The following is a 72,089-nucleotide window of genomic DNA, read 5'->3' on the forward strand; positions in this document are numbered from 1 at the left end:
AACTTACTACATTTCAACTACATTTTTCAACAACTTTCTACAACTTACTTACATCACTAAAATCTTATGAACTCACCAGCTTAATTGCTGATAAACTCTTTCAAATAACTTGTATTCTCAAGAAACTAGTAGACAGGTACTCGCTCTGGGAATTCAGAAGATGGAGCAGTTTAGGAGATATATTGAATGTATATGGTGTTACAAAAAAGGATCTAGATCTAGACTACATAATTAACACACACTTACACACTCACTTTTACATCTCTCAAGCACACCTCTACGAGTGGTATGAACCCACTATTTATAGAGGTGTTTACATGTCTCTCTCTCTCTCTAACATGTAAATGGGTCTAAAGGCTAAAGCACCACATGCAAGTGGGTTTTACAAAAGTCAAACATTTACAAAGTCATGAATGAATAACTTTGCAACCCCAACATTCTCCCCCTCAAAGTTAGGAATGAATGACCCACTTCAAATCTTCCAAAATCAAGCACTACGCGGTTCGAGCCTCAAAGGTGACACATGTCGAAATGATCTTCAATCTTCAATTCTTCCATGACTCTTCAATTTGGGCTCTAGGATGTGAGACCATACAAACCAAGCAACAACGAATGATTAATTCCAAATAATCACCCTAAAGTTGCGCATAAAAACACACCCCAAAAATCTTCAATAATACCAAACCCATTTCGAATACATCACTTCCGAACTTCCAATTGCATCATCTCGTAGCTTCAAAACTCCAAGATCACTTCGGTCTTCAAATCCGCATAATATGAAAAATTCAAGTTCGAATTTCCATATAAAACTTCTCCCCCTTTTTATAATCGAAATTTGATTATAAAACTCCATGGAAAAAGAACGTGCTCTATTCGGAATTTTTCATGTCAAAACTCCCCCTTAACATGTGGCATAAACAATGTGCTTCAATCCGAAAATCCAAAAAAATATTAAATTTTTAGCTTCGTTCACGGATTGCCTTTGACAAAATTTCTCAAAAATGGGTAGAAATCGTCAATTTCAAAATTCTGCAGTGACCCGTTGCGCCAAAAACAGCAAAATATGCAAAACTCTCCCCCTTTTCCAAAGCTGGGTAGAAAGCGTCAATTTGCACAAACTGCAGGGACCAGATTTGAAAATTCTGCAATTTCAGCATTTTATGACCCCATTTGCGAAGTTGGGTACAAACTGTCAAAAATGCGAAACTACAGGTATTCGTTTTGATAATTTCTGCATGTGCTTCAAATTTGCGAAGTTGGTCAGCTTTTGTTATTTCTTGAAAAGAGCAGGGACCAAAATGCGAAATAAGTGTGTTTCTTCCCCAATTTGCATTTTACTGTAAGAGCTTTCCCAAATCACAGACTTCACATTCTTTAACTTCGCATTTTCATTCTTATACACTTCGCATCCCTTCGCATGTTTCAATCACCAAAATGCGAATACCTTTTCTTTTACAAGTGAACTGCTCCAAATGCGAATTAAACCATCCTTGCATATGCAATTACACAAATGCGAATTTGACAGCAAAATGCGAATCAAAATTTTGTTCTCTGTAACCAAATGCGAATTGTCTTTGATTAAAATATGCGAACTCGTCTTGATCAAAAAAACTTTATTATTCGCATTTAATCAAACGTGTGAACTCAATTCAATATGCGAACTCGATTTTAATCAACCCTTTTTCCAATTCATCCCAAACTTCACAGTGGAACCATTCGCAAATCAAAAGATCAATCGATCGATTTCTCAAAAAAAATCGACTATTGACAATCGATCCTTTGCGTTTTGCTTCAACTGGTAATCATCTATCGTTCACAATCGACTACGATCATTCAAATGCGAACAATAGTCAATTCCAAAATCCGACTCCAATCACAACAATCGTTCTTCATTCTTTTCATTACAGAAACCCCAAAATCAACAACCATTCCAAATAATCAAAACCATCGATCAACGAACTCAAAATAATCGATTCCAGTTACTTAGCTTTTCAAACACAAACCCAAACAATGACCTCAAAACAATCGACTCTCAATTCCAGTTTCCAGTAAACACACTCAAAATCAAAAACGAATTCGCAAGTTTCACCAAATGCGAATCCATTCAAAATCTAAATTCCAAACGATATCATCTGTTCATATCATCTGTTCGTTCTCGGTGCATTTCCTTCCATCATTCATCAACATAATCACAAATCCAACCAATTAATCTCCAAATTAAACTCGATTTCTTCTTTCAAATCACATATTGAACTCAAATCCATCTATTTCTCCTTTCAATTCCATGAATTAACCCATAGAAAACATGGTTGACTTTTTCTGTGATTGACTTTTCAAAGTCAAAGATCAAGAAACGCGAAATTGACGAGTATAATCACAAATTTCAGATCAAAACTTATTCAACCAATTGTTCTTCAAATATTCTTCACAAAAATTCGAAAGTTCTTGATCAATTTCATCAAAATCAAAAAAAATAATCTCCGACTTCTTCACTAGAACTTGTTTAAGATCGAGTTCATCATCTTCCAAATCAGAAGCAATCGACAATCATTTTCAGATATTCATTCAACATCGATCGAGAAAAGAAAAAAAATAATGAGAAGTCGAGATTAAGAACTGAAGAACAATTGATTTTGAATAATCGATAAAACGCAATTGCAAGCTGACCGATTCAATACTAGATGAATCGATAGAAGAACAATGAATAATATTCATCAAAGAAACTGATTTGATGCTACCGACGTTCGATTCAATCATACAACATCTTGGTTATTGATTTGCTTAGAACAAGAAGATAGATGTCGGTCATTTGAAAAGAATCAGATACCACGAATATATCAATTGGATTATAAGATTGGGCTCAATATGTTTGAATGAACAGTATATGATTCACTTTTTGGGCTAAATAACGAAATGAATCAGTATCCAATCAAGATATTGCATTGATGAACAGTATTCGACAATTTTGATTGGGCTTGGACATTTGAACAATGAATAGTAAACAAATTTTGATTTTATTTTTGGTTTGGACTTGATCTAAACAAAAATTGATTGGATCAACAATGAGGTTTGAAACGAATTAGATCCAATGAATCAAAACGATCAAAAATCAAAAACGTTACGCACAATTTCAACGAAATTAAGAGAGATCATAGAGAGAGACTCACCAAAATTGATCAAATTGCGACAAAAATTGCCAAACCGAGAATCGTTCTTCAAAAGTCACGTTGATCGTGAAAACCAAGCTCTGATACCAATTGTAGTGACAAAGAACATGGTTTGACATGCAGAATTAAAGCTTGCACAATTGAACATGGTGATTTGGGTGTTTAAGAGATATATTGAATGTATATGGTGTTACAAAAAAGGATCTAGATCTAGACTACATAATTAACACACACTTACACACTCACTTTTACATCTCTCAAGCACACCTCTACAAGTGGTATGAACCCACTATTTATAGAGGTGTTTACATGTCTCTCTCTCACTCTAACATGTAAATGGGTCTAAAGGCTAAAGCACCACATGCAAGTGGGTTTTACAAAAGTCAAACATTTACAAAGTCATGAATGAATAACTTTGCAACCCCAACAAGCTTCTACTCGTCGAGTTGGTCCCCTGACTCGTCGAGTAGATCACTAAAACCCCCGCATAAAGACGAGTCTACTCCCCGAGTCCTAGAGTAGAACACCAAAACACTTGAAATTAATTATGTACCAGGAACCGGATGGTTATCATAGTTGGCACATTTTTTTATATAATTCATGTAATTAATTCATCTTTTAATCTATAGAGTGTTGATTACATATCGAAATGAGTTGATAATTATGGGTTGTGGGCGTGATCAATTTTCTATATATGAGTTTATTTTTCAGCTTAATCCAAAAAAATGTTTTGTATTCATTTTTACATAATGTATTGTTTATCATAAAATCTGTTTATTATTTTGGTGAAATACAAATCATTACTATTTTTTCTTAAGTCATAATGTCATAATGCATCCGTTGCTGAGAGAGTAATTTTGTAATATTCATGTTTTTTTCGATTTCTTTGGTGTGTCCAACTCCGGAAAGTCGAGTTCTTCCCTAGTTTACAATTAATTCCTTAAATGTTGGATTGCCATAATGATTCAAATAAACCTCCATGTATACAGAGGGATATATTTATTATACCAAAATCCAAAATTAAGTATGTGCATTTATTTAAAAGCGCGGGAAATTAAACGTGTAGAGGAAGGGCATCATAACAAATTAACATTGGACGAAATCTAGAAGGAGATGAATGACACGTGGACAATGAGTCTTTTATTATAATAGGGATGTAGCGCGTGTTTGGCAAAAGTAATTGTTAACTGGAAGCAGGTAGCGGTTAGCTGATAACGGGTAGCTGGTAGCGTGTAGCGGGTAGCTGAGAGTGGGAAACTGTAACTTTTATTTGTTATATGAATATTTGACAAAAGTAACTGGAGCTTTTGGAATATATAAAATTACATAAAAGGACAATTGATTAAAAATAAATAAATATATAAGTATATTTTTAAGGGTAATATGTAAATTAATTTCAAAAACCCAGTAGCGTTTTGTTAAACGATACACGGAGTAGCTTTTTGAATTGAAGCGTTTTGTTTAAACTAAAAGCTAAAAGCTCGTAATGCCAAACAAAACTTTTTGTTTAAACTAAAACGTTTTGTCAAAAGCTAAAAGCTATAAGCTTTCAAACGCTTTAAAAAACTCCATGCCAAACACGTCGGTAATATATGAAAATTACGATATATGGTTAAAGCAATAATTCTACCACACAACTAGACCAAATCACACATCATTTTAGGAATTATTATATTATTTTAATTTAGCAATAAATCTTCTCCAACTATAAACTAAAAAGTAATTCATATTTTATTTATGGGAATTATGAATTTATGATATATGACTTTAATTTAGCAATTAATCTTCCACAACTAACAATTAATTCGTATTTTATTTATAGAGATTATAAATATATGATATATGATTTTAATTTAACAATAAATCTTCCACAACTAAAAAGTAATTCATATTTTATTTTTAGGAATTACGAATTAATGATATATGCAAATGATATAAAAGTCTTTAAACCTGATAGAAATATACAAATTTTCCTTTTGCGTATTATAGGTTCATTGAAGTCAGAAATTTGCAATTTTTTTTCTCAATTTACGTTTTTGTAGGTTTACCCGATCTAACCAAACATTTTTGCTAAAATTTAAAAGCTTTTTAATGAACTGGAAAGAGATAAAATCAAATATTTTTACCAAGAGAAATTAAATATCCTTCTACCTTTTATCCTACATATCCTCATACCCATTTAAATGATGACATCTGTAATATTAGTATCCTAAAACATCATTAAATCTCATTAAATGAACATTAAATGTTATACATGTCACCATTTCATTGGGTAGGAAGATATGTAGGAACAAAAAGTAGGAGGATATTTAATTTCTTTTTTACCAAACATAAAAGTTTTAACGAATCAAAAATACAAAAAGGTAAAATTAAACAAAAAAGTTACAAACTTCCAATGTTAGTGAACCTAAATAAACACAAAAAAAATCGTATACTTCTAGAAAAATAAATAAAGGCTTTAATGTATTTATGTCATATATGTCTTTTGCCATACGATACATGATTTTAACTAGGAAAATGTCCGTGCGTTGCACGGGTGAAAGTTTAGTGACAAAAATATAAAGAAATAAAAATAAAGTGTCAAAATTATAAATAGGAAAATTTTGTTGAAACTTTAGTGGCAAAATTAGTAAAAATAAAGTACAAAAACTATAAAGAGAAGAAGTTTGTTGAAACTTTAGTGGCAAAACTATAAAAAAAGTAAAAATAAATTGGTAAAATTATAAAAGAATAAAAAAAAAAGGGTTTTAAAGAAGTAAAAGTGAAAGCTTAGTGGCAAAAATATGAAGAAGTAAAAATAAAGTGGTAAAATTATAAAATAAAAAGTTTGTTGAAACTTTAGTGACAAAATTAAGAAAAAGTAAAAATATAGTGTTAAAATTATAAACATGGAAAGTTTCCTATTGAAACCTTTCATTCGCTTTAATATATATATATATATATATATATATATATATATATATATATATATATATATATATATATATATATATATATATAAGGCGAATGCCCGTGCGTTGCTTGGGATATAAAAAAATATTTTATATTAAAAATAACTAAATCATTGTTATTAACAATTAAATAATAATTTCATAAAAAATATAAAAAGTGATTTTTACTATTGGTATTATGTTGAACTATATTATAAGAGATAAAGTTGAAACTTGAAGTTGTTTTGCATATACAAAGTTATATGATTAAAATAGAAAAAAAAAATTAAAAATAAATAAATCGTTATTGTTATCTATTAAATAATAATTTTATATTAAATTAAAACGTTTATATTAAATATTATCATTATATAGAAAATACAATAATAGATAAGTCTTTTATATATCTTAAATTTTATCATTCTGTATAACATATGATAATAAAGACAACTTTTTATCTTAAATAGATAAAAAAAAATGTTTTGTATCATAAATATTACAATAATTATGTAGAACATATGATAATAGTGACGTATTTTATAAGGTTACAACTTTAAATTGTACTACAGGGCTGTAAAACTTGGTTAACACAAACCAAATACTCGACATGTTACTTAAACTCGGCCTCCAATGGAAACGAGTTTGCCTAACTCAGCGAGAAGACACTCAAATCCTTATTAAACTCGATCCAAATCTAAAAGATACGATCCAAAATCATTTTCGAAATTCTGAAATTTAATTGGTCACTTGTCGACAAAGACAATCTCATCAAAGAATACACTCAACGTCCTACAAAGTTAGATGCAAGGAAGATCTCTTGGTTTAGTCTCTTTAAAATATTTCACGGCCTTTCCTATTTATAGAGGAAAATACATTCTCTTGTTTACTCTCACGATCAATGTGGGATGAAGACATTTTAATTGAACTCATTTCTTTATTTGCCAATAATTTCATTTTGTTAAATAAAATATTAAATAATAAAAATAAAACGTTATCCAAAAAATTTATTATTCAATAGTTCCATTTTCAGTAATCTCGTAAGTTGCTATAAAAAAAAATTATTAAATAACTTTTTGTTAAATTCTAAAATCATAAATTAAGTTAGGTACTTAATATAGAAAGTTTGTTTATATGTATTTTCATGATTCAAAATGTCATTATAAAATGAATTCATTTATAAAATATAATCGAGTATATAATTCGTGTTTTTTGAATCAAAGTGATTTTCAAACAATTATAATTTTATGTTTAGGTAGATTTTTTTTATATTTATATAACATTATGTAACTTATAATATTATTATAAACAATTTGAATAATCATGAGAGTTTAAAATGTATGTGGTGAAAGGAAAATGCTTCATTTATTGGTCCAAATTGATCAAACTCGGACCGATTCAGCTTAATATACCAAACTAAATAACATTTTTTCTACTGAAACCCGGTTTGTATATATTTTGTGTTTTTGAATCAAATTTATTTTTCTAACAATTATAATTTTATGTTTATGTAACTTATTTATAATATTATTAGAAATAATTTGAAAAATCATGGGAGTTTCAAATGTATGTGCTGAAAGGAAAATGCTTCCTTTATCGGTCCAAATTGACCAAACTTAGACCGATTCAACTCAATATACCAAACTACATAACGGTTTTCAATTGAAACTCTGTTTGAACCTAAAAAAATCTTGTTCAAAACCATTTTTGGGATTCTAAAACTTAAATGGACAGTTGCCAATAAAGATAATCTCACCAAAGAATACCCTCAACATCCTAAAAAGGTAGGCATAAGGAAGTTCTCATGGTTTGGTCCCTTTGAAATATTTCACAATCTTTCCTATTTATAGAAGAAGAAACGTTCTCTTGTTTACTCTCACCATCGATGTGGGATGAAAACATTGTAATAAAACACGCTTTCTTGTTAATAAAACATTATTCAACTTATTTAGTAAAACACTCTTTCTTTTGTTTACCCTTTCTTTATTGTTCAATGATTTTATTTTCTATAATCTCGTAAGTTACTATCCAAAAAAGTAAGTTTTTATTGAATAACTTTTTGTTCAATTATAAAATCATAAATTTAGTTAGGTACTTAATATAAAAAGTTTGATTATACGTATTTTCAAGATTCAAAAGTTCATTATAAAAAGAACTAGATTATAGCCCGCGTTAAACGCGGGAAACGCATAAAAAAACATATAATCGTTTATAGATATTGTATAATGATTATAAAAAAATATATGGTTATTGGTATTATTGAAATGTGTAGAAAATACATTGAAAACGATAAATATATATAATCATTGAAAGATCTCTTTGTAGACATCATTTTTTGTTTTATTAGTTGAACGACTTTCCTCATCTTATATAGTTATTATATTTATATATTTATAAGCATTTTGAATAATTTTAGTATATCATCAATGTAATTTGATATATCTTTCAATTATATGAAATATCAAATAATGACATTTCATTACTATTGTGATAATTTAGTTTATATATTGTATTTTCACTAATCTTAACGGTCTTATTTTTTTTAATAACCGTAACGCTTTTACTAAATGTACTTTTAACAAATCTCCTAATATCTTATAATTTTTATCTTACTTTATAATTTTTCATAACTATGTTATTTTCAAGATTGACTGCTTTAATAATGTTTTTTTTTCAGTTTATTCAATTTTATATTTCATTGTACAACATCATCGTTTGTATGTATTCTAAAATTTCACTTTAAAAATGCTTAATGTTTACACATTGATATTAATTTTTTTTAATAAACTCATGTAATAATTATGGAATATATATCTCATTTTAATTAACATTCACTTCCTTTATTATATCAAATTCCTCATTAAACGGATATATTTTTGGAAAATAATAATTATAATAGGGCAGCATTATCTAAGACGTAAATGTTTGATATACTTTTGGAGAAAAAAAAATCAGGATCATTAAAAAAATTTATATAAAGAAAATACAAATTTAAATTTGTTGAAATTATGGATGAAATTACTGGCGAAAATTTATTTTGGAGGGAGTTGTATTTTGTAAGGTATAATAATATTACAAAATTTGAAATATCTATATTTGTTGTGTAAATTAATAAATTTTATTGTTATTATATAAAGATAAAAAAAAGTAGGTTTGTAACAGCCCGGAATTCCAAGTATTGTAATAATTATGTTTTGGGGTGTTTTAAGAGGGGACTCGGCGAGTTGGAGCCTAGACTCGCCGAGTAGGATCGCAGACCTGGTCGCGGGTTCGCGACTGGACTCGACGAGTCCAGATATGGACTCGGCGAGTCTGCGCTGTTTAGCGAAAACCCTAACCGTTCAGGTTTGGGACGTATAAAAAGGACTCATTGGCCGTCATTGTTCAGTTTAGTCTTCTGAGAAGAACCCTAAATCGATTGTGTGCATCTGGAGCAAGGATTATAGGCCATTGTTGATTATAGAAGAGTGGTTGTGCAAGGAAGAGAAGGGATTGGCTAAAGGAGCAGCAAGGGAGTCACATTCTGAGGATTGGGGACACAGAGAATACATCATACAGGTAAGAATTCGAGTATACTCTGCTATGTTGATGTGTTTATGGAATTAGGGTTTGTGGAACCCTTTTGTGATTAGATTGAATGCTACCCTAGTCCCCCAAACGATTGTGACTCTGTATTGGGACCTTTGGAGGTCCAGAATGTCCCATGCCTGTACATTTCGGGAATTGATGAAGGTTTTGGATTGGAATCCTTATGCCTTAGGTCAATATGTATGTTATGAATCATGGGGTGTATCATGAGCACCAAAATGGGGACCTTACGTGATGGACCAGTCTAGGAAGGCCAGGCCTATGAATGGTCGGAGCAGTTCTGCCATTAGAAAGCAGTTGGAGCGGTTGCATGGCATGGACTCGCCGAGTCCGATGAACAGACTCGGCGAGTAGCTTGAAGAATAACTGGGACTCGTCGAGTTGTTCTTCAGACTCGGCGAGTTGAGTCGGGGTGGCCCCGCGATTCTTCCAGGAGGAACTCGTCGAGAAAAAGGGGATACTCGACGTGTAGAAAGGGTGTCTTAAGGAATCGGTGAGTTAAGGGCGAGTGGACTCAGAGTCGTTGAACTCGGCGAGTCTTGGGGTGACTCGGCGAGTTAGATCGCGGGTTGAGTGAAGTTCTGAGTATGGGGACTCGGCGAGTCATAGGGTTGACTCGGCGAGTAGGGTCAGTCAGGGGTTGACTTTGACCTTGTCTTTGACCAAGGATTGACCAGTGGTTCCAGGGGTATTTTGGTAATTGTTGTTATTGTTTGAGTTAAGTGCATTGGTGACTGTCCAGAGGTGGAGATCGTATCAGTGATCGGAGCAGCTTGAGCTATCTGTTCAGTCGGCAGTTTTGAGGTGAGTTATCCTCACTATATCGCTAGGGTTTATGGCACCAATGCCAACCCTTTTATCGGATGGAAATCCGGGTAGTTGTCAGTTGTTATATGTTATGGGCCGGAAGGCAACACATGTTATGGGCCGGAAGGCATTACTATGTGGACCGGAAGGTCATGGCCTGGAAAGGCGTATGTATGCATTTAGTATGTTGACTGATTCATAGGGTAATGTTATGATAGTGACCGGCTAGACCGGTATCTTGTTAGAGTAATGCTATGATATGTAATCTGTTGATCGATTGTTGTCTATGAACTGCTATATGATTATTCGTTATGTTGTATATGCATTTTATGCTTATGGGCCGGAAGGCAATATATGTTATGGGCCGGAAGGCAATATGTCATGGGCCGGAAGGCAATATGTTATGGGCCGGAAGGCGATTATGTTGTGTGATGGACCGGAAGGTCGGCGTGGGTAGGACCGGAAGGTTTACCCAGCAGGGACGGAAGTCCCCTGAGACACAGGGACCGGAAGGTCAGGGCCTGGAAAGGCGTATATGTGGTTGGTATTCTGGGGGTATCTCACTAAGCTTTCGGGCTTACAATTGTGGTTTTATGTTTCAGGTTCTCAAGAGTCTGTGGCAAGGCAAAGGCGTGATCGTACCGTTTCACGCGTTGGTGTTTTATGACATGAACCTGGGAAATTACTCTGCTTAATAATGTATTGAAAACCTTTTTACAACAATGTTAATAAAATGGGTGATTTTGAAAAGTTTTAATTGTTTTGAAATTTTGGATGTTACAAGTTGGTATCAGAGTCTTGGTTTGAGTGAATTGGGGAAACATTCGTGTGACTCCAGTCTCAAATCGAGGAGGATTTTAAAAAGAGAAATTAAAATGAGAAATTAAAATGGTTTTCAAATTTAGTAAAAGGAGGACGCGGAGGTACGATCAGCCGGAGCCAGTAAGTAACCCCAAGATACCATACGTGATATTTGTTTTATTGAGCTTGATAGAACAGCATGCTAGAGTTAGGCTAGGGATCTTCAGGAATTCATGATAATGTTGCCTGATTTGTGATGCCTGTAGCCTAGGGTCCCTTATGGGATATTCTCAGTGTTCCTCTAGTGGTGAGGGTTGATAGTTGTTATGCATGTTCCCTAGGGTATTGTGGTAGTACTTCATACAAATATGGGTAGGTGTGGAAGGTAGTATGGGCCCGTACTACTGAAAGCACAGGACCCATACGCGTATCAGGGAAACCATGGTCTCTAGGGTAGGATTGCGAGGGTTGGATCCCAGGATTGTGGGAAGTGTCTGAGATTGGTAGGGTGCCTTCAGTATAGAGATTTCGAGGCATGATGATAGTGGATCCGGATCAGGATCGGGAGCGGGGGAGCGAGTTCCGGGTGAATCGGTGCCGTCGGAGGTTATCGATCGGACGAGCACGAGCGAGCGGGATGCGAGGATTCGCGAGATCCTGCGTGATGAGGTTGCTGTATTGTTACGGGCTGAGTTGCCAGAATGGTTTGGGTCGATCAGGACCGCCATGGTTGAGGAGTTTAATGAGCAATATGCGGCTCTCGCAGAGACGGCTGCCGCGGCGGTTACAACGGCTGTAGTAGCGGCAAAGGGAAGACCTAGTCGGGGTTTCAGTATCGGAACTTCTATTATACGAAGCCTCCCACATTCGATGGAGTTTAGGACCCAATTGTTGCTACGAGATGGTTATAAGACGTGGAGGGGTGTTTCTCCACGAATTATGCCCTGCTGATCAGAGGGTGAGGTGTGTTCTGAACCTATTGAGGCTCGGAGCGAAGGATTGGTAGAGATTGACTGCAGGGTCATTTTTTTTCCGATGTGCAAAGAGCTGCGGTTTCATGGGATCAACTCAGAGAGATGTTCAGTACTCGCTATGTTCCGCGGGATGAAAAGGAGAGATTGGCTCGGGAATTCCTTGAGCTGAAGCAGGATTTGGAGTCGGTGACTGAGATCACCAGGATGTTTATTGAGAGGGCGATGTTTTGCCCTGAGTTCGCTTCGGAGCAGGCTCAGATGTCCTGATATCTGAGTATGCTCAAGAGGGATATCAGACAGTTCGTGTCTGCGCAGAGGTGTGAGACCTTGTTGGAGTTGCAGGAGGCCGCCATGTGGTGTGAGTTAGAGGTTGAGTTGCAGTTGCATGAGCTGAGGCAGGCCCCGATGCAGTCGCAGTCGGCACCGAAACGGTCCAGGACCGTAGATGTTAGAATGGGGGATCGAAGCGGCCACACTTGTGGGAAATGTGGGAGGGGTTACACCGGAGCTTGCTGGTCCGGTGGTGCACGCCGCAAGTGCGGAAAGGAGGGGCACAGTGCACGGGATTGTTGGCAGTCAGTGCCAATTCGGGATTTGAGGATTTGTTATCAGTGTCGGCAGGATTGACATTTGAGGGTCAACTGTCCACAGCTTTCTGCAGGACCGGTGCAGGCTCTAGCACCGGCCACCTTGAGGAGTTCAGGAGGAGGACAGGATGGAGCGGAGCCCCAAGGGCTCAGGGTCGTGCTTATCGGCTTGCGGCAGAGGGAGACGGAGCAGTGCCGGAGGCAGCTGTGGGTATGATGCTTTCTTGATGTCTTGATTGTCTTGCATTGATTGTGGCGTATTGTTTTGTGCTGGTATCTTGTGTGGATTTCGATGCGGTATTCGTTGTTTCGCGGGTTTGGCATGGTTATGGATTGGTGCTTCAGGTTTTCGCTTTGGCATTCGTTGTTCCCTGATGGTTTGGTATGGTTATAGTTTGGTGTTTTGGTGCCGATAGCCTAGTGCGGTTTTCGATGTGGTATTCATCCTTTGGCAGGTTATGGGTTTGGTTACGGGTTATTGTTGGGAATTCCGTTGGTTATCGTTCGTGAGGGTTGTTAGTGGAGATGCGGCACTGGGTTGAATGTCGGGTAGCATCTGCAGTCATAGAGTGGATAATTGAAAGACCGGATTCTTTTGAGTGGATTGATCAGGGAGGAGATGTGTTTTGCTGAGGGTTGCTTATGCTTGTGGGAAGCAGTCAGTGGGTAAATGTTCTCTTTGTGCAGGATTGTTCTGAAAGGTCGTTAATGACGATCGGTGGCAGTTAGTTAGTGCTTTAGTGGGGGAGAATTGGAGAATTCTCCGGGAGATCGATGAGTATGTGAGGGTGCTTAGCTGTTGGGATTCAGCAGTGTTTGTCAGCTCAGAGTATAGGCCGACGAGAGCGAGTGTCGGGTATGCGGGGCGGGATACAGACCTAGGGCATTTGATTTTGGAGGCCTGAGAGAAGGCCGGGATCAAGCTTGAGTAAGTTACCGGGGTTATGCGGTCAGAGTATTTGTATGCTTGAGGTACGTGATGGGTTGTACTGCATTAATCCCACGGGATTATGTTGTGCATGTTTCTAGAGCTGGAACCGGAAGGTTCCCAGAGTTAGAACCTGAGGGTTCGCAGAGTTTGGGTGTACGGACCCACAGGGATATAGCCTCGAGTGGCTAGTATGTGTTATGAGAGTCGGTCCAGTCATGCTGGAGACTCTGTTGGTATTGCTGGATCAGATTGAGATTGCGGATTGTGTATGTTGCAGTGTAATCGCATTGGAAGGTCTGGCCCCGGGTTAGTGATCTTGTTTAGCTGAGGCAGTGATTTGATGAGTGGAGAGAGTGCATGGGATTGAGAGCCCCTGCAATGAGAACCAGAGTATGTGAATAGCGGTTACACAAAAAGGGTGGTGTCGCTTGGAGCGAGCACCATGACACTGGTTGGAGTGGCATTATGGCCAAGAGGGTTCTTTGGAAAAGGAAAAGAGAAAGGTGTGTAACTCCGAAGGGGAGTGCAAGTTCATGAAAGTGAAAGTTGCGGAACAGAAGTTATGGTTAGAGTGTTTCGAGTATGGCTTTGAGCATCGTGTTCGCGGCAGCGAAGTAGGAACCCATCCGGTTTGGGGATGTCTGTTGAGGCTCAGAAGGGATGCAGGGGGAGAAAGAATCTTAAATTCTCAGTGTGATTCTGATCAGAGTGTAGGGTGGATGTAGTGGTTCATCTTGGGAGATGTTCGAGGATATCATCAGTGTATCGGGTCTTCCAACCTGCGGGTGTTGGGGCTAGTTCAGCATGTGTATGTGATGGCAAGAGGAGAACTTGTGAGAGTTGCTCTGAGAGTGAGGATGGATCTCTCGGTCGGTCCGGAATGGACAAAGTGGGCTTTGGATCGGGGATCCGGTGGTTCATGGTTCCTAACCCTTATGGGTCGAGTGATCGTTGAGATTTAGAGCAGAGTTGCATCTTGGGTAATTTTCGGTTACAGAGAGTGATGTGCAGTACAGAGATCGTGCTTCAGTCGGCAGAGCAGGTTCAGCAGGTTAGACAGAGGTTATTGACCGCCCAGAGCCGACAGGAAAAGTTATGCAGACAGACGCCGGTCCGAGCTTGAGTTTCAGGTCGGCGACCTCGTACTCCTGAAGGCCTCTCCTTGGAGAGGAGTGATTCGATTCAGGAAGAGGGACAAGTTGGGGCCCCGGTATATTGGGCCTTTTCATGTGATTGCGGGGGTAGGCCGGGTGGCCTAACGGTTGGAGTTGCCCACGGATTTGAGACAAATCCACGATGTTTTCATGTGTCGCAATTGAGGAAGTATATAGCCGATGAGTCGGCAGTGGTTCCATTAGAAGACATTCAGGTGGATGCAAGCCTGAATTATGCTGAGAAGCCAGTGGTCATCAGAGAACGGGAGATCGAGGTTCTGAGGAATAAGGAGATACCTCTGATGTTAGTTCAGTGGCAGCACCGGAGGGGATCGGAAATGAACTGTGATCTGGAACGTGATATGTGGGAGCAGCATCCGGGGCTATTTTCAGAGTGAGACTTCGAGGGCGAAGTCTAATCCTAGTGGGGGAGAATTGTAACAGCCCGGAATTCCAAGTATTGTAATAATTATGTTTTGGGGTGTTTTAAGAGGGGACTCGGCGAGTTGGAGCCTAAACTCGCCGAGTAGGATCGCAGACCTGGTCGCGGGTTCGCGACTGGACTCGACGAGTCCAGATATGGACTCGGCGAGTCTGCGCTGTTTAGCGAAAACCCTAACCGTTCAGGTTTGGGACGTATAAAAAGGACTCATTGGCCGTCATTGTTCAGTTTAGTCTTCTGAGAAGAACCCTAAATCGATTGTGTGCATCTGGAGCAAGGATTATAGGCCATTGTTGATTATAGAAGAGTGGTTGTGCAAGGAAGATAAGGGATTGGCTAAAGGAGCAGCAAGGGAGTCACATTCTGAGGATTGGGGACACAGAGAATACATCATCCAGGTAAGAATTCGAGTATACTTTGCTATGTTGATGTGTTTATGGAATTAGGGTTTGTGGAACCCTTTTGTGATTAGATTGAATGCTACCCTAGTCCCCCAAACGATTGTGACTCTGTATTGGGACCTTTGGAGGTCCAGAATGTCCCATGCCTGTACATTTCGGGAATTGATGAAGGTTTTGGATTGGAATCCTTATGCCTTAGGTCAATATGTATGTTATGAATCATGGGGTGTATCATGAGCACCAAAATGGGGACCTTACGTGATGGACCAGTCTAGGAAGGCCAGGCCTATGAATGGTCGGAGCAGTTCTGCCATTAGAAAGCAGTTGGAGCGGTTGCATGGCATGGACTCGCCGAGTCCGATGAACAGACTCGGCGAGTAGCTTGAAGAATAACTGGGACTCGTCGAGTTGTTCTTCAGACTCGGCGAGTTGAGTCGGGGTGGCCCCGCGATTCTTCCAGGAGGAACTCGTCGAGAAAAAGGGGATACTCGACGTGTAGAAAGGGTGTCTTAAGGAATCGGTGAGTTAAGGGCGAGTGGACTCAGAGTCGTTGAACTCGGCGAGTTAGATCGCGGGTTGAGTGAAGTTCTGAGTATGGGGACTCGGCGAGTCATAGGGTTGACTCGGCGAGTAGGGTCAGTCAGGGGTTGACTTTGACCTTGTCTTTGACCAAGGATTGACCAGTGGTTCCAGGGGTATTTTGGTAATTGTTGTTATTGTTTGAGTTAAGTGCATTGGTGACTGTCCAGAGGTGGAGATCGTATCAGTGATCGGAGCAGCTTGAGCTATCTGTTCAGTCGGCAGTTTTGAGGTGAGTTATCCTCACTATATCGCTAGGGTTTATGGCACCAATGCCAACCCTTTTATCGGATGGAAATCCGGGTAGTTGTCAGTTGTTATATGTTATGGGCCGGAAGGCAACACATGTTATGGGCCGGAAGGCATTACTATGTGGACCGGAAGGTCATGGCCTGGAAAGGCGTATGTATGCATTTAGTATGTTGACTGATTCATAGGGTAATGTTATGATAGTGACCGGCTAGACCGGTATCTTGTTAGAGTAATGCTATGATATGTAATCTGTTGATCGATTGTTGTCTATGAACTGCTATATGATTATTCGTTATGTTGTATATGCATTTTATGCTTATGGGCCGGAAGGCAATATATGTTATGGGCCGGAAGGCAATATGTCATGGGCCGGAAGGCAATATGTTATGGGCCGGAAGGCGATTATGTTGTGTGATGGACCGGAAGGTCGACGTGGGTAGGACCGGAAGGTTTACCCAGCAGGGACGGAAGTCCCCTGAGACACAGGGACCGGAAGGTCAGGGCTTGGAAAGGCGTATATGTGGTTGGTATTCTGGGGGTATCTCACTAAGCTTTCGGGCTTACAGTTGTGGTTTTATGTTTCAGGTTCTCAAGAGTCTGTGGCAAGGCAAATGCGTGATCGTACCGTTTCACGCGTTGGTGTTTTATGACATGAACCTGGGAAATTACTCTGCTTAATAATGTATTGAAAACCTTTTTACAACAATGTTAATAAAATGGGTGATTTTGAAAAGTTTTAATTGTTTTGAAATTTTGGATGTTACAAGGTTGATATGATATACAAAAACATAATAATTTCAACGATATTTTATAATCATGCCAAAATTAACCGGATTCTTATGACATAAAAATTTAAAAAAAATCATAATTATCTCTAATATATAAAAGTAACATTTTCGTAATTAATGTCAGTTCTCAATATAGTTAATTTTTGTTTTGTTAAAGGTACCTAATATCTTTTCATGTTTATTTGAAAAGTTTCAGAAAAAGTAGTTAACTAATTTCATGTAATTTGTGACAAAGAAAATCGAAATATATGAATACATACATTTGATATGGGAACAAAAAATAATCGAAAAAAATATAAAAGCGAAAGAAGGTACTGACCTTCTAACGCACAATAGCGAATGTTTATAGTAGAGAATGATGATGGAAGTTATAAGCAATATTAACGATGTTGTAGGAGAAGATTTGATGAAAAGAAACGATTGAAAATAAATGTAAGTCGCGGATTCAATGATGAATCGTATATGTATGTGATAATTTGAATATGATTTTTAGGTATTAATGATTTCCTAATAAAAAAAGATTTTATATTAATGGTTTACTAATATAGATGGATTTATATTAATGGTTGATATTAAGGTCTTGATTGAAATGATTTGTTAGTAATATGTTTTTAAATTGACCATATTAAAATTTTCATAACTAAAAATTCAAGATGTAAAATATGGAAAACTTTTATTGGAATTAAATATATTTCATTTCAATGAATGTAAGTTATTAATTGATGATTGAAAAACATTTATTGGAATTAAATACATTCCATATGGGGAAGATGATGTCAGCAATTTGATCTAAGGGTGAAACAATAAGATTGAAATACAATCAATGGTCCAGATTATTTAAGATGATGTAATAAGGTTTCTCTTTTAGTAATATTTAAGATTAATTTATAAAATATAATATGCATATATATTTCGTGCTTTTGATCAAATAGAATTTTCAAACAATTATAATTTTATGTTTAGGTAAATGTTTTTTATATTTATATAACATTATGTAACTTTTTTAAAATATCATTGGAAACAATTTGAAAAATCATGGGAGCTTCAAATGTATGTAGTGAAAGGAAAATGGTTCTTTTATAGTCCAAATAGATCAAACTCGGACCGATTCAACTAATATACCAAACTACATATATATCTTTTTTCTAGTGAAACCCGGTTTGTATATATTTCGTGCTTTTGAATCAAAGTGATTTTTCAAACAGTCATAATTTTAGGTTTAGGTAGATGCTTTTTTATATTTATATAAAATTATGTAACTTATTTATAATATTATTAAAAATAATTTGGAAAATCATGGGAGTTTCAAATGTTTGTTGTGAAAAGAAAATGATTCATTTATCGGTCCAAATTGATCCAGCTCCGGTTCAACTCAGTATACCCAACTACATAATTTTTTTTCCAACTGAAACACGATTTAAACCTAAAAAAATTCGATTCAAAACCATTTTGGAATTCTAAAAGTTAATTGTACACTTGGCAATATAGACAATCTCACCAAATAATACATTCAAAATTCTACAAAGGTAGGCATGAAGAAGTTCTTATGGTTTGATCCCTTTGAAACATTTCACAACCTTTTCTAATTATAGAAGATGAAACATTATCTTGTTTACTCTCACCATCGATGGGGGATGCAAACATTGTAATAAAACACAATTTTATTGTTTATAGAACATTATTTAACTTATTTATAATATTATTATAAAGAAATTGAAAAGTCATGGGAGTTTCAAATGAATGTGGTGAAAGAAAGTTAAAAAAAAAGATTTTAAATGAATGAGATTAAAAAAAAATCTAGCTTTATATAATAATTTACGCATTTAGCAATAATAAAAAGGAAACTCTACTTTTCTGGCCCAATAACGGTCCAGCCCATGTCGTATTTCAAAACGTAATCGTGTCACATTTTCTCTTTAATGGCGCCAATTCTTTCCCGCTCCCCGAAAACCTCCCCCTAAATTTTAACCCTAACTCCGTTTCTCGAGCAGATAATCTTCTTCTCCCCCAGTTGTCTCTCTAAAATCTCACAGTAGGTACAAAAAAAAGCTAACTTTGAAAATGTTCTATTCGCACAATCTACTTGCAAGAAAAGGTCCATTGGGCACGGTGTGGTGCGCCGCCCATCTCCAAAACAAGCTCAAGAAATCCAACTATATCACCGTCAATATCCCCTCTACTGTTGGTTCGTTCTTGATTTCAACTTTTCTTTCTGTTTAATCTGCAACTTATGTTATATTTTATGGTTGAAAGTTGCGTACTTTAGTATTTTATTTGGGTTTCTTTATCAGTTAGTGTTGCTGAACATTTTGTTTTCTTATTTCAATTGGATGTAACATCGTTCTCATTGTACTTAGGGTCTCTTAAGCTATGGCCTATTTTGTGTTTCAGTTATCTTTAGAAACATTTTTTTTATTTGCACGAAAAATCTCAAGGACGCACAGCTGTTATCTGGTTATGGGCTTTCTGCCTGTAAATTTATTTTTTGAAATATACGTACATAGGTAAATACAATAACTTTCTGTCAAGATCACATGAACTTCCATGCTCAGATGTTGAATCATTATATTATGGCTACTTTTTTTTTTCTTTTTCTTTCTGATGTATCAATCTAACATGTTTTTGTAGAGCAAATAATGAATCCACAAGTACCAATTGCATTAAGAATGTCTGGTCATCTCCTGCTTGGTGTTGTTCGGATATATTCAAAGAAAGTCGAGTATCTCCAGCATGACTATAATGTCCTACGTATAGACATAAGCAAGGTCTATGCAAATGCAGACATTAATCTGCCAGAAGATGCCAATCAAGCAAAATTTGATTCCATCACATTGCCTGATAGATTTGATCTCGACTTAATGGATGTTGATGACTATGATCCATTTGGGTATGAACTGCATATTTTCTTTAGAATGAAATCAGTGTCATTTTGATGATTTACGACATAGTTTGACTCTTTTTTTTTTAAAATAAATTTATAGGTCCCCCGACACCCACTTAAGGCGCCATGAAGATATTACACTCTCAGGTAAGATGTTATGTGAGCTTGCATACAATTTCTGAAAGTTTATGTCAAAATGTTTAGCTTATCCCCACAAAATGTTCCTTGTACCAATATCAGAAAATAGAGATCAAATTCCTTCAGGATATATTGTGATTTCATTTGGCGAGGTAAGTGTGATAGCTGTATTTTATTGTGACATTTATTTCTTTTTCATGAAAGCCTAACATCAGATACTAATGCTTTTGTAGGATGCCTCCAGCAATCCATCTCTCTCTGGGAATGATTCACAGTCAAGAGGGATGCCAGTTGTCGAAAGGTATGCTTATGATATAAATTACTTTCAATAAAAAAGCTATCATTTAGATTAATCAAACTACTTTTCAGTGCCAATGTGGTATGATTTTTTTTCATAGTATAGTTTTTGCATATTTAATGTTTGCAGTGCTATTCCTGAAACTCCACCTGTAAGAATTACTACTACTGGTTTTCAAGATCCTGGTCCTAGTCATCAAGGGCAAAGTAGTGACATGTTCAGCAATGAGAATGATACAGCTTCACCTGAAGTGATACGTGATGCTGCTGCTGATGCTATTCATAATAATGATTATTTTCATATGAGTCCGCCAAGTCATGTAAGTCTTCCAGACAGGGTGGAACCAGACCCAGAGTTGGTGAATGAGATAGAGATATCAAATCAAAGCGCTCTACCAACAATGGATGAAGCTGATGGACTCTTTGTGCCACCTCACCAAACTCCTCCGCTACATTCAACTTCAACTCATTCAGAATCAGTCAATCATAACTCCGACCCACCTGTCTTGTATGGTGAGTAGCCTTTTTAATTAATTATTTTATGTCAAAATGCTTATATTACTGGTAAATTTGATATAATAAAGTTATAGATGAATCCTAAGATAAGAGGTAACAAGGTTAGTTTGGAAAAATGTTTGAAACTTTTATGTTTTGAAATTCTTAGTGGTTAAACCACAAAGTTGCCCAATGTGTAGTGGTAATGTTTGTAGTTTGCTTTTAAAAAACTCTTTTTCCTGCTTAGAATACAAAAAACACAACATACATTCATCATTTTTTTTGATTTAGCTACTTCAATGTTCTTATACTTATTATCATAATAGTTAAGTGGCTAAATCAATAAAAGTAATAGTTCAATAGCTAAATTTATAAAATAGTGAAAGCGTGTTGTGCTTTTCTCATGTATTTAGCCACACATAAACTTAAACTCAAATAACTTCCTTTTGGTACATTGTCCTAAAATGGTTTTTCTAAATAGCCTGGGAAAAGTGGCTGAATGAATAAAATGATGAAACTTGAAAGTGCAATTGTTTCTCTGTTTTTTTTTTTGTACATAAATATGCAAGACCTGACTTATAAGTGTGTGCAGAGGTAGCACCAACTCCACCAGTTGAGCCTGAGCCTGAGCCTGAGCTAGCTCTTGTAGCCAAACAGCCAAGAGCAAAACGGAGAAAGATAAAATATGATGAAGCTATAGTCTTAACTAATGAGTATGGAATCTTATCTATCTACATTTCATGTAAAAACATTAATATATTTATGGTGTTTGTGAGGACTGATGAGATGGTTTTTATGGTTAATTTAGGTTCATGGAAAAATCTTTAAAAGATCACAGCAACTTGTTACGGAAGAGAAAAGGAGTCGCCTGTTCTTCTTTGGATGTTGGGAGGGTAAACAATATCCGTAAAAAGGAAAAAGTCTTGTTTGAACCTGTATTTACTGGTTAGTAGTGATTTATTTATTTTAATTAAAAGAAATATTATTTAATAAAACATGCATGCATGGTGCAGGACTGTCTGATAATCTTTGTAAACTTTTTGATGGTGGCTACATGTCATCAAGAGCTCATGAGATTCGCATCGAAGAAGAAGCTGAGATGGAAATCGAACATGAACATCAACCTGAGAATGTGGGCTCAAGAGCTCATCAGATTCACATTGAAGAAGAAGCTGAGATGGAAATCGAACATCAACGTGAGAATGTGGGCCCTGGCCCCAATGATGTCAATATGATACCAACATATTCTCCGGATCATAATAATAATACATCATTCTCTTCTCCACCTCCAATGGACGAATATACCCCTGCCATGACCAATACCACTGATGTAGGAGGGTCCAGATCATATCCTTTTCAGACAACAATAGGGTCCACACCAGACCCCACATCATCTACTGGATCTTTTCTATCTGACGTGGAAACGCCTGCCACATTCTTCCAAGATCATCATGGCTTTGACAACACTGGAGCTCTATCTGATATTCCTGAGCTTGATGATGCTGATGCTGGAGTAAGTCAAATTTAATCTTTCAAATACCATCAATTCAATTGTTTTTTTTTTTAAAAAAAATTTGGGTTAATATAGCAATGCATCTTCTTTGATGTTTTTATAACAGTGTTCTACTTATATTTCTACATATTACAGTATTGTACTAGAAAAATTCAGAGTAATTATACCAATCTCATCGCAATACAAAGCAAACTTCACTGCTATAACTGGACTGATTTTTCAATTTATAACAAAAAAGTGAAAGAATGCTTTTTTGGCTACTTCTTTTAAAGTACTATGCTTGAATAAGGTTACTTGGTTGAGTATTTGAAACTCACTACTACTGCATTTCTGTTTCAGGAGCTGGCTTTTATTGAAGAGGATGGTGGTTCACCAATGAGTAAGTGGAGTTTTTAGCATTGCATTGTTTATATTTTATTTTCAACTGCAATTTCTTTAGGGTAAAAGAGTACATTTTTGACTTATGAGAATCAATTGAGTTGTTTTAAAATGAAAAAGGAGAAGAGATTGTTTTCTTTTATTCAGGAGAAATTGTAACTGTGTGCTTACCACCAATATATGTGCGATATACCAGAAAATTTACCTTCATATGGAAAGGACTATGTGAGAAAATCTTTAGTCTAAAATAGGTGATTAAAAAAACTAATGAAATGCTATAGGCATTTGTCATCAGAGGAGTTATTTTTTTTTATCTAAATTGACATGATTTTGTTTGTGGTTTGAAGATCAGCTTCTTTGCAACCAACATCACTTGTATTTGTACATACATTGTTAGTATTTTCTTGAAGGCTAAATTCAAGATATAGCAATGTGCTTTCACCCAACAGACTTTCATTTTTTTTTCTTATCATAAAAAAATCCAACAAATTATAGCATTGTGATTTTAGCTTTTTTCTTTTTCATACTATTATACTTTGAATTTTTTTATTTTCGAGTTAAAGCAGTAAAAATTGATCTATATATGGATGTCATTGCTATAATTGGGTAGGTTATTCAAATTACAATGCTTTAGTGTAATAGGAAGAAAAAGTAAAAATTAAAGATTCTATAACGTACAATTAATGGAAGTACATTGCTATTTTCTTTGTTTGACTTGAAATTCAGCATACCACATGTTTCTATGATGGTTGTGAATTGTAATAACATATATATATATATATATATATATATATATATATATATATATATATATATATTATGTCTCACTCACCATGATTTACAGGTTTAAGGGGTACCCCTCAATCAGATTATTCATCTGCTAGACAAAGATCACCACCAGAAATTGGTTCATTGCAAGCAAGAACTAGGTAATTAATGTTCTTGAACGTAAATAAATTTATACTGTTTAAGTTTTTATTTATTTAATTAATTTGGTGATGGTGGTTCAGAGCTGTGGCACAATATATAAAGGAAAAGTCATCAGCCACCCCTTCTTCTTCTACACTACAGAATGCAGGATCTGTTAGTTTGAACACCATTCTTGAAGGAAAAAGAAGAAAAGTATGTGCTCGAATGTTTTATGAGACACTGGTAAGTTTCTTTTTTTTTTTTTTTAAAATTATATATTTGTTGACTTTGAAAATCGGATGACTTTTTGAAGCATTGTGTTTAGTGTTTATAAGTTCATTCTAAACTAAATCGTTTTATAAGGAAGGAATAACACAAGAAATAGCCATGTGCTTTCATTTGTTTGTGTGTTATCGCATTTTACTTTCATTTATCTACTTTTTATTCTTTTTCAACAAGACACTCTTTGAAGATTCTACAAAAATATAGCATTATACTTTTACATTTTTCTTTTCCTTATTAAGACATACTTTGGAAAATGTAGCATATAGTTGCAGTAGAATTACTTTGTAGTTGGACCACATTGCTGTTATCATGATAGTTTTTCAAAGTACAATAGTGTAATAAGAATAAATAAAAGTAGGATGTAGGTGATATCATTCTGAAGGTGACCTCTAAGCTTGATAAAATTCAAACTTTCTTGTTTGATTGTTTTGGTATTTTTAAACCATGAATGATTCAGGTCTTGAAGAGCTGTGATCTTGTTGAAGTAAAGCAAGATGAACCATATGGTGATATCATTCTGAAGGTCACCTCTAAGCTTGCAAAGCATCAGTTCTCCAACTAAATAAGCTCCAAGGCTATGGGTGCATATATTGGTAAGATATTTGTATTCTACAGTTGAATTTAAAGTTGTTGAATGGAACAAATAGCAATATACTTTGAATTTTTTTTTTTAATCATTTCTTATTAAAACCATATTAATGAATTTGATTTCTTTTTATTTTTTACAATTTTCCAAAAACCAACATCTTGTTGTGTTTTGATATTGCAGTTGATTTGAATGCTGCATGATCATACATCTGTGTAAAGTTTGGATGGATGATTACTGGAGGAAGCCTGATATGATCAAGTTAAGTTATTGTCTTCTACAGTTTGCTCAATAATTCTGTTGTTCTTCCTCCATTTTGGTTTTTACGTTTTGTTGAAGTCTTTGGAAGCAATTTAATTTATTTTTTGGTGTAGGGTATTTGGGTTTTTAGCTGAACTTAAGTTGCCGGATAACTACCTAATGTTTAACTTTATTTGTAAATTTTATGAATGATAAATTATCAAGGTTTTGTGGGATTTTGAAGCTTTGTTTCATAGGATACTTTCCCTGTTACTGGAATAATGCCTAGATGAGATTGTTTCGTTGTTTAGTAAATACTAACTTAAGATTATGAAACTAAAATTTAACATTGATATTGGTTTATGGCATGATACTAACTTAAGATTATGACACCAAAATGGAAATTTTTCCGGAAGATAGACATCCTTTCATCCATTTTCTCCATTTGTCCCCAAAGATCATTTGATCAAGAATCGAATCTAAATAACTCCAATTAAAAGCGTCAAATGCTTTCTCAAAATCAACTTTAAAAATAAGAACTTGATTTTTAACTTTCTTCGCCCAAGAGTAAAGTTCATTATAACAAGGGGGCCATCGAGTATGCTTCTACCTTCCACGTAAGTCGATTGCTCTAAACTAATGGCATTACTCAAAACCTTCCTAAGTCTCAAGGCAAGAAGTTTGGAAAGAATTTTATACATGCAACCAATAAGATTTACTGGTCTATAATTATTTAAAACTAGAGGATCCGACTTCTTCGGAATTAAAGAGATAAAAGAAGCATTACAACCATTACTTTTCAATCCCGTGTCTTCGAAATCTTTCAAATATCTAAAATATCATCTTTTAAAAGATCCCAAAACTCCTTCAAGAACTTGAAAGTAAGGCCATCTAGGCCCGGTGCTTTATCATTGCCACAACTCCAAACTGCATTCTTGACTTCGTCTAGCGAAAAAGAAGCCTCCAACATAACCTTTTTATTTTTTTTTTTATTTTTTGTGTTTTTTAGAAGAAAATGATGACATTGTATTTAATATGATTTTCACACATTTTAGGCCTGAATTCCACAGCCTGAATTTTGACAAATGGTTTTTCATCTCTAGCATTGAGCATTTAAGCAACAACATGAAGCGAAGAAGAAACTTCCACTATGAAGGGGAATTCAGAAGTCAAAAGCAGGGGCAAAATTGTCAACAAGGGCTTTCCAAAAGTCCCGATAGCAAACTCCAACAATATCTTCAATATTCACTGCCTCCCAATATCAAGGGTAAATCCGTCAAAAACTAAAAAACACTAAAAAATTCAACATTTTTATTTAATACAAGATTGTAGTTCCAAAAAAAATGTAAACTAACAGAAACAACTTTAAGCAAAACATGTCGAAAATGTCATATAGTACTCTCAGAAAATTGGATTTTTAGTAGTTTTCCAAAAATGAAAATTACCAATACAACTTGAAAAAATCTCTCCAAAAAATAACTTTTGACTTTAAGAAAATTGGATTTTCAGCATATTTCCCCATAAAAGGAAAATTGGCAATAAAATCAATTATCGTGGTCATCAATCCCATGGTGCTGCTTTGGGTACCTATAAGTAGGTTGCTATAAGTGGTGTTACAGTCTTACATGGTTGCCATTATTGGCTTTGGTGATGTTTTTTTTAGCTTAGTATGTACATTTTTTGGTTTCTTAGTTGTTTGTTTGTTTTTTTGTGACTTTTATAAACTATGTAATTAAACGAGTAGTAGTGTTTGTATTATAATTTTTAATTAAACTTGTATCGTAGAGAGTGTTTTTAGACACTATTAATTGTATTGTGTTGAGTGTTTAAGTGCAAATTTGAGAAGTTTTTAGAACGTTAATGTTATTTGTATGTATTTGATGATGTTATAGCAAACTAATGCCAAAAGAACATATTAGTGTTTGCATTATAATTTCTAATTAAAATTTTAAATATTTTAAAAATTATGAATAATATTTTAATTTCTATTTAAAATTCTAAAGATATTTTTTTTAAGGAAAACAACTTCGACCCTAAAAACCCACACAATTAAAAATTTATGGTTACTTTCACTATCTTTCAAAACCATTGTAAATATGCTAAATATAATCAATAAAATTAGTTATTTTTTTTTTTTTATTATTTTTCAAATATAGCTCAATTTAGTTTTGTATCATCATATTTTATAAAACAAATATAGAATAGAAATATAAACATTCAATACTATTCCATCTAATTTAGCAAATAAAATATGAATAATGAGGTAGTTCTTCATATTTATTTGAATATGTAATCATTTATTTGATTAAAAGAATAAGTGAAACTGATTAAAAAAATATTAAAATCAATATCATTGTTACTCAAATGTTTTTTAAATAAGTCTTTATAACTATTAAAGAAAAGATAAATTGTATCCTTGCACTTGAAAGCTACATCTCAAACCGTAAACCCTATGTTTTAAACTCTAACCCGTAAACCTTAGTTTCTAAAACCTAAACCTTAAACCCTAATCCTCAAAACAAAACATTTTATGCAATAATATAATGATGACCACACCTAAGGTCGTAACAAATCAAACAAACACGAATGATGGTTGTTTTATATTCGTTTGTTTACTAAATAAACAAACTTTCCGTCGAACGGTTCACGAAAAATTCGTTGAACGTTCAGTTCGTTTACAGCCCTAATCGCATTTACAACTAATTTCTGAAAGAAATTATTCGTACATGTCGCTTGGCGTTGTTGGGTTAATCGGTTTGTTTAACGGGTTAACGGGCGAGCGGGTCATGGATCACGTGTCATTGGTTAGATTTGGATCAACAGAAAACCTAATCTTTAGTTGACCAAGTTTGGAGAAAATAACATGGATTAGTAGCCACCTGATTAGTCTCACATGTGTTGCTATCTTTTAGCTTTTTCTGTTATTTCGTATATGTTAAATAGGTGCAACATTTTCTCTTTTGTAGTATCATATAATAAGAAAACTAGAAAGTTTCTCCATCTCCTTATATATGTTGCAACTTTAATTTCATATACATATGTGAGTGTTGTATGGAGCGGGGACCTTAACCAACATTTGGTATAATAGCCCTAAGATCATGGGATCATCTAAAGAGGTTCTATGTGAACCATAGAGTCCAGTAAAAGTCAAAGCTCCGAGTGAAGTCGAACAAAGTTATGTGTGAGCCGAGTTCAAAACAAGAAAATCTATGTGATTAGAATTATCTATGTGATCAAGTTTTAGAGATTAATCTGTGTGAGTTGAAAGAAAGGGTTGTGTATGATGGGTTATGAGCATTACATCATTCCTATGGTGTACATGCAACCCTAATTGCTTTGATCTAGGTTTTTCTACTATGAACACTACAACAATGAATACCAAAGCAATGATCCTATGAACTAGCATATAACAATCAAATTGACATATAAAATAGGGTTTAGATCATACCTTTCTTGTTATGTAGTAATAACAAGTTCTCCTTGAATATCCTTGATCTTTGAAAGCTTAGTGCCTCAAATGTTGCACCTTTAATGGAGTCACAAACACCACTAGAAACAAGATGACTTAGGAGAAGGGAGGAAATCGGCTAGGGAAACACCAGGAAGCATAAGCATAGGGCCGAATCCCTTATGTTAGGGGGTCTATTTATACTTGTGGCTGCTAGGGTTTTCAGGTGGAAACCCTAATATGACTGCTTAAGCCTTAAGCAACCCATGGACTCCCTCTAGAATATCCCTTGGACGAATTCCTTATGGGCTTCCCATAGAATTTGTCCAACCTATATTTCAAGGTGACCCATCAGCCCAATCGCAATTATCTTATAATTACAGTTCCAGTCCCCTAAGTTTAATTAATCTCTTTTGACCACAAAATTAATTCTTGATCAATATTAATTAAACAATATGATTTCTCTTTTAATATATTATTCATATAATATATTAATAAATCATAATTAATCATCTTTCTCCATAATTCATCATATCAGTTGCTATGGTGAAGGCAACCCAAAAGGACCATGCTCATAATCGAGTCAAGTACATACCAAAATAGTTATGGGCTTAAACACCTAATCCAACAGTGTATTGAATCCAAGTTATGGATGAACCAAGGAGATAAGTAACTTGTGTGGAGAAGCAAGTCAACGTGAGAAGAAAATAACTCTGTGTGATCAAATAACGAGAACTTTATGCACGTGCAAGTGTAAGATCCATAAAATTCTTGAAAAATTTAAACTTTTTAAAACAACCCAAAAATCATCATTGTTTACAAATTGTTTTCAAAACAAGTCCAATATCAGAGTAATCCCAAAACCATGAAACAAAACATGAGGAGGTGCACGATCACGCCTTCGCCTTCCTGCGATCCTCTAAGGTACCTGAAACATAATCCAAAACAGTAAGCCCAAAGCTTAGCGAGTTCCCCCCAAAATACCAATACACAAACAAATAACACAAATATAATAACAACATGCAATGTGGGTCCACAAACTAACATACTGGATTACCTCTGAGCCCACATCATAATTCTGGCTTGCCCTTGGCCCACAACTTATGTCTAGCTTGCTCCTCGGCCTAATCAATCATTGGACTGAATACCACTAAGCCCTCAGTACGAGTCTGGCATGCCTTTCCCGACCCTCAAATCGTATTAGGAATGCTCAGGAGCCCTCAGAATAAGTCTGGCATGCCCTCCCTTGCCCTCAGCTCATATCTGGTATGCTCCAGGGTTTTTTTGGCTACAATACGGAGTAGTACAACCTCAACCCAACCCATACAATATGTCGATATATAACAAATAATATCATATACAGATAAACAGACAATATCACAGGTAGTACTACAAACCTACCAAACTAGCATATCAAAAATAACATGCATATCTATTCCATACTAAACATATCAACAATATCAGGTTATCAAACCAATGGGCCGACCTTGATGCCTTCGACCCGAAAGTATAGTGAGGAAAACTCACCTCATAAGTAGCACATAACTGATAAGGCCCGACTCTGAAACTCAGATCTTAACTTAAATGCCTACAACCACCAAGTGACCAATTCCATCAAAATCCCACCAATACCCAAAATACCCTTAAAAGTCAAATCCGGTCAAACTTGGTCAAACTCAAAGTCAATCAGTCAGAGTCTATAAACCCCACTAAGTCAACCCAATTGAGTTAACTCGAAAATGGCCGATCTATGCGAGTACGCGGGGCGTACTTTGGAGGTACGCACAACGTACACAAGGCTTCGCAGAAACCACCATCGGGGTGGCTGACCGGGTGTGCGGGGCGTACGCCAGTCTATGTGGGGCGTACTCTAGTAGATCCATTTCCTTCATTAAGTGCTTAATGGCTTTAGCACTTGAGCTCATACTTCATATCCATGGTCCAGAGGCATACTAGGGTCATAAAGTTCCCAAATTTATGACTTTCCATGTCCAAAAAGTCCTTAATGCAAGGTATTAATCCATTAAGACCTTCTACAAGAAGCATGGAGCCAAACTAGCTTAAGGGACCTCATTTTTATGGCTTAGAACCCTTTCTAGGGTCTGAAAGGACAGCCCAAAACGTCTAAAACCAAACATGCATAGAAATGTGACTTTTGAGACAAAAAGAACATCATAAAGCTACCAAGATGAAATCCAAGCAAACAAAGCATCAAGGTGGAAACTTTTTACTTTCTAGAGCTTCCCAAGAAGGTGATGATCAAAGATCCACAAGCTTGCTTCAACTTCTAATCTCCTTGATGCAACTCCTTCTTCCTTAAGCCCACAAAGAACACACTCTTAGCTCAAAAAACTCTCTTATGAGGGTTAGGGTTTTCCAAAAACGACTCAAGGTCTTAGAGGCTTAAAACATGGGAGTAAATGGTCCATAAAGATGCTTAAATACTCCAAAAACCCTAAAAATTAGGGTTTCACTCGGACATAAGTACGCCCAACGTACATATGTGTACGCTACGCGTACCCACATGTACGCGTAGCGTACACCTCCTGCCCCAAAATTACCATTTTGCCACTAGGGCTTCTTAGGGATACATCCTTACAATCCAAGGACCAAAATGAGATAATTTAAAACCAAAGGAAGGATTTGAAAATACCTGAAAACTTGGGTGTTATAACTCTCCCCCACTTGAACTAGACTTCATCCTCGAAGTCCGCCGCAGAGAACAAATCTAGATAATGCTCCCGCATCTCAGCCTCCGGCTGCCAGGTCCACTCGGAGCCCCTCTGATGCTGCCATCGTACCTTTACTAAAGGTACTTCCTTGCTACGCGAAACCTTTACTTTCCTCTCCAGAATAGCTACTGGTCTCTTAACATAGTTTAGGTGCTCATCAACCTGAATATCATCCAAAGACACCACTGCATCCTCATCTAATACGCACTTTCGCAGATGCAAAACATGGAAAGTGTTATGAATCTGACTGAGCTCCTCAGGAAGATCTAATCTGTAGGCGACCTTGTCAACCCTGACAATAATCCGGAATGGCCCAATATATCGGGGGAGCCAATTTCCCCCTCTTCCTGAAGCAAATCACACCATTCCAAGGTGAGAACTTTAGTAACACCGTGTCGCTAACCTGAAATTCCAACTCGGATCGACGCCGGTCGGCATAACTCTTCTGCCGACTCTAAGCAGTCTACAATCTCTTCCTGATCTGCTGAATCATTCCGTAGTCTGAAGGACCACCTCGGTCCGCCCCATAACCCTGTGGCCAACCTCGCCCTAGCAAACCGAGGTATGACATCTCCGCCCATACAAGAGCTCGAAAGGCGGAGCACCATTGCTGGAGTGAAAACTATTGTTGTAGGAGAACTCTGCAAGAGGTAGGTAAGAGTCCCAACTCCCACGGAAATCAATGACACAGGACCGCAACATATCCTCAAGGGTTTGTATCGTCTGCTCACTCTGGCCGTCGGTCTACGGATGATAAGCTGTGCTGAAGTGCAACCTCATGCCCCGTTCCTCATGGAACTTCTGCCAAAAACGGGAGGTGAACCGAACATCACGGTCTGACACAATGGAGACTGAAACCGCATGGCGAGCAACGATCTCGCGAATATACACATTAGCCAACTTATCGGCCGAAGAACTCTCCCAGATCGCCATGAAGTGGGCACTCTTGATCAATCGATCCATGATGAACCAAATAACATCAAAACCCTTTGACGTCTTCGACAACTTGGTGATGAAATCCATCGAAATCTGGTCCCATTTCCACATGGGAACCTCCAAAGGCTCCAACTTGCCATGTGGCCTCTGATGCTCGACCTTGACCATCCTAGAGGTCAAACACCTCTCCCTCTTCATACATAGCCACCAATAACTCAATCTCAGATCCCGATACATCTTGGTGGCCCTCAGAATGATAGAAAAATGAGACTTATGAGCCTCCTCCAACACAATCTGTCTAACCCCAGCAGACATAGGAACCCATACCTGACCACAACGGGTCAACAATACACGAATATCCAACACAAATCTGGAGATCGTGATCCTCTCTATCTTCCCGTTCGCTTCCGAGACACCCTTGGCCTGAGCCTCCCTAATCTATCCCGAAAGTGGAGAATCCACTGATATCCTCATACACGATACCCCATCTGTAGACTTAGCCGACTTGCAGCTCAAAGCATCCGCTACCACATTCTCTTTTCCCGGATGGTAAAGGATCTCTCATTCTTTATCCTTGACTATGTACAGCCACCAGCGCTGCCTCATGTTCAGCTTCGACTGATCCATAATATGCCTTAAACTCTTGTGATCCGTGTAAATAGTATAGCGGACCTTATAAAGATAATGCCTCCAAATCTTGAGGGCAAAAACCACTGCCCCCAACTCCAGATCATGCGTGGGATGCCTCCTCTCGTGCAGCTTTAGCTGTCGCGATGCATATGCTATCACCCATCCTCTCTGCATGAGGGCTGCCCCCAAACTAGTGATATAAGCATCACAGAATACAACGAAATCCTTAATTCCCTCTAGGAGGGTCAAAACCGAGGCCTCACATAATCTCTGCTGAAGGGTCTAAAATGCTAACTGTTGCGCAGGACCCCACCGGAAATCCACCCCTTCCTCGTCAGACGAGTGAAGGGTACTATAATCTTGGAGAAATCCTGAATGAATCTCCAATAGTACCCTGTCAACCCCAAGAAACTATTGATATCCGAGGGAGATTTTGGAACCTCCCACTGCATCACCGCCTTGATCTTGGCCGGATCGACCAATATCCCGTCCTGGTTAACGAGGTGTCCAAGGAATTGAACCTCTCGTAACCAAAACTCGTACTTAGAGAACTTAGCATGAAGCCGTTCTCGCCTCAAAACTCCCAGAAGCTCGCGAAGATGCTCCTCATGCTGCTCTCTGGTCTTGGAATATACAAAGATATTATCAATAAATACAATAATTGAACGATTGAGCATCAACCTGCATACCCGATTCATCAAATCTATAAATTCCGAAAGCGCATTGGTGAGCCCGAATGGCATCACCATGAACTCGTAACACCCATAAAGAATCCGGAATGCGGTCTTCTCCACCTCCTCCTCTATCATCCTGATCTGATGGTACACACACCTCAGATATATCTTGGAGAACCAAGAAGCACCCTGCAATTGATCAAAGAACTCATCAATCCGCGGAAGGAGATAACGGTTCTTCACCATTAGCTTGTTTAACTAATCAATATACATCCATTGTGAACCATCATTCTTCTTGACGAATAAAATCGGTGCTCCCCATGGAGAAGTACTCGGTCTGATGAACTGTTTGCCTAGGAGCTCCAGCAGTTGAGATGACAACTCCTACATCTCAGGTTGTGCCAAGCGGTACGACGCCTTGGCAATTAGGGCCACGCCTGGCACAAGGTCAATCCTGAACTCGACCTGCCTCTCAGGAGGCACACCGGTTAACTCCTCGAGATACATCGACAAACTCCCTGAAAACCGGGACCTCTAAAATTGAGACCTGATCCTCAACATGCGTATCCAACACATAAGCTAAATAACCCGCACACCCTGAATATATTGCCGAGCTCTGGCTGCAGAACAAAAACCTGAACCCATCCTGGTGCCCTCTCTATAGATAACCTATTCTCCTCCACTTGGGGTTCGAACTACCACAAGTTGGACCTCATAATCAATCATAGCACGAAAACGACTCATCCAATCCAAACCCAAAATCACACAGACATCCCCCATGGGGATAGGGATCAAATCGATTGGATAATGCACCCTAAGAAATATAACCCTGATATACTGATGATACTGAAACCCCATGTTCGTTGGTGATAGATACTCGCAACGGACACTCTAGCTCCCCAATGGGCATATTAAACTCCCTATTGAATGATCGAGACATGAAGGACTGATGCGCACCTGAGTCAAACAACACTTAAGCAACCAAAGAGTTCACTAGGAACATACCTAACAGAGGTACAAACATAAGCATAACACAAAACATAATCAACATAATAAGGGATAGAAACATACCATTCACAACATCTGGAGATGCTCTAGCCTCCTCTGCAGTAAGCTGGAAAGCGCGACCTCGAGCCCTCGGGGGCTCCACCCTGCCATGACTCCCATCAGTGATCCTTAAAGTAGCCGGCGTTGGAGCCTACGCCGGCCTAGCAAAAAGCGATGGGCAGTTGGTCTTCACATGTCCAACCTGGTCGCAATGATAACAAATCCTGGATCTGAGTGCTAGGGCCAGCTAGCAGAAATTCCTCGCCATATGGCTCTGCCGGCCACAATTGTGGCACCCAAATGATGATTGACAAGCACCCTCATGCACCTTGCCGCGCTTCTCACAAGTTCAGACCTTCCAACCCCTAGATCTGACATTAGTGGTCTTAAACTGCTTTGGTGTAGGCTGCAACTGCACCAGGGCCGACCTCTGCTCATTCGTCTACAAATCAATCTCAATCTCATGCCGCCTGGTGGCTTCCTGCATCTCCAACAATGTACCATAATTCCGAGTAGAAACAAAATGTCTGATCTCCGTCTTGAGCATGCTAAAATAACGGGTCAACTGAGCCTATTGAGATGCAACAAACTTGGGACAAAACATAACCCTCTCCGTGAACATCTTGGTGATTTCAGTCACTGTCTCAGAACCCTGTCTTAAATCCAGGTACTCTTGAGCCAACCTCTCTCGCTCCACCAGCGGCACATAATGAGAGCGGAACATCTCAGAGAACTGCTCCCAAGACACAACAACTCTCTACTCAGCAGAATATGAACTACTAGCAAGCCTCCACCAATCCTTTGCTCCGGTCTTGAGAAGGTTCAAAGTGCACCTGACCTTCTAGTCAGATGGACAAGAGCAAGTGAAGAAACATCCCTCCACATCAGGTAGCCACCTCATGGCGATGACCGAGTCTTGCACCCCATCGAAAGCCGGGGGCTTCATAATGTCGAAGTCCCGATACTGAAAAATCCGACCCGAACCAACCCCTACAGCCGTAACGGATGCAACAACAGCAGCCTCAAACAAAGTAGCATAGCGCTCATCAAAGTACTCAATCATGGCAGTCCTTATATACCCAAACATCTTTGGCAACTGAGCTCGGAAACGATCAACAACATCCTCTTGTAGGATCTCTCTAATCCTGTCATCCAACGCAGCTGACTCACCCTGACGGCCAGCTCCTGATCCTGAACCGGGCCCAACCTCAACTCGACGCGTAGTCACCATACTAAAAAAATAAACCATGAGCATATCAGCTAACACACATATCATAATGAGGAACCAACTCCCATCAAAGCCTTAGGGTATGTGACTTCCTTCTTACACGTACAAGTCCTGTGTTTTCAGTAGTACGGACCCATAATACCTTCCACACCTACCAATATTTGTCTCAGAGGATCATCACAACACCCTAACAATACTCTCTAGCATAATCATACTCTCAATCCCCACACCCTAGAGGAAGGCTATATATATATATATATATGTGTGTGTGTGTGTGTGTGTGTGTACACCAAACTGGCCGGCTGACCCCACACCACTCATCCATGAAACTTCCACCAACCCTGCAGTACCCGTGTATGCTAGCCATACATAACACTGGATCCTATAGACAGTCGGATATCTTATCCTACCCTAACCCCTTCATCAAACAAGAATAGGAAATAAAGCAAGACCAAACATTCTCAGGCTATAAAATCTTGGTTATGCATGACCATGATGCATACACTAAGAAACTATAGTAACGATGTCAATTCCATTAGAGAAGAACCCTACGCTATCAGACATCATATAATCTGGCAATTCTATCATGCAAGATGGAATTTCACCGCGAACCCTTTTGTAACTTGACCTGTTGAGTTTTAATGCATGTTTTGGAAAATATATAGTTTAAATATAATTGCAACAAGATGTGAAATGGTATCTTATTTCCCGTTGTGGGAAATCTCTAACAAATCACAAACACAAACTGTAATCTAGTTAATATGTCTGAAAAATTGAAATTCCGTATTAAGCGTTTGTGAGCGAAGAAAAAACACTCTAGTCTCGTAGTTTATGTTTAGCTAAGTTCGAAAATATAAAGAAGGTCCAAAATGGAGTTCATATGCAAAACATCCGACTGTTTTAAGAAAACAAACCGGTATAACACTGATTTTACCTGATCTGCATAAAGCGTTTTAATCCGTTTAGGCACTTGTACAACTCAGATGGAAATTCCGAGAGCGTTTTGGGACTTAGACTACAGTCTAATATTTGATTTCATACTCGAAATATTTTTAGTAAAAATATTTGTAAAAGTCGAAAACTCAGACGTTTCAGACAAATTAGACGTGAAACTTTAAACGTAATATACCGGAGTTCTACAGATCGAAAAATTTATCCGTTCAGGTTTTTGAAAACCTCGAATTAAATTCTATCATTCGCCGCCTTTGGAAAAATTATTTGACGACGGGATTAGACGTGCGAATTGAAAACCATTTTTGTGACATTTCAATGCCACAAGTGAACCACCCATTTTAATATATTAAACTAATTTTGGAGGACTTTAAAATGCCCAACCATGCATCCCACATATATATATATATATATATATATATATATATATATATATATATATATATTATATTATATATCTCCATTCCTCTCCACCTTGGACTTTTGTTGAAGTATTAGGGAGAAAGTCCAACAAATTGCTTTATACAAGGCCAAAAGAATCACATACAAAAGGGTGAAAGATACTAATGTATTGTTTGTTTTTTTGTCTGCAAATCTTCTTGGCCTCTTCTGTCTGTGACGCGCAGACATTAGGCTTCCCAGACTGTTTTTTTTTTTTTTGAAGACTGTAGACCTAAAAATGTATGCGCTTACTTTTCTTGGCATAGATGTGGACGAGAATCTTCAAACATCTTCTAGCCTAAAAACACATATATCTTAGTGTTTTTTTAAAATTTAGATTCATTTGAATTTTTTTTACAATATTTAAAGTAAAAAAGTTCGACGACACAATCATGACTTTTGTAACAAATTTATAAATAAAAATTTAATCACAGTAATGTTCGTTAGAGCAGTTTATACAAATTTGAAAAAAATCATAATATTGCCTTATATTTTTGTACCAAATTTTACAAAACATTATTTAATGCTATACTATTCATTTATTGAAATAAATATTTATGGCCAATTTTGATTGATTTAATTGAAAAAGGTAAAATGAAAATTTTGAAAATTTCATTTAAAATCAAAGTTTCTTTCCATCAATTTTGTATGTTAAATAATATAAGTGTTTAGCCGAAAAGTCAATTCATTTCTCACTTTTCAAACCGTAAACACCTTCAATTTGCTCTCAAGTATCATTAGAAAACCTTCATATCTTCATAAAATATTATCCAGATCTTCAAAATTCGAACAAGAACACCAAGAAAAATCTTCGTATCTTCAAGTTTTCCTCAAGAACACCAAATACACCACCAAATATTCATATCCCACCGAAAACCCCAGGAACACCAAAAACACCAAGAAACCCCATCAATTAATTCTTGATACTTTTTGTAAGTATTTCTTACATAATTAAGTGTTGTATAAAACTTAATTTATTATTTAATTTAATTAAATTAATATCTTATTAATTTAAGTACGATATCGTGTACAATTATTATTAGGACACGACTACGTACACGAGTTCTAACCCGAGGATCATCGCTACCACTTCGCATCCAAACACGAACTTACATTCGAGGTGAGTTCATAGCCCTACGTTTTCATTATTTTTCAATGTTTTTAGGGGGAGGGGGGGGGATACAAGTAAAATGAAAGGACTCTTGTGTTAACATTCAAACGATTTCAAACCGTTTCTAACCATTTGCAATTGTTTCAAATTGAATTATTGCTACATTATATATATATATATATATTATATATGTGTGTGTGTGTGTGTATATATATATATATATATATATATATATATATATATATATATATATATATATATATATATAAAGTTCAACAGACTTAGAATTTGCAATTCCGTCCAAAATCCTGTTCCTTGTCTGGTTGTGGGTTTATGATAGAATTACTTATTCGACTGTCTGTTCACTCTTAATTATATATGCTGTGAATATAAAATATAATTCATTATAGTGTTAACCCTTTTGTAACATGTCAAGAAAAAAAATACTTTTTTTTCACAAATCTCTTACTATCGCTTTATACACACTGTTAAATTGCAAAGTTTTTCAGTTCATTACAAGAACGTACTTTTAAACTATAATAGGTATAGTTTGAGAAATACTACACTAATTTACAAGCTCAAGAACACTATACAAAAACAAGTATATAAACTATATTAGGTATAGTTTATGGAACACTACTCTATTTCACTAATTCAAGGATACACTACTAAAATAATTATTTAAGTATAATTATTTTACATTACAAAGTACACTACTACAAAGTAATACATATAGTTTCAAGTACAAGAGAGCTCTATAACATTATACGTAAACTAGTTAATACAGGGTTGTGAGGCACTATTTCGTCATACCCATTAGAGTAGAGGTTCAAGTCCTATAAGTTATAAACAGAGTCACTTGGAGGGAGACCGCGAATTTGTGTATAGATATATACGATACTGACAATCCCGCACTTGAGCTGCTTGCAACAGCTAGGCTGACAGGCCTGGGATGACAAATGTCATAACATTCCGGCGCCTGAAGAACGTCGTAGAGGCCACTAGTCATTTTAGAATGGTTATATGAAAATCACAATAGTATCAACTAAAACATTGTTTACGGGATTTAAACTACTTCAATGGTTTTATTTTTATAATAGAACTACCTTACAATACACTATTTTACAGTACAACTGGTGGATTCTTGGCACTTTCATACAAAGGGTTTTCATACAAATACAATACAGTATACTATTTCCTTAATACAGTACAACATACAGTTTAAGGGAAACATTCATGATATATTCTTATTTATTAATAAGACTACAATATACTATTTCAGAGTTCAGTAACAAACATACATTTTGGTCTTAAGGCCTAAGACTACATTTCATTTACTAAAGAACATATTGGATTTTTTGGAGGAACATAGTAACGTTTTTCAAGGAACAATGACAAGCTTTCCATCACAAAAACATACTTATGAACTCACCAACTTAAATGTTGGTACACTTTTAAAATCACTTGTATTTTCAAGGAACCAGTAGACAGGTACACTACAGGTTTTTGAGAAGACGGAGCATTTATGGTGTCTCGTCTATAGTTTTTGCTATACATTTTGATGTTGTAAAGACAATGTTGCAAACACAATGTAAACACTATATTATTAATGCAATGGTTGTTTTTACTTTGATTACTATTATTCAATTGTTGTGATACTATACATGACGTCCTCCGCCCCTAACGTTTCCGTCGTTCCGGTTTAGGGGTGTGACATGTTAGCATATGCCGGACTTAGGTCCGATACCGGGGTTAGCCCGATGTAGATTATATGTTTCCGGACTTCATTCTGATGTCGGGGCATGTGACATCCCCAAAATCACGGCCGGAAAAGACCGGTTTGTTTATGCTTTATAAAAATCAGAGTACTTCATTTTATAAAAAGGTTGCGGAATTTGTTCCCAGAAAAACATGGTAAATACGTTATTAAAACATTTTCGAAGAAACGTATTTATTTCATTTTAAAACGTTTGGGATGTCATCGTTAATACAGAAACATAAGCATAAACATAACTTACAATTATTTACACTAGTGATCTACATCTCTTTAAATCTCTCTGTGTAATGTGACTTCATATCAACACCTGTGATATAAATAAACTGAGTGGGTCAGGTTGGGAAACCTGGTGAGTACATAGGGTTTTCAACCCACAATAATATAATTATTATTTTTAAACATCAAACAATCAACCAAATTACCCATTCCCGTTATCCTCACAGTACGTCCCTAAAACATCTAACACAAGGGACCTAGTCAAAGGACTATCATTGGGATGGAGTATACCTGGTGAGCACACAGTTCACACAGTTCGAATAAACACACAGTTCGGTTAAACACACAGTTCGAATAAACACCTACAGGTTGCGAGCCTGCTAGTGTTCCACTGGACTGTCTAGAATAGTCCGTGGTCGTCATCTATACTCCGCTAGATGACTAGATCATCAAGAACAGCTATAACGAGGCCTCTCATTATTTTATTTTGTCACACAGCAACTATTATATCTACCCGTGTTTTACCCCGCACATTATGTAGATATAAAATTCATATACAGTTTGGATCACTGAAAACATGTATAAAACGTTCTTCCAATATAGATAGCAAGTATACAGATAATATACACACACAGCACGTAAAATACTTCATATCTATGTGTAAGCTGAAAGTAACTATGCACTCACCTGAGTAGGTGGTGACTCAGCACTCGGACAGCGCTTCGATACTCTCAAAACGATATTCCTTCGATAAAACCTAGTACCGATACCACTAGGGTTTAGTTTAACGATAACCGCGACAAATTAATTATTCTGACTATTATTAAGCGTTAATAACGCTCAATATAACTCATAATAATAGCTCAAATAATTATTTTAAGGACCTAATAACATTCCTATAATTATTTGAAAGCTATATGAAAAATTGCGTAAGCGTAGCACACTTACAGCGAATTTTATCGAAAACCGGGACTTAATTGGAGCAGCGTTTCGAAACCGAAAAACTCTTTTTTCTCGGGACTCCGGGAGCCTCGGGGCTTCCCTAGGGTGTTAGGGGTTTAACTAGGGCTTAGGGGAGGTTTGGAACTCTAGAAAGAGAAAGAAACTAGAGAGAGAAGTTATTTTTGGTGTGAAAATGTGGGCAGCCTCGGTCCCCTTTTATAGCCTGGTCCTCGGACGTACGCTGGGCGTACAGGTCCTCGGACGCGGGGCGTAGCTTCGGATCAGACCTCCAGGTGGCGAAGGCTCGGTGGTGCGACGTGGCTTCTTTTGGACTGAGAACGGCTAAGCGAACGCGGCGCGTACGAGACCGAACGCTGGGCGTAGCGAGGGGCGACGCGTCACTCATCCGAGGCGACTTCAGCGATCATCATCGGACGGCTGGGAAAGCGCCACGTCAGCGAATTCGTATCAGATCTCGCAAAAACGAGTACAAACTTTAAAAATTCGTAACTTTCTCATACGAACTCCGTTGTTGACGTTCTTTATATCCACGCGAAGTTGAGAACGTACTCTACAACTTTCGTTTAGACTTCGTCGGCTAATTTTGGCTCGATTTTAAATTTTATATTATTAACGGGCCGAGACACGATTGGTCCGTTAAATCCTCATAACTTCTTCATCTGACATCCGTTTTCGCCCATCTTTTTCTCGTTACGCTATTCTCAACGAGATCTTCGATTCTTGTTTAGGTCGTGTCGGCTAAAAACCGCTCGATCTAATATTCGAATTTCGGGCTGTACACTGCTAGTCCAAAACTTCGAAAAATCATAACTTCTTCATACAAAGTCAGATTTGGACGTTCTTTTTATCGATGTTCTTAGTTTAACATATTCTACGACTTCCGTTTAGATCGCTAAGGCTAAATCTCGCTCTATCGTAAATTCACTATTTACGCTTCCCGGTGCCGTGCCGGTTTTGCCGTAAAACTTCGACGGGCCATAACTTCTTCGTTATAACTCGGATTTCGGCGTTCCTTATATGTACGGAAATCTTGTGACATACTCTACAACTTGGTTAAGATTATTTATTCTAAATAATCGTTTGTCGAAAAGTCGTTTTCGACCCCTATTGCCTCTAAATTGACTAGCCCGGATTTGCGGGCGTTACAATTATCTCCCCCTTAGGATGATTACGTCCCGGAATCATCAACGAAACATGGTCGTATAATGACTCCATACGTCGTCTCTTCATCCTAGGTAATAATTATAACTTCTACATTCCTTCAAGTCTATCTCTCAGACTTATTGACTGTATGCAGTACTCGATCGTGCACCTGCTCTCTACCTCAGGCTAGACTCCAAATTATGATCTTCAAGTCAAAATCTCGATCCTTACTGGATACGAACTTGAGATGACTTCTTTTATTACTACTATGGATTGATGGGTCATATTCTAATGACCTATCATCGTATGTTGCAACACTTAGACTTAGGTCTCTTAGAGTTAAATTCTAAAACAGACTATGCCTTCCTTCATGTTCTAATGTGATATAATCACACTTTAACATTAGGCATTTCTAGCTACCAACTTCTTTAACAACGAGTGCGATACTTCTATTGATCGCTTTAATTTCAACCGTTTGGTTTAATGTCGGACGCTACATCAAACTTGTTTCTCTGAACCACACAACATACTCATCGTAGTCGGACTCGATTCGATATGACCACAAGGGTCGAAATATCAACAATCTTCTTAGTCATTACCGAAATGATGGTAACAACACACTTGAATAAAACGAAATCAATTACTAGCTTCTTGGTAACCTTGTGATGTAACACCGTGATTTCCAAAAAAACAAAATTTTCATTTAAATAATCAATTTAATATTAATAACACTTGTTTAAAATCTTATTCCCATTCGAATTACAAAACATAGTTTCATTTTCATTATAATAGAAGACCAGGATCCTCCAAAACACAACTCTTTCTTCGGTGTGTACAATCGAACCGTTGCCATCCCACGTTACTGTAAGAACCTGAAACAACATAACATAAACAACGTAAGCACGAAGCTTAGTGAGTTCCCCAATATACACCTTACGCACGTACGCCTTTCCAGGCCCTGACCTTCCGGTCCACTACACAATGCCTTCCGGCCCATGAGATAAATCGCCTTCCGGCCCATAAGATATTTGCCTTCCGGCCCATGAGATAATTGCCTTCCGGCCCATAAGTTAATTGCCTTCCGGCCCATAAAATAATTGCCTTCCGGCCCATACACATATATAACACATAATACGAATACTCTAACACATAAAGCACATATATCATATATCAACCTGCCTTCCGGCCCGTAACATACTCTAACACATAAAGCACATATATCATATATCATACCTGACCTTTCTGTCACATAATACTTTGCCTTCCGGCCCATATATAAACATGTATATCACGCGTAGCAGCTAACTTTCCATTTATAGCATATAAACATAACACATAACATACTTGACCTTCCGGTCACACAATCAAACCCTTCCGGGTGAAGTATAGTGAGAAGACTCACCTCGCGGACACTGGAAGATAGCAACTCCTGAAATCCCTTGCACTTGATCCTCCGAGCTACAAGCTCCTCTCTGTGTCCCCAAACCTCAGAACTCGATCCCCTTGATCTTCCTTTGGCCAAAATCCTTCCTCTTCTTGCACCACAATTCCTTCAAAGTCAATAATGGCCTTCAAGCTTGCTCTGGATGCCACAGTCGTTTAGGGTTCTCCTCAATCGGCCAAAAGACGAACAATGACGGCATAAGATCCCTTATATACGTCCCAAACTGAACGGCTAGGGTTTTCCACTGAACAGCGTCGACTCGCCGAGTCCATACCTGGACTCGTCGAGTCCAGTCGCGAACCCGCGACCCAAGCTGCGACCCCACTCGGCGAGTCTGGCTCCAACTCGCCGAGTCTCCCCTTTAAAACACCCCCAAAATGCAATTAAATAATACTTGAGATTTTGGGCTGTTACAAATCTCCCCCACTAGAATTAGACTTCGCCCTCGAAGTCTCACTCTGATAATAGTTCTGGATGCTGCTCCCGCATCACACGTTTCGGTTTCCCTAGACACTTCCGATCTCTTCCGAGGTTGCCACTGAACCAATACCAGAGGTACCTCCTTGTTCCTCAGAACCTTGATCTTCCGACCCCTGATGGCCACTGGCCTCTCGGCGTAACACAGGCTCGCATCCACCTAATCGTTCTCTAGTAGAACCACTGCTGACTCATTCGCTATACACCTCTTCAATTGCGACACATACCAGTGTCATGGATCCGTCCCAATTCCGTTGACAGGTCCAAACGATAGTCCACCCTTCCTACCTTCGCACCTTCACAAAAAGACCCAACATACCAGGGCCCCCCACTTACCCCTCTTCCTAAATCGAAACACCACGTCAGAATACGAAGTCGCCGACCTGAATCACATGCTCGCAACGGCGTCTGCCTGCATAACTTTCCTGTCAACTCTAGACGATCACTAACTCTCTTTAACCTGCTGAGTCTGCTTGTCAACTAAAGCACGAACTCTGAACTGCTCATCACTCTCTGTAATCGGAATTTACCCAAAATGCACTCTGCTCCAAATCTCAACGATCACTCAACCCATAAGGGTTAGGAAACCCTGAACCACCGGATCCCCGATCCAAAGCCCACTTCGCCCATTCCGGACCGACTGAGAGATCCATTCTCCCTCTCAGATCAACTCTCACAAGTACTCTCTTGCCATCACATACACATACTGAACTAGTCCCAACACTCGCAGGTTGGAAGACCCGATACACTGATGATATCCTCGAACATCTCCCAAGACGAACCACTAACATCCGTCCTATACCCTGATCAGAATCGCACTGAGAATTCAAGATTCTCTATTCTCTTGCATCCTTTCTGAGTCTCGTCAGTCATCCCAACCCGGATGGTTCCCACTTCACTGCCGCATACACGATGCTCGAAACCATACTTGAAATACTCTAACCATAACTCTGCTCTGCAGCTTTCACTTTCGTGAACTTGCACCCCTTCGGAGTTACACACCTTCCTCTTTTCCTTTTTCCAAGGAACCCTCGTGGCCATAATGCCACTCCAACCGGTGCCACGGTGCTCGCCCCAAGCGACACCACCCTTTTTGCGTAACCGCTATCCACATACTCTGGTTCTCATTGCAGGGGCTCTCAATCTCATGCACTCTCTCCACTCATCAAGATCACTGCCTCAGCTAAACAAGATCACCAATCCCGGGGCCCGACCTTCCAATGTAATCACATTGCACATACACCATCCGTAATCTCAAACTGATCCAGCAATACCAACAGAGTCCCCAGCATGACTGGACCGACTCTCATAACACATACTAGCCACTCGAGGCTATATCTCTGTGGGTCCGTACACCCAACTCTGCGAACCCTCAGGTTCGAACTCTGGGAACCTTCCGGTTCCAACTCTAGAAACATGCACAACATAAATCCCGTGGGATTAACGCAGTACAACCCATCACGTACCTCAAACATACCAATACTCCGATCACATAACCCCGGTTACTTACTCAAGCTTGATCCCGGCCTTCTCTCAGGCCTCCACAATCGAATGCCCTAGGTCTGTATCCCGCCCCGCATACCCGACACTCGCTCTCGTCGGCCTATACCCTGCGCTGACAAACACTGCTGAATCCCGGCAGCTAAGCACCCTCATATACTCATCGATCTCCCAGAGAATTTTCTAATTCTCCCCTCACTAAAGCACTGACTAACTGCCACCGATCGTCATTAACGACCTTACAGAATAATCCTGTACAAAGAGAACAATTACACACTGACTGCTTCCCACAAGCACAAGCAACCCTCAGTAAAACACACCTCCTCCCTGATCAACCCACTCACAAGAATCTAGTCCTTCAATCATCCACTCCACGACTGTAGATGCTACCCGACAATCAACCCAGTGCCGCATCTCCCCTAACAACCCCCACGAACGATAACCAAAGGAATCCTCGACAATAACCCATAACCAAACTCACAATCTGCCCAAAGGATGAACACCACATCGAAAACCGCACAAGACTACTGACACTAAACACCAATTATAACCATACCCAACCATCAGGGAATAACGAATGCCCAAGAGAAAACCTGAAGCACCAATCCATAACCATGCCAGACCCGCGAAACAACGAATACCGCATCGAAATCCATACAAGATACCAGTACAAACAATACGCCAAATCAATGCAAGACAATTAAGACATCATGAAAGCATCATACCCGCAGTTGCCTCCGGCACTGCTCCGTCTCCCTCTGTCGCACGCAGATAAACAGGACCCTGAGCCCTCTGGGGCTCCGCTCCATCCTGTCCTCCTCAAATCCCGAATTGGCACTGACTGCCAACAATCCCGTGCACAGTGCCCCTCCTTTCCGCACTTGCGGCATGCACCACCGGACCCGCAAGCTCCGATGTAACCCCTTTTTACTCGATCGTCGACACCTATGGTCTCATGCTTTCCTACTGCATCTCTATACTCCACTTATTACTACTCCTGACAATTCTTGCTTTCTTACATACTGCACCCGGTTCTCCCCCACTAAGGTTCGAACCAACAGCAATTTGTATACAATCAACCCACGACTACCTTTCACCAGCGAAATCGTACCTGCCCCAGCAAAGTGCTGTGCAACACCCGATAGTCCCTCCCCTTATGGAGTCAATCAATCCCCTATACTCTGAACCTCTAGCCAACTCTTCAAGAACTTCTCATCACGGCTGCCTCTAATCGTTCCAAATCCCATACTGATCTAATACTAAGCACCTGCACTGCTCGATAACATATCTGACTCGTAGAATGCACCGCAGCATCATCGTTTCTCTCATCTCAACTCATCAATCCGTATCCAACGCCGGATTTGACCCAAGAACAGGGACTTACCCTCAACATAGACGACAACTCTCCGCACTGCAAAACTCATCCGAACTCTTCACTGCTACCACTATAAACCAACCTGTTATTCTCAATTAGGTGTGGTGTGGTTCTCGACTACCTCAGCCCCAACTGACTGTCTATTCACGGTAAATCTCTGTCTCGCGGTACACCCGCTACCTGATGCTCTGAGGGAAGTCATTATCGATAACTACCTGCAGGGTGTACTCCCAAATCCAGAACTGAAACACCAGACCTCTCGCGTCTTGCACACGAGCATAAATGACACTACCCACCCAAAAGGTGACCTCTCCTCTGTCGTCTGATTGCTCGACTCAACTGAAAATCTCCCCTGGCTTTGACTCTTACCAAAATACTCCGATAGGCACTCGCCTTTCCCCTTGAGGAACGCCTCTCCGTACTCAATCGTGGTCTACCGGCCTGAAACCCATAGCGTCCAATCTCTACCTCATCGGTCATAACCGGATAACAAGATAGCCACAAGCATCATCCACTACGAACCATGGTACTCATCCCATGACATCCCTCCTCAACATGCTTCAGTGTATGGTACCTGAACCATAGCACCACTCCTCAATCTGCTCCAATGTATAGCACTCGGACCACAACATCTATCTCAATCTGTTCCGATGTATGGTGCCCCGGGCCATAACATCACTCTGTATCCGCTCCGATGTATGGTATCCGAACCATAACATCACCCCTCAATCTGTTCCTTAGGACCTTTAGGATGCTCCCTGTATCAAGTATGGGTCCTCTGCTTTCAGTAGTACGGGCCCATACTACCTGCCACATCTACCCATACTTTCCACACGGACCATCCCAGAGTTCCTAAATAGCTGATAAACCTGCTCTTTCACCCATCTCATCGCGCGTGCTCGCTTTCCAGCGGAATCCTCTACTCTACCAGCGCACTCATCTGGCTAGGTTTACTCCCTGGTCCCTTCCGCTGTCCTCCCACTCCTTTGCTATCAGCTGCTGAAGAGTTCCTAATGATGCCAGCCCTCTACCTCCTGAGTATCGTCATACTCACTTAGTAGCTGACTCCCATCATCGATAACTCCACAAAGCACAAAGCAAGCAGCATTCGAGCATTGAAGCATACATAGGACTCCCCACCTGTGGTAGCTCCACCTTCTCGGCTCATCCTCGGAAGTACCACTGTACTCTGTAGCTCTACCCCTCGTGCGTTCTAACTAGATACTCTCACTCATCACATACACACAAAAGCATAACGCACATATAACAGCAAACCCTAGACTAAGGCATCACAAATCAGGCCACTCTAGTCCTAAGATGTGAAATACCTAGCCTGTCTCTAGCATGCAACAATGTCTCATAAAGTGCATAATAGATATTTCATAATACAAAAGTAAGGGTATTTTGGGAAATCACCGTTTGGCTCTGGCTGATTGTACACACTGCTCCTTCTTGCTTTCTCTTTGAACTCTTATTCACTTTTAGAAAACTATTTATTTGAAGACCTTTTCTTAATTCCTCAGTTTGAGTCCAGACTCGCCTGTAGGCGCGTCCGAATCCCTTAAACCAAGGCTCTGATACCAATTTGTAACACCGTGATTTCCAAAAAAACAAAATTTTCATTTAAATAATCAATTTAATATTAATAACACTTGTTTAAAATCTTATTCCCATTCGAATTACAAAACATAGTTTCATTTTCATTATAATAGAAGACCAGGATCCTCCAAAACACAACTCTTTCTTCGGTGTGTACAATCGAACCGTTGCCATCCCACGTTACTGTAAGAACCTGAAACAACATAACATAAACAACGTAAGCACGAAGCTTAGTGAGTTCCCCAATATACACCTTACGCACGTACGCCTTTCCAGGCCCTGACCTTCCGGTCCACTACACAATGCCTTCCGGCCCATGAGATAAATCGCCTTCCGGCCCATAAGATATTTGCCTTCCGGCCCATGAGATAATTGCCTTCCGGCCCATAAGTTAATTGCCTTCCGGCCCATAAAATAATTGCCTTCCGGCCCATACACATATATAACACATAATACGAATACTCTAACACATAAAGCACATATATCATATATCAACCTGCCTTCCGGCCCGTAACATACTCTAACACATAAAGCACATATATCATATATCATACCTGACCTTTCTGTCACATAATACTTTGCCTTCCGGCCCATATATAAACATGTATATCACGCGTAGCAGCTAACTTTCCATTTATAGCATATAAACATAACACATAACATACTTGACCTTCCGGTCACACAATCAAACCCTTCCGGGTGAAGTATAGTGAGAAGACTCACCTCGCGGACACTGGAAGATAGCAACTCCTGAAATCCCTTGCACTTGATCCTCCGAGCTACAAGCTCCTCTCTGTGTCCCCAAACCTCAGAACTCGATCCCCTTGATCTTCCTTTGGCCAAAATCCTTCCTCTTCTTGCACCACAATTCCTTCAAAGTCAATAATGGCCTTCAAGCTTGCTCTGGATGCCACAGTCGTTTAGGGTTCTCCTCAATCGGCCAAAAGACGAACAATGACGGCATAAGATCCCTTATATACGTCCCAAACTGAACGGCTAGGGTTTTCCACTGAACAGCGTCGACTCGCCGAGTCCATACCTGGACTCGTCGAGTCCAGTCGCGAACCCGCGACCCAAGCTGCGACCCCACTCGGCGAGTCTGGCTCCAACTCGCCGAGTCTCCCCTTTAAAACACCCCCAAAATGCAATTAAATAATACTTGAGATTTTGGGCTGTTACATGTGACTTTCCCTGATCCAAGTGTGAGTCCTGTGCTTCCGGTAGTATAGGCCTCTACTACCATTCACACCTACTCATACTCGTCCCAAGTATTGTCTCGCAGTTTCCCAAGTCACCATGCAGCAAATCATACAATCATTCAACACATCAGATAACAAAACAAAGGTTTCATATTATTTCTTGAAACGGTTACATAGGTGTTCAAGTTCACCCTAGACTATGCCTCTAATAGGCTACATCATATGACACTATCTATATGGCTTCTTTATAACTTGATCTCTATATATCCATCCTTACTCCTGATTCCTTGCATCGTCAGCTGCTTCGTCAAGGATCATTTGAAATGCTCTTGCCTTTGGCGGAATGTTTGGTTTTGCCGCCTCTTTCTTTTTCGGGCAATCCTTAGCAACATGCCCTTCTTCACGACATTCATAACACACCCTTTTGCACTCGTTGGCGTAATGTCCGGTCTTCCCACACTTGTAGCAAGTCACTTCTTCGCTACATTTTCCAAAGTGATTCTTCTTGCACTTCTCGCACCATTTCACTTTGTTTCCTCCTCCGCTAGACTCCTTTGAACCATACTTGATCTTCTTATTGGGCCTCGTAGATTCCTCAAACTTCCTCTTTTCGCCAACCTCAATCTTGTTGGCAGCTCTTCCCTTAATCATATCTTCCACAGACTTGGCAGCCCAGATAGCTGCCTCCAGAGTAGGTGCCTGACGCACTGGCACCGCGTACTCCCATGGAAGTCCTTTAGCATACTTGTCGACTTTCGTCAGCTCATCTGGAACAAGACGTAAGGCGAACTCCATCTTCTCTGTGAAATTGTTGGTGTATTCATTAACAGACATGCTTCCTTTCTTCAAGGTAAGGAATTGGTTTTCCAGCTCGAGCAGATTTTGGGCTGAGCAGTACCTACGTTTGAACTGCACCAGAAATTCTGCCCATGTTAGTTGCAGGGGCTCATTGGGGCTCAGAGTTTTCCCCAAGGTATTCCACCAACGTACAGCGCCTCCTCGAAACTGACGCACTGCAAATGTGGTCTGTTGTTTTCCTCTGCAACCGCACGTCATGAAAGCTAACTCCATCTCCGAGATCCAATCCATGACCCCGATCGGATCCTCCTTTCCAGTGAAAGTCGATGGCTTGCAAGTCAGAAAATCCTTGTACTTGCATCCATTCCTCTCGACTTTGTCATCTTGGTTGTTTTGTCGAACCATTGGCGGGTTGACTTGACCAACAGTCCCACTGTAGTTCTCCTCCTCAGTCTGCCCTTCATTCAACTCGGGCCGTTCGATCTGAATAGTGGCTTCCTCTCGATTTTGCTGGAGCAAACGTCTAGTTTCCTCCATTTGACGATCCAACATCGCTTGGATCATCGCTTGCACTCCGGCCATTGTGACTGGCTCAACAATGGCTTCCATCACCGGTATTTGCTCAATCAATGGGGGCTGATCTCGCTTCCCATTTGCATTCACGTTCCCGCTACGTGTTCTTACCATCTCGATCTATACACCGAATGAGGTGAATCTAGACCTTTACTTAGGATTGACGTTTAAATCATCCTTATCACTCTGAAACGTTTATATGCTAGTTCTAATATCGTAGTCGTACGTTTAGAATCCTACACACATAAGGTTTCCAGATCCGGTCGGCAACAGACCATAGATCCGAACAACTAACAGCATATCAGGCACAAGTATTTAGCACATAAAAGCATTTTAGGCATAATTCCTAAAATAATCTAGTGCTCACACCTCACAATCATCGCTTAGCATTTTAAGTTTAAGTCTAGAAATAAATCCATATTCCTAGTTCGCTTAAACTAATGCTCTGATACCAACTGTGACATCCCCAAAATCACGGCCGGAAAAGACCGGTTTGTTTATGCTTTATAAAAATCAGAGTACTTCATTTTATAAAAAGGTTGCGGAATTTGTTCCTAGAAAAACATGGTAAATACGTTATTAAAACATTTTCGAAGAAACGTATTTATTTCATTTTAAAACGTTTGGGATGTCATCGTTAATACAGAAACATAAGCATAAACAGAACTTACAATTATTTACACTAGTGATCTACATCTCTTTAAATCTCTCTGTGTAATGTGACTTCATATCAACACCTGTGATATAAATAAACTGAGTGGGTCAGGTTGGGAAACCTGGTGAGTACATAGGGTTTTCAACCCACAATAATATAATTATTATTTTTAAACATCAAACAATCAACCCAATTACCCATTCCCGTTATCCTCACAGTACGTCCCTAAAACATCTAACACAAGGGACCTAGTCAAAGGACTATCATTGGGATGGAGTATACCTGGTGAGCACACAGTTCACATAGTTCGAATAAACACACAGTTCGGTTAAACACACAGTTCGAATAAACACCTACAGGTTGCGAGCCTGCTAGTGTTCCACTGGACTGTCTAGAATAGTCCGTGGTCGTCATCTATACTCCGCTAGATGACTAGATCATCAAGAACAGCTATAACGAGGCCTCTCATTATTTTATTTTGTCACACAGCAACTATTATATCTACCCGTGTTTTACCCCGCACATTATGTAGATATAAAATTCATATACAGTTTGGATCACTGAAAACATGTATAAAACGTTCTTCCAATATAGATAGCAAGTATACAGATAATATACACACACAGCACGTAAAATACTTCATATCTATGTGTAAGCTGAAAGTAACTATGCACTCACCTGAGTAGGTGGTGACTCAGCACTCGGACAGCGCTTCGATACTCTCAAAACGATATTCCTTCGATAAAACCTAGTACCGATACCACTAGGGTTTAGTTTAACGATAACCGCGACAAATTAATTATTCTGACTATTATTAAGCGTTAATAACGCTCAATATAACTCATAATAATAGCTCAAATAATTATTTTAAGGACCTAATAACATTCCTATAATTATTTGAAAGCTATATGAAAAATTGCGTAAGCGTAGCACACTTACAGCGAATTTTATCGAAAACCGGGACTTAATTGGAGCAGCGTTTCGAAACCGAAAAACTCCTTTTTCTCGGGACTCCGGGAGCCTCGGGGCTTCCCTAGGGTGCTAGGGGTTTAACTAGGGCTTAGGGGAGGTTTGGAACTCTAGAAAGAGAAAGAAACTAGAGAGAGAAGTTATTTTTGGTGTGAAAATGTGGGCAGCCTCGGTCCCTTTTTATAGCCTGGTCCTCGGACGTACGCTGGGCGTACAGGTCCTCGGACGCGGGGCGTAGCTTCGGATCAGACCTCCAGGTGGCGAAGGCTCGGTGGTGCGACGTGGCTTCTTCTGGACCGAGAACGGCTAAGCGAATGCGGCGCGTACGAGACCGAACGCTGGGCGTAGCGAGGGGCGACGCGTCACTCATCCGAGGCGACTTCAGCGATCATCATCGGATGGCTGGGAAAGCGCCACGTCAGCGAATTCGTATCAGATCTCGCAAAAACGAGTACAAACTTTAAAAATTCGTAACTTTCTCATACGAACTCCGTTTTTGACGTTCTTTATATCCACGCGAAGTTGAGAACGTACTCTACAACTTTCGTTTAGACTTCGTCGGCTAATTTTGGCTCGATTTTAAATTTTATATTATTAACGGGCCGAGACACGATTGGTCCGTTAAATCCTCATAACTTCTTCATCTGACATCCGTTTTCGCCCATCTTTTTCTCGTTACGCTACTCTCAACGAGATCTTCGATTCTTGTTTAGGTCGTGTCGGCTAAAAACCGCTCGATCTAATATTCGAATTTCGGGCTGTACACTGCTAGTCCGAAACTTCGAAAAATCATAACTTCTTCATACGAAGTGAGATTTGGACGTTCTTTTTATCGATGTTCTTAGTTTAACATATTCTATGACTTCCGTTTAGATCGCTAAGGCTAAATCTCGCTCTATCGTAAATTCACTATTTACGCTTCCCGGTGCCGTGCCAGTTTTGCCGTAAAACTTCGACGGGCCATAACTTCTTCGTTATAACTCGGATTTCGGCGTTCCTTATATGTACGGAAATCTTGTGACATACTCTACAACTTGGTTAAGATTATTTATTCTAAATAATCTTTTGTCGAAAAGTCGTTTTCGACCCCTATTGCCTCTAAATTGACTAGCCCGGATTTGCGGGCGTTACAGGGCAAGCCCGAGGAATGTTTGTATGCTTGGTGTCTTTGTGATTGTTGCATGTATATGTTTATATGTTCCGGGCTTCGGTCTGATGACGGGGCAAGCCCGAGGAATGTTTAGCTTATATGTTATGCATTATATGTTCTGGGCTTTGGTCCGATGCTGGGGCAAGCCTGAGGAATGTTTATATGTTTATGTTATATGATTGTTGATATGTTATATGTCTACCGGACTTCGGTCCTATGTCGGGTGGGGCCCGATGCCGGATTCGTCAGATGACGAGCGGGGCCTGATGTAGTGGGAAAGGCCCAATGTATGCTATTATGTGATTATGTGTATGGAATGTGGTAGTTTGGGGAGACTCACTAAGCTTCGTGCTTACAATTTTCAATTTTGGTTTCAGGTATTTCCACTAGCAAGGGGAAGAGTTCGGGATGACTGCATGGCACACACCACAACTTTTAGCCCGGGATGATTTACTCTGATGTTTGACATATGATTTGATATATTGACTGTTGTTTATAATGTTTATGAGATACACAATTTATGATTTTTATATGATGAATGATACTTATGGTTTTTATTTATGATTTAAAATGAAAATTTTGGACTGTATTTTTGGGAGATTTCAAGTTGGTATCAGAGCCTTGGTTTGAGGGATTCAGGCGCACTCTCAGGTGTATCTGGACTCAAACTGAGGACTTGGTATGGAAATTTTCAAAAGAAAAATCATTTTTATAAAAAGAACTTTGAAAAAGAAAAGAAAAGAATTTTGAAAAGAGAAAAGAGCTTTGAAAAGAGAAAAGGGTGTGATGCATGCAATCAGCCGAGCTCAAGTAAGTACTCTCAAATTACCCATACAAGTTTATGTTATGATACGTTTATGAGAACTGCATGATAGATTAGGGCTAAGGATCTAGGAATGATGCCTTATGTGCCTGTTATATGTATATCAGCTTTATGAATTGAATGCTAGTACAAATTAGTCAGTGATATGATGGCCTGATTAGGATATGCTTGATTATGTTTACTCAATGCTCGAATGCTGCTTGCTTTGTGCTTTTAGGAGTTGTAGTTATCTCTAACTAACTAGTAAACGAATACGTTAAGTTACATATTGCGAGGACTAAATAATTTCAGAAGGTTAGGTTTAGCCTTATTTTGTAGCTCTTGTTTGAGTCCAACCGTTGTAGGGTAGGACCTCTCATTTGAAGAATTATCTAGTCTTAGTGGTATGTAATGGTATTCACGAGCTAGTTAGGGAAGCTAGCAGGGACTTCTTATGTCGCTGATGACGAAGAGTGGGATGGTGATTACCTTAGGGTAAGCCTAGGATGAGATTAGCGCGTAAAGAAGTAGTAGTAGAAGGGACTTGGTGAAGTCAAGGCAGTTCTTGAGGAAAGTACGGATAGATGTGGAAGGTAGTATGGGACTGTACTACTGAAATCATAGGATCCGTACTCGAATCAGGGAAGGCTGAGATGAATCTGGGGAACTTGTATTAAATGTGATCCCTCGAGATCTAATGAGTATTCTGACATTTGTTATGATGTGTTTTTCAGTATGATGGTACTGTTGGATAAGGTGTCTAAGTCCATAACTATATTTGGTATGTACTTGACCCGATTTAGCATGGTCCATTTGGGTTGCATGACATCATAACAATTGGATAGAAAAAATGAGAAAAAGGACACTTATGATTTGTTAATATATTATAAGCTCTAATATATTAATATGAAATCATATTATTTAATTAGTATTGATCAACAATTAATTTGGAATTAATTTTGTGATCAAAAGAGACTAATTAAATATATGGGGATTGATTATGTAAATCATTCATTCTTATATAGTGGGCTTATGATCCTTGATTCACTAGATTGGGCTAGGTCCCATTGGGTGCTCCATGGATGCTCCATGGAGGTTAATACCCATGGATCATGGGGGAAATGAAAAGCCATGCATATTAGGGTTTACATGGTGTAAACCTACATGTGACACACTATATAAAGAACTTCATATGGAGAAAAATCAGCAACTAAGACATAAGAAAGGAGGGATAGCTGAATTTGTGCACAAGTGTACTTCTCTCAATTTATTCCAAGAGTTGTGGTGTTGTGTGGAGTATTTGAGGCATCAAATTTGTGGTGCTAGGCTCACAAGGTCTTAAGGAATCCAAGCAACAAGCAAGGTGTCACACCCCAAAACCATGAACGGCGGAAACGTTCTGGGGCGGAGGACTTCATGTACAGTATCACAACAATGAATAGTAGTAAACAAGCAACAACATCATCCATTGCATTAATAATATAATTTTATACAAGTATGTTCTGTCAAGTTATATAGACACCAAAAATACATATCAAAATAAAAGACGAGTCTTGAACGAACTCCATCTTCTCAAAAACCTGGCACCTGTACCTGTTTACTGGTGACCTGAGAATACAAGTTATTTTGAAAGCGAGTATCAACTTTAAAGCTGGTGAGATCATAAGTATATTAGTGTTTGTATTTGTATGAAAGTATTTGTATGATTTTTTGTAAGATGTTTCGAACTCTCCTAGAAAACCCTATGTTTCCTACTAAAAGTAGCCTTCTACCAAGGCATCTAGTATCTGTGTGTGACTCTTGTAAGAGTGTGTATTTTCCCAAGTCCGACTATCATTAACCAAAAATATAGTTTTTACATTACCGTGCATCGTGTGAATGTTCACGAAGTGAATGTAATGGGGAAATAATATAGTACTGTAGTATTGTAATAAGTAACTATAGCTGTACTAACTACCTTAAACCAATTGAATTTAAAGTAACATGTGATCGGCCTGTATCCTGCTACCGACTCTAGTAAAACGACGATGTAAGACGCCGTAAGAAATGACATTTGGAACCCGTAGAGTTGCAAGTCCCACTATAGCGAGCAACAAGGTGTAGGATAGTTAATCCAGTATAGATCTATACGCAAACTCATACGCTCCCCAATTAAGGAGATTCTGGATACAAAAACTTGTCATGGCAGGTAGTTCCATGCCCCGTTTAATGGCTCACATAACTGCATGAATGTATATGTAATGAATGTGCTACCTGTATTGTGTGTTCTTTCTCTATCTAGCATGTATGTACTGTAATGTTTTGCGTGTACTAGCTGTAATGTGTGTTCTCTCTCTCTCTATCTAGCATGTATAGTAATGTATTGTGTGTACTAACTGTATTGTGTGCTCTTTCTCTATCTAGCAAGTATTGACTCATGAATGAACTGACTCATTGAATGATTCTTCGTTATAGTAATAGTATTAGTAACTTCCTAAACTACGCCTATTGTAGTTTACTAGTAATCTGACTTGTACGTATGAACGTGAATGCATACCCTTGCTACCCAAGGGTATTGAATTGACTGATAAAACTTTTATGTCTATATATGTGACAACTCGAAATTTTCATTCGGTCAAACCCTAGCAGTCAATCACTTCATATTATAAGTCAAGTTCACTTTTACTTGTTTTTGGGAAAAATAAGTTTGTTTTATTATATTAATATTATTTTTAAACGAGCGGGTGAAAGAAAGTGCTGTCTCGGGTTTTGAATTTTAAAAACCGCAAACACCTCGTGTCTTAAAAGTTCACGGCCAAACTTTTATGTTTGGGTCGGAAAAACTTCCAAAAATCGTGAACTCATGCTTAAGCATGAGTTTACTCCTCAAAGTTGTCACTTTTCACTTTTCACCCCAAAAGAGTAAACTCCAAAAGAGTAAACTTAAGAAAACCTCTCAAGTAGCAAACTAGAAACAATTCAAGATCTTCAAAGTTGTAAGTGTTCTAGCCATTCCGAGTTGATACAACACTTAATCTAGTGTTTGTGCATCTATTCATCCATTCATTTTTGTGTTTTGATTAGATTTAAAAAAACACCAAGAACACACACTAAGTGTTCTTGGACTTTTAGCTAAATCCAAGCTTCCTTATAGTAAGTACTTCCATCCTTGAGTCTTATTAAGCTTGTATTACATATTAACATCAAAGAAAAGTCCCAAGAACACCAAGATCAAGGTGTTCACGGTTTTGGGAGGCTCCCAAAACCCTAAACACCATTTATGGTGCAAAGTGGTGCCTTAAGGTGCCTAGATGCTTCACCATGCCTTAGGGACTTGTCTAGCTTCATCCTTGATGAGTTTATCACACAAAAAGCACCAAATACTTACATTTTTATGTGTTTATGGTTTGGGGATCTCCCAAAACCGTAAACACCCCAAAAAGTGCATAAAAGTCCCATAAAAGTCCAATGTTTATTCCTTATGTCTAAATCTGACCTAGACTATTGCCATGATTGAGATAAGGACTTGAAAACTCCCAAATACCAAACTTATGGGTTTAAGGTAGTAAACTCATGAGTTTATGGTAGTAAACCCAAAGAGAAATGACCATGAGGCTGTAAACTCCTCAAAGGAGTGTAATGATGCCCTAATCTCTTCCAAAGGCCAAACCACCAAGTAGAAATGCTTCAAAGGACTTGCAAAACCTCAAAGCAACTTATGGTAAAAAAGAGATGAGTTTACGACCGTAAATGCATTAGGTCAAAGTCATGAAAACCGTAAACTCCAAGGGAGTTTACCCTTGAACCCCAAACACTATAGCAAGGTCCTTTAGCACTTAGATGCAATCCTTAAGACTTGTAGCACTTAAATAAGGTGTTTTACATGCCTTAGGATGTCTTAACTTTGTCAATTAGTGGTTTAAAGTCTAATTAAATACATATATGTGTGATTATATGTTAACTAGGATCATTGAGTGTGAACAAGTCTTCACTTGACACCTAACAATCCTACCTCTTCAGTTCATCCGCATCACCCACAACAGGTGAGTTCATACCCCTTAATCAATGTTTTAAATGATTTTAAATTCTTTAATGGGGGGGGGGGGAATACAAGTAGAAAACAACATGTTATTAAATCACTCATATGTATTTATAACTGTGTTTCCATCCAGTAGATTTCACATACTACAAAATGTGATGCATGAAATGGTTTTATATCTTAAAAATACCTTGATAGCAAAAGTATTACGTTTAAAATGTTTATTAAAATGACATCAAGTCATTGTTAATTATTGTTCAAAACTCTTAGACGTCTTACAAAACCATTTTTACCTCCTTGAACAAAAGTATATCTATACACTTGTGTTCTTTTATATGTATTGATGTTATAGTTTTCATCCTTCATTCAGTTTCCCACACTCTTGTGTAGAAAGGGTGTATAAACCTGTTTGGACAATCAGTTACCTTCCAGTTAACTATTATAGGGATAGTTAGGAAATACATAACATTATTCCTATTACAAGTAATTACATCAGAGTCAGTTCATTTATGAGTCTATACTATACATTACATGTTACATGAATACGCTTACATAGATACGCTTACATGAATACGCTTACATGAATACACTTGCATAGATACGCTTACATGAATGCCATACATGAATACCTTTACGTAGATACATCTTCCTGTATACATTTACATGGATACTTGTACCTCGATTCACTAGGATGATTTATTAGTACCTTCTGTGTAAATTGTCCAGCCTATCCCAGTTCAACGGGATATCTAGACGGGACTAACCATTCCGAAGCCCAGCTGTTAGCACCAGTGGTTGATGAATATCTACAGATGCCTACGGTTATTACTTATACTAGGAGTACCTTTACGGGACTAACCATTCCTTGGGCCTACTGCTTGCCACAGAGGTTGATGAACATCTATGGATGCCTACGGTTAATACTTATATTAGGAATACTTTTACGGGACTAACCCTTCCTCCCACCTGCTGTAGCTACAGAGGAAAATTGAACAATCTACGGATGTTCAAAGGTTATACATTTCGCAAATCGCGATGTCGTGTTAATCCTAATACAAAAGGATAACACTTACATGATTATATTTTTCCTATTTACTTTATTTTGTGATACATTCACATAAACGATGAGTTAGACTAAGTACTGTTTGTAATAGTCAAAAAGAAGGAAAACTATCATTATCATAGCAAAACATTCGGGTCTTGGTAGAAGACTATTATATTCTTTTCCTATTTACTTTATTTTGTGATACATTCACATAAACGATGATTTAAGGAGTTACATATAATGACACATATATGTATCCAATTAGTCTTTAAACAACTAATTAACAAAGTTAAGACATCCTAGTACATGCTAAATACCTTATATAAGTGTTATAAGTCCCAAGGATTGCATCTAAGTGTTGTAGGACCTTGCTATTGTGTTTTGGGGTTCAAGGGTAATCTCCCTTGGAGTTTACGGTTTTGTGACCATAACCCCATGGTTTTACGGCTGTAAACTCATGTTCTTTTGACCATTTTTTGTTTTGAAGCTCTACAAGTCCTTTAGAAGCATTTCTACTTGATGGTTAAGCCTTTGGAAGAGATTAGGGCACCATTTCCCTCCTTTGAGGAGTTTACGGCCCTAAGACCATTTCCTTTTGGGTTTACTACCGTAAACCCTTATGGAATATGGTATTTTGATGTGATCAAGTCCTAAACATATTAAGGAATGAGTCTAGACTAGTTTCCAAAGCTTGTGAAAGGACTAGGGTTACTTTGGCCCCTAAATTAGGGTTTACGGTCCAAGGTGTTCTTGGACCGTAAACACCTTTGATCTTGGGTTTCAATGGTGTTTTCTTGATGTATGAAAGTGTAACAAGCTTTACAATACACTAGGGTAGGAGTACTTACTAGTTAGAAGCTTGAAAAGGTACCAAAAGGCCCAAAACACTAGTGTGTGTTCTTGGTGAAACTTGAAGAATCAACCTTTTGGAAAGATTTCATGGATAGAAATGTGTTAAATCACTAGATTAAGTGATATACTAACTTGAAAGGGATAGAAACACTTACTAGATGAAGATCTTGAAGAATTCTTTGGATGATACTTGAGAGAGTTTGAGATTTGGATCTTGAAAGTTGGAAAATGGTAAAAATAACTAAGTGTCACTTTTATACCACTTCCCTTTAGGGTTTACGGCCGTAAACTCCTTGTTTAGGCCGTAAAATCTAAACTTTTGATGTGTCGGGAATTTATTGTTGCACAATAAACCCCAGGGCATCCTCTCTCCTGATATCTCAAAAGTTGTTAATCCTAAATTACTCAAACTTATTCCAAAAAGCTTGAAAGTTTCCAAAAACTGTTCTGAATTCTATTGAATGGAAATGTTGTACAGAATAGAAATTTCGGGTTGTCACACAAGGTAAGTCATTCTACTAGTTTTTATATTACAAGTACCCCATAACATGCTAGTTATGATGAGAACCTTGGAAAAATCAAATTTTCATGTATATTAGAGAAAACATAGATCCAAGGATTCTAGGTTGCATGTACACCATAGGAGTGTTAGAATGCTCAAAACCCATCAGGTACTTCGCACTAGAACAGTAGGTGGTTCAGGCGCCGGTGAGGGATCAGGCTCGGGCTCTGGAGCTGGGCAACTAAATGACTAGATGAGGGAGTTCATCTCCTATGAGATCACGCATAGTATTCTGGACCAGACTCCTATGATCTTCGGCACGATCAAGGAGGGTATCTTGGAGATTTTGGATGAGAGATCGAGTGCATTCTGCACTGAGGTGGCAGCCATGATGGGGCCGCACACACTGACATTCATGGAGTTTAGAACTTGTGGAGCTCCTGACTACCATGGGGCTCGGGACCCCATTGCTAGCACCAGATGGTTGGCTGATGTCGCCAACGCATTCCGTACCAACAGATGTCCCGAGGAGGACAAGGTCCGACTTCCTTCCTGTCCACTGAAGGACATGACACACGACTGGTGGGAGGAGGTTGGGCATGCTGTGGGTGACGCTGCCCTTGACACTATGACTTGGAGTGATTTCTCGGCTAGGTTCAGAGCCGAGTTTGCATGTGTGATAGTAGTATAGCACCTTGCTAGGGAGTTCCAAGATCTCCAGCAGATGACTGAGAGAGTGACTGAGATCACCGCTATGTTCAGGGAGAGGGTCCTTCTCATTCTGTTGTACGTGGCAGTCAAGGAGATGAAGAAGGCCCGATATCATGAGATGTTGCGGAGTGATATCCTCCAGTTTGTGAGCCTGTCCAACTACAAGATGCTGGAAGACATGATTGCTAGGGCGAGAGAGAGAGAGAGAGAGAGAGAGAGTTCGATTTAGAGTTGGAGAAGAAGAGGAAAACAGAGGGGGTTCAGTAAGGGAACGTAGTCAAGAAGCCCAAGGTATCAGATCATCGACCTAGGAGCCAGCAGGGCCGCATCCGATGTGGCAAGTGTGTCAAGTTGCATGAGGGAGCATGCAAGGCGGGGAGTTCAGGCTGCTTTAAGTGTGGCCGAACTGGTCATGTTAGCAGGGATTATATAGCTACTACCACCACCACAACAATATCAGACCTGATTTACTTTCAGTACAATCAGAGGGGACACAAGCGGTCCCAGTGCCCAAGTTTAGCAGCAGCAGGGCAGGTGGTAGCACCCGATCATGCTACATTAAGGATTACAGACGACCGTTAGGGCCGGCCAGAGGCGCCTGTGGTGAAGAGCAGGGCCTTTCAGTTGACAGTAGAGGAGGCACGTGTGGCACCCAACGTGGTGACGGGTATGTATCTACTCCTTATCTCTTTATTTCTATGATTATTGCTTATGTTTATGTGTTTTGCTATAGGATCATTCTTAGTGAATGGTATATCATCTTTGGTACTGTTTGATTCGGGTGCTACCCGATCGTTTGTGTCGCTCGCACTCAACAATCAATTCGTAGGGGGATCCAGGGGAGTTAGATTGCCCACTTGACGTAGAGATAGCAGATGATAGGACCGTTCGGGTCGCAAGGGTTCACGGAGGATGTACACTACATTTATTGGATGGACAATTTTTTGTGGATCCAGTCCCTATTCCTCTATGAGGGAATAAGGTTATAGTTGGTATGGACTAGTTGAGCCCTAATGCAGCAGTGATCGATTGCGAGCAGAAACTAGTGAGGGTTCGGAGTCCTAGTGGGGGAGGATTAGTGATTCAGGGCTAGAGGCCGCAGGGTGGACTGACCCTATGTTCAGCAGCGAGAGCGAGGCGCTACCTTCAGCAGGGTTGTGCAGGGTATTTCGCCTATGTCATGGATACCCAGGATAAGGTAAGGCGACAGTGGATAATGTACCGCTCGTGTGAGAGTACCCTGGCGTATTCCCAGAGGATTTTCCTGGGATACCTCCGGAGAGACAGGTTGAGTTCAGGATTAACCTAGTCCCAGGTGTGGCCCCGATAGCCAAGGCACCATATCGGTTGGCTCCTCCCGAGATGCAGGAGTTATCTACGCAACTGCAGGAGCTGCTAGACAATGGATTTATCAGGTCGAGCAGTTCGCCATCGGGAGCCCCGATCCTGTTTGTGAAGAAGAAGGACGGGTCACATTGCATGTGTATAGACTACCGGGAGCTAAATAAGGTAACGGTGAAGAACCGTTATCCCCTCTCGAGGATTAATGATTTGTTTGACCAGCTACAGGGTGCATCTTGGTTCTCCAAGATTGATCTGCAATCGAGTTATCACCAGATGCGATTCAGAGACGATGATGTACAGAAAACAACTTTTAGGACTTGCTATGGTCACTATGAGTTTATGGTGATGCCGTTTGGGCTCACCAATGCTCCTACTGCGTTCATGGACCTCATGAACTGTGTGTGCAGACCGATGATGGATCAGTCTATGGTAGTCTTCATCGATGATATCTTGGTTTATTCCAAGACTCAGGAGCAACATAGAATGTAACTTCCCGTTATTTTTCTACTTTGTAAAAGTCAAACTTAATGATATGTTATTTTCATAAAGTTAAAAATTTATATATTTAATACATTTAAACACTTGGTAAAATGTTTTTTAAATAAGAAGTGAATAACTAAAAGGAAACAAGAAGCCTTGCTAGGACCAAAAACCCTCGCAAGGGCTGTAAACTCCTCGGACCGCAAACGGCCTTCGCATCCGCAAACCTTGGGCTGCAAACGGCTTACGGTAGCAAACCATTAAGACCGCAAACTGCGAGGCAGTTTTTAGAAGGTTTATCTTCTCGGGGAACTGAACCATATCTTGTCGGGATGAGTTTATAGCCAAGAACCCTCGCTTTGGTTTGAGTTCCCAGCCGCACACGAAGCCTCGGTCTGTGTTTACAGCCGAGAACTCGCACCTATATATATATATATATATATATATATATATATATATATATATATATATGAAGTACGAAATCTTCTCTCATTTCTACACTTTCCAGCCGAAATCACAAGATTTTCTTTCAAGAACTTCAACCGAAAACCCTTATTCTCTCTCAAATATCATACGAAACCACTTGAATCATCTTCGGATCTTGCTAAGAACACAGATTATTCATCATTTCTTCAAGCTATCACCTTCCTTTTTGGTGATCTTCAACCGAAAACACTTGAATCTTCTTGGTTTCACCAAGAACACCAAGATCTTCATTGGGCCAAAAACCCAAGGAGTGGCCGAAAACTCAAAGCAGCCTTCCAAATCACTTCTAACACTTCTTTTTGTAAGTAAATCTTACAAATTAGTGTGTTTCCTTAGCATACTTATCCTGATATTCACTAAAAGTATATATATATATATATATATATATATATATATATATCTTACATGAAATGCTTATAGGACTCGTTTTGTCTTGGGATCTAACTTGTGGAAAAAATCCTATATCGAATCTACAACCGAAACCACTCACTTAAGGTGAGTTCATACCCTTTCATTTTTATGATTTTAACTGTTTTAGGGGGGAATACAAGTGAAACACAATAAAAATTGTGTTAATATCTAAAATGCTTTTAAATTGTTATCATTTGCAAAATTACATATTTATATATGTGTAAATTATATAATTTGGATTAAGAAGATTTAGAATATGTAATTTGACCGCATTTCCTGTTCCTTGTGTGGTTGTGGGCATGGGGTAAAGTTATTTATTCGAATGTCTAATTAATCATAATATTATATTTTTATAAGTATAAAATGGTTTTCAAACTGTTTAGTACTATTTGAGTACCAACAGTGGATTTCATAGAACAATAGTATTACAGATTCTTCTAAAATTTAACAAAGGTTTCCATTACAGTAAAACTAACATATAAACTATAATAGGTATAATTTATGGAACTTATTCACTGATTTCAAGGTTCAGATAACAGAAAACAAATAGAGTACATTACAGAAAACAAACATAGTATCTTACTGAAAAGAAACATATAAACTATATTAAATATAGTTTATGAAATTTACTTACAGTATATTTATTACAAAGTAACTTTTCATTATTCTACATGTAATCATTAATATGGCATTTGTGAGACAACCTTCACGTACTTTTCTAAGTACCCACCAAGTCTTGAAATTATAACTAGAAACTCCTGGAGGGAGAGCGCGAAACTTGTGTATAGATCTATACGGAACTGACAATCCCGCACCAGAGCTGCTTGCAACAGCTAGGTCGGCAGACTTGTGGTGACAAATGTCCTATCAATTGTGACCCCTAAAGAACATCGTGTTCAGGTGATCATAGGTCATCAAGCATGGTTATTATAACTCACAATTTGGTATTGAACACGATGATTAGTGTATGAATAAGTAAACTTCACATAGTTTTATTTAATTATAAAACTATAACACAATATTTTACAAGTACAGTTGGTTATATTAGCCAATTACAAATACATGAGTTACATACTATTATAAGAACATAATACTATTTCAGTATAGAGAAAACATACTTTTCATGGTTTTGTGTGAACTAAACTACCTTTTACTACTTCAGAGTATAGTAACTTTCACATGTTTTTCTTACAATATAACATAGCAGATAATATAGGATTTTCTGGGAAAAACATGTTTACAATATCAAGGAACAAGAAAACAGATTTCAATTACAAACATACTTATGAACTCACCAACTTAATTGTTGACACCTTTTCAAAACTACTTGTATTCTTAGGGAAACGGTAAGACAAGTACAACCACAACTTTTGAGAAGACGGAGATCTATAAACTCATGTCTTTTAATCTTGTATTTTTTTGGTGTCATGTATACTATGTTTTGAACACAGATGTAAAACTTATAACTTTGTAAATACAATGGTTGTTGTACTATGATTACTATTATGCATTGTTGTGATACTGTACATGACGTCATCCGCATCTGAACGCTTCCGCCATTCCGGTTTGGGGGTGTGACAGAGGAGCACCTGAGGGAGGTGCTGGAGACTTTGAGGAGGGAGAGACTTTTTGCAAAGCTCTCCAAGTGTGAGTTCTAGTTGCACGAGGTGCAGTTTCTGGGGGACCTTGTCAACCAGAAGGGTATTCTGGTCGATTCGGCCAAGATAGAGGCAGTTGATGACTTCGTGGTTTACTGTGACGCTTCGATCACTCGCATGAGTGCGGTTTTGATGCAATGAAGTCACGTGATAGCTTACGCTTCGAGGCAGTTGAAGCCTCACGAGGTGAACTATCCGACACATGATTTAGATTTGGGGGCTGTGATTTTTGCCCTCAAGATTTGTCGGCATTACCTCTATGGGGTTCGTTATACCATTTACATGGACCACAAGAGCTTGAGGTACCTCATGGATTAGCTGAATTTGAACATGAGGCAGCGTCGGTGGTTAGATGTGGTGAAGGATTACGACTGTGAGATCCTTTACCACCCGACAAGGCCAATGTGGTGGCCGATGCTCTGAGCCGCAAGGAAGTGGTGTCCCCAATTCAGGACATATGTATGAGAATGACAGTGATTACTCCATTGCTAGAGCAGATCTGGGAGACGCAGGTCGAGGGCCTGAAGGAGGAGCGCCGAAAGTGCAAGCGGATCATAGGCTAGGTGGCCTCCTTTGATTATGATAGCGGTGGTTGTTGACCCTGCATGGGAGGGTCTGGGTTCTGTATTGGGGTGGAGTACGACAGGTTCTGATGGATGAGGCCCACAAGTCGAGGTTCTCCATCCATCTCGGGGAGACGAAGATGTATCGGGATCTTCTCCCTAGTTTCTGGTGGCCCTGCATGAAGAGGGACATAGCATGGTACGTAGAGCGGTGCTTGACTTGCAGGAAAGTCAAGGCCGAACACCAGCGCCCACACGGGAGATGTAGCTGTAAGACATTCCCGGGTGGAAATGGGAAGATATCTCTATGAACTTCACCATGAAGCTTCCCAGGACCGCACGTGGTGTAGATTCGATATGGTTCATCGTGGATTGGTTAACCAAGAGTTCTCACCTTTATCCCGATTCAGGAGAGTATATCGACTGAGAAACTGGCCGAGATCTACGTACATGAGGTAGTGACATGACATGGAGTCCCTGTGTCGGTTGTGTCAGACCGGGTTGTTTGTTTCACTTCCAGATTTTGGAAGCGGTTCCACGACGAGATGGGTACTCGTATCCACTTCAGCACCACTTACCACCCTCAGACAGATGTGCATAGCGAGAGGACGATTCAGACTCTCGAGAACATTCTACGCACGTGTGTTTTGGATTTCGGTGGCAGTTGGCATATGTATCTTCTGTTAACAGAATTTTCTTATAACAACAGTTACCATGCCATCATAGACCGACCTCACTTAGAGATGCTCTACGGGAGGAAATGTAGGACCCCAATCTGTTGGGGAGAGGTCGGTTAGAGAGTCATGGGGAGTATTGAGGTAGTACTTAAGACTACTGAGAGGATCCAGCAGGTCTGAAGCAGGCTCCGGACTGCTCAGAGTCGAAAGAAGAGCTATGCTGACAAGCGACATTCAGACTTGGAGTTTCAGGTGGGTGACATGGTCCTCTTGAAGGTGTCACCCTAGAAAGGTTTCATCCGGTTTAGGAAGCGGGGCAAGTTGGGCCCCAGATACATCGGTTCGTTTAGGATTTTGGCTCGGGTGGGCCGGGTTGCTTACCGTTTGGGTCTTTCAGCAGAGCTCATCCAGATCCACAACACTTTCCATGTGTCTCAGCTGCGGAAGTTCTTAGTGGATGACTCGGCGGTTGTGCTCCTAGAGGATATTCAGGTTGATGACAGCCTGAATTACATCAAGAGACTGATTGCTGTTCTCGACAAGAAGACGAAGAAGCTAAGGAACAAGAGGGTGGAGCTAGTAAAGGTGCAGTGGTAGCACTGCAAGGGCTCAGAGTGGACTTGGGATCTCAATGAGGAGATGAAGGAGCACTACCCGGAGTTTTTTCCCGACGCAGCAGACTTCAAGAATGAAGTCTAATACAAGTGGGGGAGAATTGTAACGCCTGGTTCCTGGTACGCATTTAAATAATAATTCATTCATTTTTATAAAACAACTCGACGTTTTGGTAGCCCCAAACTCGTCGAGTAGAGATTAGAAGGGACGCGGGTTTTTAAGCAACCTACTCGACGATTTGAGAGCCCCCAACTCAACGAGTAGGGCTGCCAAAATGAAACCCTAATTTCGGGGTTTTGCACCCTATTTAAGCATCTTAATCCCCACTTACTGGACTCATTTCCAGCCTCCAAGTCCCAAACCCTAGATTCAGAAACCCTAATGCATTTGTGAGCTTGTGAGCCATTTGTGAGTGAAACTTTGTGTGTTTTGAAGCTTGTGAAGAAAGGAGAAGCTTGAGAGTTCAAGAAGAAGATAGTAGATCCAGAGACTTCGTTTCTTCCTCATCACTTTCTGTTAAGCAAGTCTCAAACTTGCATGGTGGCATCTTAGATCTCTTTATCATCATTTTATTGGGTTTTTGGTCAAAGAATCTTGATCTTTGGGACATGGACGTCCCAAGTGAGTATACTTTCATATCTCGAATCATGGAGGGCTTTCATGGCATAAAGGTGCAAACTTTATGACCATTGAAGCCCCATGCAAGCCATAAGATGTCATTTTGACCTTTTAAGCTCCAAAAGGCCATGCATGGAGTGAAAGGTGGAAGCTTCACATGTTCTTGTAGTATTTAGGGTCTAGATCTCTGTTTGTATGCGTTAGCTTAGTGTATGGATGGCTTGTGGACCAAGATCTAGGTCCTAAAGGGTTAGGGTTTAAGCTAAACCCATGAAGTAGAGGTATTAACGGGTAAAGATGGAAATTTTACCCTTAAAAGGATGTTTTCAGTGTGCATGAGAAATAAGAAGCTTAGATCTGAAGAGTAGGGGCTTAATCAATTAAGAAGGCCTAAATAGACTGAGGAACTCATTGAGTCCATAGAGAAACTCGATGAGTTGAGTCGATTTGTCCCGATTTTGTACCAGGTAGAACTCGACGAGTTGACTCGCTTTATCACGACTACAAGTAGCAAGGGAAATCGAAGAGTCAGGGGATGACTTGACGAGTTGGATCGCGATTTCAGGATTCCTGATTTATAGAACTCGGCGAGTTGACGGGTCAACTCGGTGAGTTGAGTCAACGATGAACGTTGACTTTGACCAGAATGTTGACTTTGACCAGAGGTTAAGTAGTCATTTTAACCTAAGAAATATTTTGGATATTGATTAAGTGTTATTGTGATGATGTTAGTTGGGGAGTCGTGGAAGCAGCCGATAGAGATTTCCTTACCGAGAGATTCAACAACCAGCTTGTGATGTGAATTTTCCTCCAGTAGGAACGGGTCGAAGGCACCAATGCCGACCTGTTTATGTATGTTATGTCACAATTGGGAAATTTTAGACCTGACAAAGTCTAAACCTGACCTAGTACAAGTGAAACCACATTTCAATCCTAGTTGCATTGTATCAACTATAACCTTAGAGGCATGTTTATAAGCTAGTAACTAAGTATGGTTTAAGACCTAAGTTGATTTAAGCTAATATATGTCAACATAAATTAAAGGTTTAAAGTTTAAACCATATAATAACCCATATATAAGTTTTCGGTCCAAAGATCCAAGGATCTTTGGGTTTGCGGTCCAAGAAATTAAAGCAAAAGGGTTTACGATTTTGAAATAAAGATCATAGGGGTTTTCGGTCTATGTGTGGCCGAAAACACAATGTAAAGCCCATTAAGGGACTGAAAACACAAGGCCTTGGCCCATTATGAACCGTAAACACAATCCTATATATAAGTCTTTAGCCGCAAACTCAATTCATTTCTCACCTTTCAAACCGTAAACACCTTCAATTTGCTCTCAAGTATCATCCGAAAACCTTCATATCTTCATAAAATATTGCCTAGATCTTCATAATTCCACCAAGAACAATCTTCAAATCTTCAAGTTTCCTCAAGAACACCACCAAATATTCATATCCCACCGAAAACCCCAGGAACACCGAAAACGCCAAGAAACCCTCTCAATTAATTCCTAACACTTTTTGTAAGTATTTCTTACATAATTAAGTGTTGCCTAACACTTAATTTATTATTTAATTTATTTAAATTAATATATTATTAATTTAAATACGATATTTTGTATAACTATTATTAGGACACGACTACGCACGCGGGTTCTAACCGGATGATCATCGCTACCACTTCACATCCAAACACGAACTTACATTCGAGGTGAGTTCATACCCCTACGTTTTCACTATTTTTCAATGTTTTTAGGGGGGGGGGGGATACAAGTAAAACACAAAGGACTCTTGTGTTAACATTCAAAAAATTTCAAACCGTTTCTAACCATCTGCAACTGCTTCAAACTAAATTATTGTTACATTTTATCAAAATATATTTATATATATAAATAAGGTTTAACAGACTTAGAATTTGCAATTCCGCCCTAAATCATGTTCCTTGTCTGGTTGTGGGTTTATGATAGAACTACTTATTCGACTGTCTTTTCACTCTTAATTATATATGTTGTGAATATATATGAATATAAAATATAATTCATTATACTGTTAACCCTGTTGTAACATGTCGAGCAAAATGATATTTTTTTACAATTCTCTTACTACCGCTTTATACACACTGTTAAATTGCAAATGTTTTTAGTTCATTACAGAGCATACATTTAAACTATAATAGGTATAGTTTGTGAATCACTACACTACTTTACTAATTTCAAGAAACAATACAAGAACATACTTTTAAACTATAATATGTATAGTGTAGGGTTTCAAAGCACTCCATGGATGATGGCAATGGGCCCCTTTGATGAATTCTAGGTTAAAAGCCCAAGACTTGTCTTTTCCCTATAAATAGTCATGTATTATTCATTATTAGGGTTAAGAGTGAGGCAAAATGTAGCCGCCACGTGAGGTTTCTTGTAGAGTTAGATTCTTATTTCTTAAGTGTAATTCGTTCCTCACAATTCAATAAATCGATTGATCATTCGACATAATCTTCATTATTTGTGTTTGTTCTTATTTTCCGCATCTTGTTCATCAAATCACAATTAGGGTTTTAATTCCAACAAGTGGTATCAGAGCGGGTCTTTGAAAATCTATTGATTTTTGAAGTATCGGTTCTTGATTTGGTGATTTTCTACATATATTGAAGATTATTGGTGTTTTGGCGGTATGGAATCAATATTTTGTTCAAGCTACTGCTCATGGAAATTCATGCTGTTCATCACTGTTCATCTGATTTTTTTTTATTCGTTCTTCTGTTCATCTTAGATCTGGTGATTGCTTAATCCAAAAATCAGTTGATTTCAATCATTTGTTTTGACCCATTTGGATCCATTCGTGTTTTATCTTGATCTGGCCCAATCCTTTGGCCGATTCACTGTTCATGATCCATTCGCTTAGTGTCGATCCAAGTTTCTTTGGCTTTAATACTGCATCCGAGTCTCCAATTGCATCTTCATTCAGTGTTCAATTTGATTCTCCCTTGCCTGTCAAAATGAACAAATCGATGATTGACCAATGCTATCGTTTGTAAGCGTTTGAATATCGATTGGCTTAATCGACCCATCTGGAAAAGACGCATCTTGAATTCGTTATTCCTTTATTCTTTATTCATCGTTTTTTTTTGGTTCTTACTGATTGACTCGATT

General features: G+C 38.7%; 1 protein-coding gene across 2 annotated transcripts; it reads left to right on the plus strand.

Annotated features, from left to right (window-relative positions):
• The first annotated feature begins 19,210 nt into the window (after positions 1-19,210).
• LOC111900131 (sister chromatid cohesion 1 protein 3) lies at positions 19,211-25,363 on the plus strand. Of its 2 annotated transcripts, XR_006183681.2 has the most exons (15): positions 19,211-19,583; positions 20,027-20,285; positions 20,380-20,426; positions 20,520-20,569; positions 20,651-20,718; positions 20,845-21,227; positions 21,802-21,922; positions 22,018-22,154; positions 22,223-22,722; positions 23,062-23,101; positions 23,945-24,029; positions 24,111-24,252; positions 24,752-24,887; positions 25,064-25,141; positions 25,255-25,363. XR_006183681.2 is itself a non-coding variant. In XM_023896001.3 (14 exons), exons 1-13 carry the CDS (start codon positions 19,460-19,462, stop codon positions 24,854-24,856), a joined length of 2,061 nt encoding a protein of 686 aa, XP_023751769.1. In that variant the 5' UTR covers positions 19,211-19,459; the 3' UTR covers positions 24,857-24,887; positions 25,064-25,363. The 2 variants fall into 2 exon arrangements, 1 of the variants encoding a protein (XP_023751769.1); XM_023896001.3 differs by having other exon boundaries at positions 25,064-25,363.
• The last annotated feature ends 46,726 nt before the right edge of the window (positions 25,364-72,089 follow it).

Source organism: Lactuca sativa, chromosome 1, assembly GCF_002870075.4.
Source record: "Lactuca sativa cultivar Salinas chromosome 1, Lsat_Salinas_v11, whole genome shotgun sequence".
In the NCBI taxonomy this organism is placed as follows: Eukaryota; Viridiplantae; Streptophyta; class Magnoliopsida; order Asterales; family Asteraceae; genus Lactuca; species Lactuca sativa.

What these genes read in the sequence shown, in the direction of transcription:
- LOC111900131 (XM_023896001.3), top strand. Translation starts at nt 19,460, where the DNA reads ATGTTCTATTCGCACAATCTACTTGCAAGAAAAGGTCCATTGGGCACG. An exon ending in TTGTGATTTCATTTGGCGAG is followed by an intron (nt 20,570 to 20,650) that starts GTAAGTGTGATA and finishes ATGCTTTTGTAG; the next exon opens with GATGCCTCCAGCAATCCATC. An exon ending in GCTATAGTCTTAACTAATGA is followed by an intron (nt 21,923 to 22,017) that starts GTATGGAATCTT and finishes TGGTTAATTTAG; the next exon opens with GTTCATGGAAAAATCTTTAA.